The sequence below is a fragment of the Pistacia vera genome, unplaced genomic scaffold (genome assembly GCF_008641045.1).
Source record: "Pistacia vera cultivar Batoury unplaced genomic scaffold, PisVer_v2 Contig124, whole genome shotgun sequence".
NCBI classification, from domain to species: Eukaryota; Viridiplantae; Streptophyta; class Magnoliopsida; order Sapindales; family Anacardiaceae; genus Pistacia; species Pistacia vera.
In genome coordinates, this window is record NW_022195293.1 from 1486529 (window position 1) to 1558617 (window position 72089).

Below are 72089 nucleotides of genomic sequence, written 5' to 3' on the forward strand. Positions count from 1 at the left end.
AATGGTTCTACCAAAAGGATATCATGCAGTTGTTGATTCAACAGCTGAGAATAACTCGACTCTGACATTATAACCAAAAAGATACGCATCTATTCAATTATACTTATATTAGGTCGTATTCTAATGTAACTGTCACAATTCTACAGGCCATTATATATAATAAAATGGTTATCAATTAAATTTGATCTATAAATCTAATCGATTACAATTCTAATGAAAAATTATGATGAAGAGGGAAGTTTCAATTTGTACTATTGCTTTTCCCAAGAATTCTATAAATTTTTCAAAAATAAAATGCATCAAATTCACTTGTATGTAAAAAACCTGAGTAATTTGAATGTGATATCACAATCAATTATTCAATTAACAATTGTTCAAAAATAGTTCACAGAAAAGAATATATTCATCACCTTAATAGGAACTACTTGTAAATATAGGAGCAATGTTTCACCTAACTGTATATATCTACACTAACGAACAAATAAAATAAATGATGCAAGAGAAATTCATTAGTAGAAGCATTATAAATATTATTATGCATAAATTATTTAAGAAACGATAGCAGTAACGCTATTCAAAGAAAAATAAAATCTAAACCTTAAAGTAGATCAAACACACCTACCCAGAAGATAAACAACAGTCTACAGTTTTCATATAACTCTCTCTCTCTCTTCTCTCTATTCTCGCCAATATATTATAATATACCAAGGTGTAGTAATTTCAAAACCAGTTAAACACAATATTCTATAACTATACAATGTATGAGTATGTTGAAATAACATGCATTATACCTCAACCAAAATTTATAGGATCAGATTCATCTTACTTGCAATTTATTAGAGTAATAAATTAATGAGCAAATTAAATTTTACAAAATAAATCATTAGGAAATTAATGAGTTTGAATAGTTTTATATGTGAAATATTATATTTTTTTAATACAATAACGAAACCATGAAGTTCATAATTATTATAGTTTTTAAAATATAAATATTTTGTTTCGTGTTTAAATGATACAATAAGTTTTTATCAAGTGAATATATTCGGAGTTGGATATCTTTCCGCTTGGTTAAACGTTGCCGTTTAAACCTGTTCATGTCCTTGAAGCAAATTAGGGATTAAGAGCATTTTTAGTTTATTCGTAAATCACAGTTGCACTTCAAAAGCTTTCGGATGTATCAACAAACTGAATTACATTACTTTTACTAACCAAATTATTGTTTTTATCTACTCACATCATTTCATACGTCTGTTTTACTTGCATTAACCACAACATTTGGGTAATTTCAGTTTTTATTACTGGGTTTTTTTGCACCTCATTTTCTGTCTGACAATGTTGCTTATAGAAATTCATAGCACAATTACTTGTGCTATCTCTGCAATTCCGAAAACATTACAATTCGATGACGATTGCATTATTACCATGTGAGTGTTTAAATTTTGTAGATTCGGATCCTTGACTAGGTTTTTTCAACGTTGTTTTGAATTTTTTCTCCAGATATGGTGTGTTCCTCCTCCTTAATTTGTCGAAGAAGTCATGATTTCTTATAACAATTACCACCCAGTCAGCTCCATCCTATTGCCTGGAAAATAGTTTTGGGTTTTGAAGCTCTGTGTTTTGCTGCATGATATTCTACCTGTTTTATATTTTTAACCACTCCTGCGCATTGAAAAAGAGGCTGAGGGTAGAAAAGGTCGAGGTATGTGTAACTGGATTATCAAATCAAGTGTGTGTTGGAATGATAGATATTTGTGTGGGTTGCAAAAAAGGTTAGGGGAGTTACCCCACAGATTGGACAAAGCTAAAATGCCAACGCAATCTAGGGTAAAATTACACGCTGAACGAATCTAGCATCAGACATTGGAGAATTTTATTCGCAACAACAAACATTTGATGTTTTCGATATGTTGGAGAAATACTCTATTCTTCATTTAAAAGGAGGCATTGCAATTTTTTATCTGATAGTTTACATTAGTTATTAAGTGTTTCTCATGTAGTATTTTTTTTTTTCCTGGTTACAGTGGATATCGCAAAAGCTTTCCCAAAATCAACAACTTCAATATCAACTTCCATGCCCAACTTGATGGGCCCTATTTCATCGGCACCATCTACATTGAAATTGAACATAAAGAGAAGATATAAAAGAGCTGCATTGATAAGACGAAGCAAGCGTAAAAAGGTGTGTGATAGAGAAGCCAAGTTCAATTCCCCCAATAGTTAATGAGACAATGTCTAAAAAAGATCTGAAGAACCTACATCAAAAGAGTGTGAATTCTGTGATTTAAAATGATGATTGGTTACTTTTAGTTTATTAATTTTTTTTTTATAATTATTGTTGTTGTTGTGACACATTTGTGGAGCAGAGAAGTATGGCTTATTTGAAATCAGGAGGCGATGGCTGGCCTCTAATAATCATTGCAAATTTGAAAACAGACAAAAAAAAAAAAATTGTTGTTCACAAGGCCAAAACACAGAGGAAACATGGATTTAGAGAAACAGATGGCAGAAGCTGATGTGAATGAATCGGGGTTTCATAAGAAGAAATTATCAGTATTGAACAATCATCTTCAAATGCAAAGTTGAAAATGAGTTCTGGAAAGAAAGGAGAAAGAATTGTTGGAATGCACACAGCAACCGGAAATCTACCCTGTTGCAGTGAAAAGGAAAGAGATTAAAGCTTTTGATGTTGTCCATGCATGTTCTTGAACACTCGAGAAGTTGTTGTGATGCATTTAAGTCTAGATTTCCTTATGACGATTTTAGTTTCTTAGAGAGTTTGATTTTGCAAGACGAAGAGAGAGAGTTAGAAAAGAGGATTGAAACGCAAGTTTGTGGTAACAATAGTACTCAGTTCAAACTTTGAGGTTCCGTTACTTATGCTAGGTTTGAGAGATATGGAATTACGTATAATACATAGCCATAGATACTGAGTTCTTGACGTTGTTTGTTGTTGTGGTTGGGACTTTCAAGAACATAAACAATCTAAACTACTAGACGTTGGAAAGTAATGTCGATATGTTGAAATTGATTCAATTGGGGCTAACGTTTTGGATGAGAATGAAATTTACCTAGTTGTGGTTTGCAAGCGATTCGGGGAGTTGTTGTGCCAATGTGGATTGACTTTAAGAAGAATAATGAGAAGGGTATTTAGTGAATCGAATTGGTGAGCTTTTGATATCAACAAGGATTGTGTGAACGATGGTGATGGGTGTTCACTGGGTTTACATTCATAGTGGGTTTGTTTGTATTGTTACAAATATTCCTGATATATATTAATGAACATGCGTGTGGAGCTTTGTAAACTACTATACGTGGTTGATAGACGGTACACTCTTAAGAACGTTAATTTGGATTGTATTAGCAAATATTGAAAAACTGTATTACAATATTGCGAATCTATTATTAACCAATACAAAATAATTTTACGAGAACAAGATTTGTTTAATATTTAATATCAAAATACATGCGTTGCATTACTTTATTATTTATCAAGGTTCATCAAACAGTGTAGGTACAAGTTATGTAGTCATCATCAGCAACATTCCGATTGAGATTGATCAAACACTCCCGTGTTCTAACAATCAGCAACAATAAGCTTACATCATCCACGATTTCAATAACATAAATCATATTGTTGCATTTTCCCTTGCACCATTTAGATTTTCTATGTTGCGGACATTGGGTAGTATTTGTTTGAACTCCTTTTGTCTGACACCCATTGTCGCACCAACAGTGTTTAAAAAAAGAATGAATTTAAATAAATATTTAAACATGTAGAAATACAAATTGCATTATAACGTATATATATAAAAATATACGATAATACAAAGTTGAATTCCAAATAAATAAGTCAAAACAAAAATTAGAGAATTTATAAGATTTTTTGTTAGTTTTATATTACACAAAATGTGTAACCTTCTCTCTTGATTGCCTTCCCATCCAAGTCGCTCTCATTTGCAGAATGCAAAGGATCCTTTTCTTTCAAATCTGAAACAACAGCGACTATAGAATCATGACCGACCAGCAAAAATGTATGCCTTCTTTGATTTGTTTTGCAGTATTTTATCCGTAACATTGTGGTCGATGTTCGCTCAAAATCTGTTTCAGGTCTTCTCTTCTCTGGCCATTACGAACAATTAAGGTAAAAGAGATAAAGAGAGTCTATAAACGTATAACAAGGTATATGAAAAAAGTTGAGATTGGATAGTATAAACAACAGTTTTGAGGAAGAGCTTAAAATAAGAAGAGAAAAACGAACATATGGAAAACAAACACAAAGGTTCTATTAAATGAATGCAACGATTGAAGAAGATGAAATATAAAAAACCACCGCGGTGATATGTACTGACTTGAAACGTTTCATTTATTTAATAAATATTACATCTGGAAAAACAACAAAAGAATAGAATAAATAAGTATAATGATAAAAAGAAAAAAAAAATTGTTCAGATAGTTTCAAATAAACAAAATATATATTTAGTTAAAACCATTGTTTTGTACAACATTCACTAAATTGATATTAGAAAACAAATTTCGGTCAAGCCTAGACCAATGGTAAGAATGTTATAGTTCAATGAATGATATAATGTTTATAAACATTAGCAAACTTAATTAATATGAAATCGTATATTAAAGTAATTTGTTATTTTAATCTGGTTGATGATTTTATATTAATCAGGTAAATAGTTTATTAAATTACTAATGACATTTTAGTTTTTCATTCCATTTATGTTTCACTGGTTGGCTTATTTGAATTAAATATATTTCACCTAACTTTTGCAATACTTAACAATAATGTTGTTCAGGGTATTCCTAAAAAATTAAATATTATTTTATTAAAAAGTACACCTACTATTTCAAAAACATCGATCCAATCGGTTTTCTACAATCGGTGGATTAACAGTCATTTATATTTCATTAATATATTCATTTATCTGATGTTTCTTTATTTAACGAATTTTCTATTTCTTTAAGCTGTGTTCACGCCCATTGTTTGTCCAACACGCTCTCAGTGTAATCGTTTTGGCTTTCTCTCATGTCGATGTTGATTTTCTTCCTAAGGGTTTGAAGCTTTTGTGTCAACATCTTCTACATTGTCGATTCAATTATTGTATATCTCATCCCTTTTTTCAATATTGTTCTTTGTTTTTGGTAGTAGTTTCATCTATTTGTTTGTGTAATCTATCATTAAAATTTCTTTAATGTTATAGTATACAGTTGTATTTGATGGGCATTCCTACGGATTGAAGTTATTTCTATGCAATTATAACACCTGTAAAAAAATTTGGATCAAGCATTATTAAAAATGAAAACCTAGGTTTACTGTTCATAAGAAATTAATACTTGGAGGGTCACAAAAAGGGAAGAAACAAAAAAAATAAAAAAATAAAAATAAAAATTCTTACAACTACTTTTACAGAGAAATTTCTTGTTTCAAAATTTATATGTTTGATTTTTTTTTTACTGTTTGTTTTTCTTGTTAATATATTTCAGTTTCATATTTGATCTGCTTTGTTATTTAATCTTGGTAGAATGGAAACGACGAATCAATCATCAAAGATGGTAGAATCACAAACTGAGAGGAAAGAAAATGCAAAGAATTTATCTTCGAAAACTAAACAGAAGAAAGTTGGTAGAGGTCCTTGTAGGTGCTCTACAAGGCTCGAAGGAATAGTTTTGGATACTCACAATGACAATGTTCAGCGTGTGATAGAATCAGTAATTTTCATTGACAGCGACAAAGAAGTCAAACTGCAATCACCTCAACAGATGAAACAGGCTAAACCAAGTAATACAATTGAAAATTTGAAAGGAAAGGTTGACCATTTAACACATCTAATAAAAAATCAGCAAACCAAATATAGAGATTTGTACTTCGAATCCCAAAAGAAGGTATAGAGATTCTGGTAGAATATGATTCACTTTTCTAGATGACTTCAAATGCTATATCTATTTGAGTATTGTTAATGATTTTAATGATTTTGTTTTCACTCAAATTCAGGTTGAAACCTTAACAGAAGAAAATCATCAGTTGGCTTTGAAGTTACAAAATGCATTTGGAAAACTTAAAACAATATGACTTCTACAGATTATTAATCAGATACGTTGTTGTATCACTTTTATAAACTCACAATATTTTTATAGCAAAATAATATGTCTTTCCACAAACTATATTTTATATATGAAATTGGTGAAATGAATTTGAACACTTAAGAAGATAAAAAAAATTGTGTTTATTTTGTTTGCTTGCAGACAGAGAAGTACACTGGATTATGTTTGGAATTGATGAACAAATGGAAGAACACGGTCTTGCTAGCAAATTCAACAGAAGTTCAAGATACAGTCACTGTACCCTCTCAACCAGTGCATGAGCATCAGCCTTGTCGCAAGGTTAGACCCGCATCGAGCAACAAAAAGAATATCCACAAATGAAGACCCAATTCGTTTATGTATTTAATCTATTCAATATGAAATGAATACTTTATGAAAATTTCTATGTTGTTTCTTTTGGATTGCTTTTATAGTTTTTATGTGAACTTAAAAAATGTTTGGTTAGCTTTTTTACATGAATATTGCAATGTTAGGTTGTTTCTGTTGGATTGCTTTTATAGTTCTTTTCCTCTTTTGTGATGCCTCTAATATGTTTGTATAAAAATGGTCTAATTATATTTTCAGCATCATTCGCTTGTTCAATTAATACTATATTTGTAGACATGTTTTTGACATTTGATGTCAGTATTTCGTAGTGAATTGTGCATGATATTTAATATTACTTGAATAATATTGAGATCAACTGTTTAAACTTAAAATTTATACGGACCTTCCGTAATTTCTGTAACTTATAATAATTTTCAAGTTTGACATTGTCAACTAAAATTTTTCTCACAATATAGGATTCATATATTTCTTTAAAATCAGTAACCTCTAGTCAAATTCTCAAAACAAACATCTATTCACACAGTTCATTCAAAAACTTTGTTTGTTTAATAATTGAGAGCATGATAATCCGATTAATTTTAGGATTACTATATCAAACAACCTAAAAGTTATTTCAGCAATTCCGTTAGACATACTCACATCTACATCTTTACTGTTATAACATTAATGAAAAATTTACTAAAATTAAATGGAGAATGGTCCTATTATCGGACCAACCATAAACATATGTTATACTTTTTTTATTCATTTAAAACAGTAACAAAAAATTTAATAGTTTGAAAACTATAATTGATTCAAAATTTCATAGTTTCATTATTTTTTCTTTTTTAAATAAAGATTTTTAGATATAAAAATATATCAAACTATTAATGTTACATGTTATATAATTTGATCATATTTCATATTCCAACCATTCAACTCGATTGTTCATAGACTCAAAGGTTCAATTTTGTTATTCCTTAGTGAAGGGTGATATATATATATATATATATATTTTACACGAAATAGTTTGTTCACTGTTTTATACTAATTGTGTTTTAATGTTATATTTATTTGTGTTGGCATACATCAATCAAGATAAATCATTTTCACAAACGAAGTCCCAATTACATTATATACTTAATCTATCAAATGTGACATGATCACTTTATCATGACCTCAATTTTTTTCTTGGATTGCTTTTATAACCCCTACTGCTACTTTTAANATATATTACACAAAATAGTTTGTTCACTGTTTTATACTAATTGTGGTTTAATGTTATATTTATTTGTGTTGGCATACATCAATCAAGATAAAACATTTTCACAAACGAAGTCCCAAATTACATTATATACTTAATCTATCAAATGTGACATGATCACTTTATCATGACCTCAACTTTTTTCTTGGATTGCTTTTGTAACCCTTACTGCTACTTTTAAAATTCTCATCGTCACTTTCTTTCTGCCCATTTCCTTGTTCCCTCTCTTTCAGTGTGTCGAACATGTCTGTACAAGAATTGTCTATCCTGTTTCTGCATCATCAGGTTCAACTCTTGCCACCATTTTTCTAGACACATTTTTTATTTTTGGTGTCAGTATTTCGTATTTAGTCATGTCTGACATCGATGATTGTGATCCATATTCTCCATTATTTGCCTATTGTATTTTACAAAACATTGATATCACTTCAATATTATGAAAATTAACTATCTAAGAATAAAAATTATACTGACCTTTTGCAATTCTCGTAACTTATATTCATCCTCAAGATTCTCATCAATCGAAAAAGTTTTGTGACAGTATAAGATTTGTATCCTTCAGATCCATAATTCTCAACTTGATTTTGAAAACGAACATCTGTCCAGATAGGTCACTCAAAACTTTTGGGATATTCTTCTGATCATTACCTTGTTTGTTCAATAGTTGAGAACATGATAACCCAACCAATCTTTGGGTACAGTATCAAACAATATAAAAGTTGCTTTGGCAATTCCATCTGACACTCTCATTTCTACCTTGTATCTGTTATAACATTAACTAAACATTGTTACAAATAAATGTCTGAAATTGAATATACTTCTTATTATATTGACAATACATAATTATAAGCAGTAAAAACTAAACAATGATATACCTCATCTGAGGAGATTTCGATTCCTTGTTGCATTTGTCACAATATAAATATGTATTAATATCAAGGATTTTCTTCTTGCAATAGGTGCAGGAATTGTAACACCAACCATATCTGTTCACAAACTATGTTATAATTATCAGTTTAAGGTTTTAGTGAATACTGTACCTCATCAACATCATGCCACACGAGATTGGTAACATGTTTGAGTGATGTTCTATTCTCAAACATTTCCTTCTCAATTGGAACTTGATTCAAAATCTTTTTCTATAATTGAATTATTGGCAGAATTCCCATTTTGAAATAACAAAGAGTAGATAAAATTTTAAATATGATTCTATCCTTGAAATTACTCTAAAAAGCTGTTTCTCAAGCACATACTCTTTCTGTGGAGAATGCACCTCCCCAATATCTAAATTTATATAAATTCTAGATGCCGAAGTTGTATTGAGATATAATCTTCCTGTATGGAAAAAACATAAGTTAGTAATTGAAAATATATTAATTTCATGTAATATATTGTTATTACCTTGAAAATCTTTAACATTTGTTGAAGTAACTGTTATGACAATTGGGTTGGTACTTGCTGATTGCAAATCTTCACTTATTTCTTCATAAAATTTTCCCCATAACGTAATGTCAACCGCTTCTATGAAATTAATATTAGTGTGAATTATTTAAAGTGGAAGAAGAATGTAAAAAACATTAACAAAGGAATTTACTATGCCATCTGCAATCTGATGTCTCTTTTTTTAGTTTTGTCGACTTGATCTCTTCAATTTCTCCTATTGCATTCAATACTCCAATGACATCTGCATATAATTTATCATATTTGATGTACAAAAATATTTCTCACGCATTTAAAATACAAATATTCAAATTAACTATACTTAATAATAACCTTGTATCATTTGTTCTATTCTAAAGATCATGAAGACCAGGAAATTCAAATTTATATCTTTGAATAACAACTCTCGATTCTTTTATTTCTTGTACAGTCGTGATCATGAGAAATTGTATATAGTATATATCGTCAACGGGTCTGTAAGAGGGAGCAGATGGTATGACTTTTATATGTTTGATAAAATATATCAACCCTTCATGAAGCTGATTTTTAAACTTTGCAATCCTATATTCTTTGGTATCGAGGCATGAATAACTTGATTCTAAAAAACCAATGAAAATCACAAATTTAAACAAACCTGTACAAATCGGAAATAAAAGTCTTAACATTATTTTCAGACTATATTTTATACCTGTTCATCAATCAAAATCATGTCAAGGCTCATAAGTTCGTCACCCATTCTGAAATTCCTACATTCCCAAAATCTAGATACTTTGATAGTGACTATCCAATCATCTCTTGATTCATCAATATCTTTAAGAAAAGTATTAGACATTGTTATGACTTGCCTGCAAAAAGAAATTCATCCTTGATACAATTCAATAAAAGCAATAAAGATTCCTAACCGAGATTTTACAACTAAAGCAAATGTTGTTGTATCACAATTATAAATAAATAAAATAATGTTTCAATTTTATAATCTAATTCATACAATAAATATTTCTTATCACAATTTAATAGTATGCGGAATTTTTTGTTCGCTATTGAAATTTTAAACTCCAAGAAGAACTTACTGATTTACAATTGTCATAACAATATTGTTCGTCAATTTCTTTATTACAATTCTATAATATTATTATATGCAAATTAATAGCTTGTATAGATGAATTCATAATCCAACATATACATCATTACAATAGAAAGATAAAAACAATTAAAAGTATCACATTACCTGTGATAGGAACTATATCTCAATTATGCCAGCAATTTGTTTATTTTTTTATTTTTTTTTGGGGGAACAATGGTCTAATGATATACTTTCAAGTACCATTACTTATTTCTATTAATCGTATATGACAACCTAAACAACTACATATATATAGCAAACACATTAATTTCAAGAGTTATGTATATAACCTTTCACATTCACATAAATACTCCTCACACTTCACATTAATTTCGCATTAAACATAATACATAGCAAATACAATGGATCGATCTCTTTCAGATAAATATCTATCCACAAAATTGCATCAACTTCAATAACACTTACTAAACAGTATAACAATAATAACAAAATTAAATAACATTTGGGATTTTTTTATTTTTGTAATTTTTTATGTGGACAACTGTAATTCTTATTTAAATTGCATTTGATACAAACTTATACTATTATGTGACATAAACAATACCATTTATTTCTTCAATACTGTAACAAAAACACTACACTAAGAATGACGTTAAATATCATAATACCAAACATCATCATAATACCGAACACATCAATAAAAAAGGAAGTACATCAACCCATAATTAAACCAAACTTCTGATATCCTGTCCATTAATAGTAATATCACATTGAAAGTATCACATAACAGTACAATGTACCCATCGATTTTGCATAAAATTATTAATAGTACAAATCCAACACATAAAAAAGGAGCAATTGTAAAGCTACAAAACACGATATCAAGAGACTAATACCATTAACAACAACATTAAATATGAGAACACCAAACATCATCAAAATAACAAACATATCAATGAAAAAGTAAGTGTATTAACCCATCTAGCTGCATGATTAGTTTGACACTTTGTTTATTACAATTTATCCGCATAAAATACCATGATTCAGAAACCACTCCTTTGATATACTGAATAAATTACAGCACAACAAATGGTTTATTACAATAGAAATCATAACCTTTATCGTTTATAGATTGATACTGAAATTTTCAACTGAGAGAGACATTAAGTCACTTCAATTTTTTTTAATAATATTGTAGTTCGGCACCTTTGCTGATATAAACTCAAAGAGAAATCAAGCCACTTTATTTTTTATTAACATTATAGTTCGACATCTTTAAAAAATTGTGTAACAAATTTATGGAATCCGTTGCCTAACCATTGTCTACAATTATGATTGTTCAAAGCTTGCTGTGCTCGATAACTTCACTGTCAAACCATCAATTTGGCTATAAAATGGTGATAGGGCAAATACTGATTGTGATATCATGATTTAAGAATGCTTGAAATTTCGACAGATCAAGGTATCATCGAGGTCTACATTCCATTGTTGGACCATAAACAGGATGCAATTAATTGTATTTATAATTTGAAACAACTTTTCTAAGAACACTGCTAAACCATGAATTTGAATACTTATCCATGATTTAAGGATGGCTGAAATTTTGATAGCTCGATATATCAGAAAGATAAACAATTCCATATGTTCCTATGTTAGTCACTCCTAGGTTATTTTTTATAGTCAGACCAAGTATTAGGCAACTTGCCTGATACCAACTTAGAGAGACGTTAAGCCACTTAATTTTTTTATTGATATTGTTGTTCGGCAACTTTAAAAAATTGCCTAATAAATAGTATGGAATCTGTTGCCTAACCATTGTCCATAACTATGATTGTTCAAGATATCGAAATCTTTACATCATCAAACAGTTGATATATTAGATCGAATTGGTTGTAGTCAATATACGATCCACAATTTATCCATAAGGTATCATTGAGGTCTACATTCCATTGCCGAACCATTATCACGATATGATTGGTTGCGTTTATAATTTGCTATAACTTTTATAGGAACACTGGTAAACCATGAATTTAATCGGAATTTGAATGCCTTGACTCAATTCCATCTATCCCTATATTGGTCACATTCAGATAAATACTGGGATTTTTTTATTTTTATAATTTTTTTATGTGGACAGTTGTAATTCTTATTTAAGTTGCATTTGATACAAACTTATATTATTATGTGACATAAACAGTACCATTTATTTCATCAATACTTTAACAAAAACACTACATTAAGAACAACATCAAACATCAGAATACCAAACATCATCATAATTCTAAACACATCAATAAAAAAGGAAGTGCATTAACCCATAATTAAACCAAAATTCTGATATCTTGACCATTAATAGTAATATCACATTGAAAGTATCACATAACAGTACAATTACAGCATAGCAAATGGTTTATTACAATGGAAATCATAGCCTTTATCATTTATAGACTGATATTGAAATTTTCAACTCAGAGAGACATTGACTACTTTAATTTTTTTTATTAATATTATAGTTTGGCAGATTTGCTGATATAAACTCAAAGAGAAATTAAGCCACTTCATTCTGTATTAATATTATAGTTCGGCATATTTAAAAAATTGTGCTAACAAATAGCGATACACAACTGAACATGCGCCCCTTTTTTCCCCCTTATTTAGACCTTCTGAATACCAACGCAACTAAATACGAAGAAAATTTTCCAATGTCAATACAATGCACCTATATAATTATAGATAGCAATCCTAGACAAATGTCATTAAACCACAATTAGTAATAGCAATCCAATGCACCTGTATACTTGTTATTAATGCACATCTTTGGAATGCCAATCAATACACCTGTATTATTATTATTAATACATATCCCATTTTTTTAACTAATTAATAATTATAGATGGAGTAATAAATAACAATCCAACATGTCAATATAGAGCAATTTGATTGGCTTGTCAATCCAATGTGTCAAAATGGAGCAATTCTAGAGCTTCCAAAATGTGCCACATGGCAAACAACCCGTATGGGTATTCAACTATATATATATATTGTATGGAATCTGTTGCCTAACCATTGTCCATAATTATGAGTGTTCAAAGCCTGTTGTGATTGATAACTTCACTGTCAAACCATCAATTTAGCTATAGAATGGTAATAGGGTAAATACTGATTGTGATATCATGATTTAAGAATGCTTGGAATTTGGACAGATAAAGGTATCATCGAGGTCTACATGCCATTGCCAAACCATAACCAGGATGTAATTAATTGTGTTTATAATTTGTTATAACTTTTCTAGGAACACTACTAAACCATAAATTTGAATACTTGTCCATGATCTAAGGATGGCCGAAATTTGGATAGCTTGATATATCAGAAAGATAAGCAATTCCATCTATTCCTATATTAGTTAGTCCCAGCTTATTTTTTATAGTCAGACCAAGTATTAGGCAGCTTGCTTGATCCCAACTTAGAGAGACGTTAAGCCACTTAATTTTTTATTGACATTGTAGTTCGACATCGTTAAAAAATTGTCTAACAAATAGTGTGGAATATGTTGCCTAACCATTGTCCATAATCATGATTCTTCAAAGTCTGCTACGATTGATAACTTCACCGTCAAACCATCAATTTGGCTATAGAATGGTAATAGAGCAAATACCGATCCACAATTTATCCATAAGGTATTATTGAGGTTTACATTCCATTGCTGAACAATTATCAAGATATGATTGGTTGCATTTATAAGTTGTTATAACTTTTCGAGGAACACTGCCAAACCATGAATTTGATCAGAATTTGGATACCTTGATACAATCTCATCTGTTCCTATATTGGTCACTTTAGGAATATTTCATTGACACAAGACCAAAGGAAAAGATAGTAACGATTTTGTTAAACCTACAACTTAGAAAACATTATAAGAATGTCAAGATGGTTAGATATTTTGGATGCCAATGCAATGCACACATACTGAGCAAAGAAGCAAAAAATAGTCATCCATAATTGGGCGGCATGATTTGCTTGGCAATTTGTTTGTTATAATTCATTGCATAAGATATTATGATCCAGAAAGCACACCTCTGATATATTGCCTGAGTATTAATAAATACATGGATGATTCGGACACATACAGTTGAATACATCAAAATCACCGTATATTGACTACAACCAACAAATCTTTACATTCCATTGCTGAATAAATGACTCTACCAAACAAATAATAAATACAAATTCTCATTTCCTTGAAAACAAACATAACAAAATGTAATCAATCATCATGTTAACATTGTTAAGGAACAATTATTTATTCGTATAAAAATTGGTACCTAAAAAATGGAAACAACAAAAGTTAATTAATATTCATATTAAAATTATCAAGGAACACACTTACCGTTTGGAAGGAATAACACAATCAATCATTCAAATAAATTGGCCGAACAAAAACAATCATTAAATCTAACAATAATCGTTAAAATAGTTGGGAGACATACTTACAGTTTCGTATTAAAATACTTAGAAGATATACTTTCAGTTCAAAATAACAAATCAAAATAACAACTCATCTGACAGTATCAATCCGACATCCTGCCTTTATTCCATGCCAATTCATGAATCTCTGACCTGTAAATAACAACAAAAACATACATAAATAAAAAACCATTGATCAAAATGCACGTGAAGAACAGACATATTATTTTCACAAACTAAAATAACATATAAACAATTAACAAAAGACCAGACATATTGTTGATACCAATTAGCAAATTGCGATGATACACAACTGAACATGAGCCCCTTTTATAACCCCTTATTTAGACCTTTCGAATATCAACACAATTAAATACGATTTCAATACGAAGAAAGTTTTCCAATGTCAATACAATGCACCTATATAATTATAGATAGCAATCCTAGACCAATGTCATTAAACCACGATTAGTAATAGCAATCAAATACACCTGTACACTTGTTATTAATGCACATCTTTGGAATGCCAATGCAATGCACCTATATTATTATTATTAATATAGATCCCATTTTTTTAATTAATTAATAATTATAGATTGATCAATAAATATCAATCCAACGTGTTAAGATAGATCAATTTGATTGGCTTGTCAATTCAATGTGTCAAAATAGAGCAATTCTAGAGCTTCCAATATGTGTCACATGGCGAACAACCCGCATGGGTATTCATGAATCTTAGAGCTAAAAATATCTCATTAAACCACACATCCAACGTGGCAAGAGAGAGCAATTCTAGAGCTCCAAATAAAGCAATTTTATAGCTAAAAAAAAAAAAGAAAAGAAAAGAAAAAACTATCATATGTGTCACTCAAATAAGTATGCTTTTACCTTTGGATTTGGAATACCAATACAATAATTAATCTCTCTTTACATCATCACCAATAAAATTTAACCACATGACAACCACAAATCGTATGTGTCAAAATGGAACGAGAGAGAGATGTGTAATATTTGTTCACTTATTATTTTTGTTTTTGGAGCGAAAAATCTCATTAATAACTAAAAAATTGAAAACACGCAAAACATAAAAAAATTCATATTTATCAATCATACCACAATATTTCATAAAAATCTTTTCTATGTTTCATTCTCTAATATACCACAATATTTCATATTTATCAATTATCATAAGAAAATGATAACAAACACATTTTTATTATTTTCATTTTCAAAAATACATAAAAAACTTATTATTTTTATTTTTGATTTCACTTTTGAAAACAAAAATGTCAAAAACATAAAGGCATGTTTGATTTGTGATTCAAAAACTAAAATAAAATTCAAATTTTTGAGTTGTATTTTAATATTTTTGATATTTAAAAACATGTTTGATATAAAATTTAAAAAACAATTTTCACATTAAAACTACTTTTAAGTTTTATTTAAATTCTATATCAAACATGCTCCAAATGAAAGTCACCTTAAGCTAAAGGCTGAATTTGCGATTCTATGAAAGCAAATAAATTTATATATGGATATCATAAAGGCTCTCAAATAAGGAATAATTTCAAATTTAAGATAGAGTGATTCTCATTTAAATTTAATAGTACCATATGATCTTTAAAAGATTGATTAAAGAAATAATTTTTTACTTCTTTCTCCGGAATCTTCAAACATTTACCAGCTTAGAAACTTCTATTGGGTTAAACATCGCTGTTAATGATATTGAAATTTGAAATGATTTAATGCAATTTCGAAATTTCAATGTTTGTTACCATTTAAGTCAAATCTTTTTGAGACTTTTTATCATGTTGTACTGTACCAAATATGATTCATTAGTTCCATTACATTTAACCGGAATTTTACAGGCATCAGGGGAGATAGTTGAGAACTTTCCAAAACATTAAGAGTAATTCTGTTTTTTTCAAATATATAGGGGGTCTATAAGTTTTCTGGCAATTGCCCTACTAATAATAATGTAAGACAAAATGTAGGCGCTCGAAAAGAAGTGAGAGAGGAGTTTACAGTGTGAAAAAAAAGATGGCAGTGAGTGAATGAATGAATTGATTGGTTGCTGCATTAACTCTCTTGCCAAACGCACTGAGAGCGATAGGACTGTTACTGTTTCATGGAGATTTTCGATTTAGTATTGAGTACTAACGCACTGTACCCGTTGAATTCAAATCCATATTGATTTATCACTTTGTTAGTATCCACGTTGGAGGATCTCTCGCCTTCGATCAACCCCCTCTGTGTCATTTCTGGTGAGATCTCAGATGACCCTTTTGCTTGTTTTATTTCTAATTTTAGTTTCTTTTTCTTTTTTATGATTGCTTCAATTTTTGTTCATACCCATATTACCCATTTTTGTTTTTATGCTTTATTTGTATAGATTCTTGTTTCCGATTTTAGTATAACACTCAGAACCAATTGAATTCCTAAATTTTGCTTATTGAATTTTAGTGGCCTTGCTGATTTATTTTGGTGATCTAATTGAATTTTTTATTTTTATTTAGTAGATTTTCTCTTGTTCTTCTCGGATTTGGCCGGATCTTTGTAAAGTTTTAGTTTGCTCTCTAAGAATAAAGTATATCAAGTTCATTGACATTGTGGTGGGAAATCCATTTGGTGGGTTTGAGATTGTTTGGTTGTTCGTTTTGATGATGGAGCACCTTCCTGTTGAAGTCATTGGCAATATTTTGTCTCGGCTTGGAGGTGCACGAGATGTGGTGATAGCCTCTGCAACATGTAAGAAGTGGCGGGAGGCTTGCCGCAAACATCTCCTCACACTCTCGTTCAATTCCAGTGATTGGCCTGTGTATCATGATTTGACAACAAATCGACTGGAAATCCTGATAACACAAACAATATTCCAGACCAGTGGATTGCAAGGCCTATCAATTTTGATGGATGATGTTGATGAGTTCTCTGCGTCGACTGTTATTGCATGGCTCATGTATACTAGGGAAACATTGCGCAGGTTATATTATAATGTCCGGACCACTCCGAATGTTAATATTCTTGAAATCTGTGGGAGACAAAAACTGGAAGTGTTGTCTTTGGCCCACAATTCAATCACAGGGGTGGAACCTAATTTTCAGAGATTTCCTTGTTTGAAATCTCTCTCTTTGAGTCATGTTGCTATTTCAGCGATGGATTTGAGTCTTATGCTCATGGCATGTCAGAATATTGAGACCTTGGAACTTGTCAATCCAGAGATTGCAATGTCAGATGCCCAAGTGAAAGTTGAACTGAGCAGTCTGACACTGAAGAATTTTTATGTTGAAGCAATTAGTTTGGACAAGTTTATATTGGAGGCTGATAGTATTGAGCGTTTGCACTTGAAAGATTGTGCTCTTGAACTTTTTGAACTCATTGGCAAGGGGACTTTAAAGCATTTCAAGATTGATGATGTCAGCGTTATACATATTGATATTGGTGAGACTGTTGATAATCTTGAGATTGTAGATATCAGCAACTTCACAATTTTTTGGCCAAAATTCTACCAGATGATCTCAAGATCATCAAAATTGAAGAAGCTTCGTCTTTGGGATGTTGTATTTGATGAGGACGAAATTGTAGATTTGGAAACAATTGCTGTTTGTTTTCCACAGCTGACCCATCTTTCGTTGAGTTATGACTTGAGAGATGGAGTTATTCACTATGGCCTGCAAGGGTCTTCTAATTTTGAGAATGTGGTTGTATTGGAGCTTGGATGGATTGTCATTAATGATCTCTTCTCACATTGGGTTGAGGGGCTTTTAAAACGATGCCCAAATCTTAAAAGGATTGTCATTTTTGGTGTTGTTTCAGAGATAAAAACCCATGAAGAATGTCTGTTGTTGGGCACTTTCACTTCATCAATTGTTCAGCTCATGAGGAAATATTTGCATGTAGAGGTGCAGTTTGAGTATGAGTGAAAGCTCACTAAATTGCTTTGGTAAAAAATTCAAGTTTGTTATATAATTATGAATTGTATGATCACATGTGCAGGTAAGTAGCCTGAGCATCCTTTTTGTCTGTCCATAAATGATAGTTGAAGTCTCTTTCATTTGATGATAGTTGAATTCTCTTTCATTTGGTTGAAAATTTCATTACTTGATTGAATGAAATATATTTTATGCTCAAGTTCATGCTATTTTACTTAATTGCTATGTGCATGCTTCTTGTGTACTACAGTATTTAAAACTATGTTGCTCTCACTTTGGCTCACATACATCTTTGCCTTTGAGGATTTGTGGTAGTCACAGATAATGCAGCCTTAGATCTTGAGTTTTAATAGTTATTGTATAAGTTCTTTCATGATGGCTATTTGTTAGATGGGGCTAAACCAGTCTTTTTAGTAAAATTTGTACTCCTCATTACTGAGTAAATTTTGTCTGTAAAAATCTTACTTGTAATTACCAAGTAAAATTTGTTGAAATGAACCTTGGTGGTGCGAGAGAATTTTGCTAATAAAAAAATGAAAAGACACATATAGTAAGGGGGATATAAGATTCTTATCCCTTAAAGTGCAAATTGTAAAAGAGCAAGAAATAAACATGCAATTGTAAAACTATAAGACACTATTGAGGTTATGCCCTATGAAGCCTGAAAAAGTTAAATTTATTTGTTATCGGAATCTTAATCATTAATTTATGTATCTTATCAATAAAAATCAATAGTTTCAGTAAGTTTTCTTTTAATGCAGAGAACCATGCAATCTTTAAGAATATATGTAGACTTGAGAGAGAGAGAGTTACTGGAGATTGTAAATTAGAAGCTTAATGAAGTTTCCAAAGGATCTGATTCTATTGGCTGAATACTGCATTTGGCTATCTTTAGAGTTTCCTTTCCATGGTTCTATTTTTGGTTGTTGGAAACTTTTATTTTTGTCAGTCCTCTTAAGAATTTTCTTCTTGTTAGTTTTACCAGGAGTCTACATTCCAGTGACCTTTCTGACCCAGTTGGTAAATTGATGGAAACAGGGAGACTTTATCAGAAGACGATAAAGATAAAAATTACATTTGTATGATTGATCATTTTAATGTCACAGTTTTGTTTAGTGTTGTTATCAACATAATTTCTTTCAGGATTAAAAAAGATTTCCGCTGGAACAGAAAATGAATTAGAATTGACTGACATCTGACATCAATTCTTGCTTTTGTGCTTTAATTGTTTGCAGTGCATTTGTACTTTTCATCCTTCAGAAAGAACAGAGAACTGAAGGATTAAATATCTTTGCTTCCGTATTGTCATGGCTTGTATTAATGGAAATATGGGGTGAAGCAATGGTGTGCTGTTCATTCCACTTATCAAAACTGCATACCGTATCCCACGTATATTTTTAGCATTGTGTAATTCCCTTAGAAGCTTACTCAAGAATGCATAATCGGCTTCAATGATATGATTTAAAAAAGTTAATCCATAGAAGAAAGTATTATCGAAATATTGTGTGGGATTTTGTTATATGCCTATTTTAGCTTCCCAGACGTAGAAACTAAGCCTTATTAATATATTTTTAATTTAAGAGACTTTATTCCACTTTTGACATTATGATTAAAGGTCATTGAATCTTAGATACCAGCGCAAAAGAATCCTATGCTTGTGTGCATGCATGTTTTCTTTTTCTTTGGTTGGTGACTGTGCAAAAAAAAAAAAAACATCGATTCCGCATGAGATGAATGAGAAGGAAATAATGAAGTGCTTGCCAAATTTAAAGAACCCTACAGTGGGAGGATATAACTCAAATGAGTTAAAATTCTGATGCTCATATCTGAGTAAGTATGATATTGTACTGATTATTGATTGCCTATGTTCAAGTTCTCCACCTACATGTATTATATTATGGACTAAGGTATGTATTTGTTTTCAATTTCAGTACTTTTTGTTTCCCCTTCATCCCTCATTTCAACTTGATTATCAATGAGGTATGCTTGACTTCTGAAATTGATATTAGTTTGACACACTATGACAATAACTTCTAGAAATTATAGTTAATTTTAAATTGGGGAATTATTATGAACCTTCTTGAGAGATCAACTTTTTTCGTTGAACCTTAGTGGTTTCAAAAACCATCAATAACACCCCTTTCAAGTTTTTTTGAATGATTGTTAGGGGATTTTAATAATTTTTACCAAAAAATTTCCTGGTTAGGGTGGGTTATTAATAGTTTTCCAAAATTCCTGGTGTCAGTAAAAAACTAATCTCTTAGTGGGGTTATTAATGATTTTTCAATTAAATGTTTTGATGAGTGAGGGTTTCTTTACGTCATTCTCTCTATTGTGTTTTTGAATTAGTACATGGTGGAGACTAAAACTATATAGCATAAGACCTTCTGAAGCCAGCAGGTACAGTTTTCTTCTTCCCATGATTTTTTTTTTTTTTGGTTGTCTTAAGTTAAATATTTTCCAGGTAAGGCTTTTAGATTTTAGTGTCACCATCCAACTCCTTGTTTCTTTGTCTACAAAGATTAAGATCAATTTGGCATAGAAATCTAGGCAATATTAGAACAGTTGGCCTTTGCCTGACATCTTGCTTAGCCAGCACAATCTTTAATTGAACAAATATATAGGGAAAACGTTTATTGCAAATAGTCATTATTTATGCCTCTTATCATGATCTTAAACCGGCTAGGACATGCATTTGATAATATAAAAGGGGATAACGTGGTCAGAAATTTGGGATTCTTAAGAGTCCTAGTTCTTCTAAATCCAAATGAGTTAACTCTCTCACTTTCCATGTTCTTTTCTTTCCATTAAGTCTCTGTTAGAGGGACTTTGATCATGGTCAAAGCCTTCCAACATGGTATTCACAATTTTAGACATGCTTTTAGATCTTCTTAGCAACCTATATATGTGTCAAGTAGAACGTTGCTACTTTACTTTTGAGGTACTGCTTGTGGCTCTGATGACAGACCTTCTGTTTTGGAATGGTGAGTTTCTTTTTTTATAATCCATCAAGTTCTTCAATTTTGAGTCAAATTGTTGTACAGTTCTTGACCTTAAGAAGATCATAAACAAGTATTATTTTTGTTTCTTTTGCATTTAGCTGCTGGAGCAATACCTATCTGATCATTGCAATCAAATACAAGTCTCAATAGCTTTTATTTGTCGTGAACTTAGAATGAAAATGACATAGATATAGAATGTTGATGTTCTATATCCAGGTTCATTTCATTGTTCCTTGTACTTTGTGCCCTCTTGATTCAAAAGCTCTTAGTTTTTGTTATGCTAAGATGAAGATATCATAGAATGGAATTTATTGCTATATGCTTTGGTCACTGTCCAGTTGATTAAGTAATTATTTGACTCCAAAGTCATGTGCAAGTAACATGGATTAAACACAACCATGACAACAGACATATATATTGTTTTAATATTTTAATTAATGCAATGGCTGTACATGGACATGATATTTACTCGGTCAAGCTAGTGTTTATATAATATTAAGCATTTTTACAACCTAAACCTTAAGTTTGCTTTTGCTTTTGCTTTCTCTATTATGAGTAGCTACGTTGCTATTTGTTTTGCTTTTGCTTTTCAAGATAGGATTCTGTTATTCCAAGGGGTCCAATTGTAATGGACTTTTTGAATTAGAACATCATTCGCAGGCTCTGTTTTTAATTTTTGTAGCAGCCGCAAGAGATTTATTTCCATAGAATATCTGGAGTTTACTTGAGTAATTAATTTTATCAGGCAACAGGTATTCTGATTCTTTTTTTTTTTTTTTCTTATTAAAGTTTTCCTTTCGTCAGAAGTCTTGGAATCTTCAATTACATGGAGAAAGATTGGTCAGTACTTTCTAGGAAATGCCCTGTTGTTTTCGGTACAAAATGTCCAAGGGCCTGCACACTGTTTTTATTATGTATCACATGGAAACCTGCTGTTTTTATTAGGTTTGCTTAACATATAGAAGCAATCTTCAATGCTTCCTTGCTGGGTATAAATTATTTCTTGTTTTGAGGTTAAGAGAGATGCCTAATCCTCTTGATGCTCATTTGCTCTATGTTGCTTTAAAACCATTGACTTGGTAAATAGAAATGGGTGTGTACAGAACAATTTGCAGATATTTGTCACTTTGCGGATCAGAGAGGTAAATATTTCTGGCATAGGTAGCCTGAACAATCTGCCCTTTTTATTTTCATAAATGTATTTTTGTTTTCCTTGTGGAATGTCAGCAGTGGCATGTTTACTTGTTGCTTTGCCTTTTCCTATATAAAATTATCTCTTCATTCTTTTACTTAAGATTTTGAACTTGCTTTAAATATGTTGTGATAGATTAATAAAGAATTTCAATGTTGGTGTCTACCGATATTACTGGTATTTATTCACTACACCAGTGACATACTGATATTTTGGAAACTTGTGTTGACATTTTGATTTGTAAATTAGCATTTTTGTAATTAGTTATACGTGTTTTGTCGTAATTTTGGAGCAACGTTGTTGCCGTATCATGGTTGAACCCATAAAATTACCCTTGTGACAGTATAATATCTGCATCATCTTTAAGCCATCCCCTGTAAGGTAATATGATCCTCCATTTTATTCATCGTGAAACTCATCCTAAATATGCTGATGAACTTTATATCACATGGCACTTTACTGTTGTGCAGGATCTACCGTTTGGTTGTTAACTAACCATATATAGGTATATATAGCTCTGTGGGTGTTGGAGTTCTTCTGGTGAGTGGTGACTTGATTTCTTGAGAGCTTCACTTATTCTAGGATTGTTTATGTCGCCATATACTTGAGCATGGTTGTGGAATTATCCCTTTCATGGCGTCCTCTCAGTTTTTGTTAAACAAATGATCGAACATTTGTTCATTTTTTTAAGATATTGATGGCTTCTTTTGGTTGCCAATTGGGAATACTACTTTTAGTATTTCCAAAAAAGTTAAACAGTAAAATACCCAAAAACTCTGATTTTTGGGAATACTATTTTCAATATTATTCAATTTTTTTAAACTCTCTAAATTTGTTAATTTAATTAAATACCCCTAAATATTTTTTTAAAAATTACAAAAACACCCCAACAATCCATATTTACCAGATTCCGGCCACCACCGTCAGAAAATGATTGGAATCTGGTAGGATGGCACACTACCGGCTGAATCTAGCCGGTAGTGCGTCGATCTAGCCTTTTCCGGCAAGATCCACGGTGGATCTGGCCAGATCTAAGGCCAAAGATCTGGCCTTTGACGGCCAGATCTTTGGCCGTAACAGTCGGTCACGACGGCCAACAAACGGTCGTCGTTGACCATCAATGACGACTGTTTGTTGGCCGTCGTTGAGAGCAAATATGGCCAGATCTGGTCGTCATTGATCTGGCCTTTGCCGGCCAGATCTACCGTGGATCTGGCCAGAAAAGGCTATATCGGCGCATGACCGGCAAGATCCAGCCGGTCATGCGCCGATAAGGCGACTCCGACCACCCTCTGGTGGTGGTGGCCGACTTTCCGTATTTGAGGGTGGGTTGGGGGTATTTTTGTTAACTTTTAATGTTTTATTATAGCGGGTATTTTGTAAAAAAACAAGCATAGGAGGCATTTTATTAATTTATAAATCCTACATCGTAATATCTGCCAAATTCAATTTTTTTTTAACTTTTTAAAAAAAATTTTTCCCAAAACCCCTAAATTTTGAACCAAACAAAGCCGATATCATCCAATGTTTTAAAACTTGGCCCGACCCGGTTGGTTTAATTAGGGGTGGGCGAAAAAATAGGGTAGAATTGGAACCGATGGGTACTTGGGTTTCGGTTTCGGTTCCTACCCGGAATCGGTTGCCACAGGGTCGGTTCTGATTTTGAAAACCTGGAGTTGACACTGTGCGGGTTCAGTTCCGGTTTCACCACCTCAGGAACCAAAACCGAACCCTGGAATTGAGACAAAATTAAAATGTTAGAAAAATATAAGGACCATTCTAAAATTTTACGATTCAATTAAAGTTTTACCTTATTTCTGTTGGAATTTTCTCTTCTTTCATTTGTTTTATTCACAACTGAATTTAATTGATGTCTTACCTTCTTGTTAAAATTAATTCACCATTCTTGTAAAAACAACTTTATTTTTCTATTCATTTTCTTCTCATCACCTATATTGAACACAACACAAAAACCAAATTTTTATATAAAAATAACTCTATTTTTTTTCTTCAATTTTCTCTCATCGAATTGAACACACCACACACACACACACACACACAAAAAAAAAAAAAAAAAAAAAAAAAAAAAAAAAAAAAAAAGAAGAAGGAAAAAACATGAAATCCAAATCCAATTAATTCCGCCATTTAACATTAATATTGACAGAAGCCCAAATCTTCATTTTTCATACAAAAATCAATTTGGCATAAAAAATCTTTATTATTCATACAAAAATTAAAGAAAAGCATAAAAAAAGTCAATTTGGCTAGATGTTCAAATTCTTCTCGCTATTTTTTAAAATTCGACACAAATCCTCTTTTAATAAATGCAAAAAAGGAGGAGGAGAAAAAGATAAGAGAAGAAAAGAGATCTAAAATAGGGTGTTCTTTGTTTTCTCTTGGCTAGGGTTTTGTGGGAGGAAGAAGAAGATAAGAGAAGAGAGGAGAGAACTTGGCTTGTTTTGTTTGAAGATGAAAGGAATAGAGAGGCGTAACTTTTAGGGCTACCTTGACTAGGGTTTTGTGTGGGGAAGAAGAAGATAAGAGAAGAAAGAAGAGAACTTGGCTTAGTTTGTTTGCAAGCGGCATTTAGGGTTTTAGCTTATAAAAAAACCTTTTCCAAAGTGATTGGTACATGAGTTATAATCCAATGGTCAAAATTCGTTGTGAGATGGGGGTGTATTTGTAACTTTTTAAGGGTTTATTTGTCATTTTTGAAACAAATATAGACCATTCGTAATTTTATCAAGTACTAGGAACGGGAACCATTTCATTTTTCAGGAATCGGTCGGTTCTAGTTCTGGTTCTGATTCCTTCGAAAAAGGGTGGGTACTCGGACCTGCCCACCCGTAGGTTTAACTGGTTCAACTGAGAACTGGCCAAAGAGTCGGGCCAGTCCGACCTTAAAATCAAGGGTGAGTTCACCTGCTATGACCTGCGGTTGGACCGGTGTCATTGTAGCAAACCACGGGTATCAGTTTTGGGGAAAAATCGGGTGAATCAAAATTCAGATCACGATGACTTTCGGTCGACGTTTGGCGGGCAAACATGAATCGGGGTTAGGGGGTTTTAAAGGGTGTATTACAATGAGTCAGGAGGTGGTGTCCGATTAAGTTTTAGTCATCGGAATTGCCAGAATTTTGCCAAGATATGGCGAAACCTGAGCTTCTGATTGCCAACAATTGGTAGGTGGAATGGCTTGGGAACTTTGGGGGTTTTGTAGGGGAGTAGCCGGGGAGTCTATGGGTGGTGGTAGTTTGGAGTTGTCATCGCTCGAAACAACCGAAAACTGACAAGTGAAAGTTGATTGACGCCGTTGTCGTGGCTGGCAATCAGCAAATGATGAGAGGGGATAAAGGGCATGATTTTGAAGAGAAGAGGTAGGGGTTCCAATGGTGGTGACGACGGTGATTTTGGGTGAGAAAACAGTCAAAAAAAGGGGAAAAAATGCCGGCGTCGACAAGTGCTAACATGCATCGAAAACAGCCACTATGCTAATGTGTGCTGGTACAAAAATTTTGAAATTTTTTTTTATTTGACAAGTCACTAGTTTGACCTAGTGGTCAAACTGGTTGAACCGGTTAACCCAGGACCCGGCCACTTTGCGGGATTTAGCCCGGCATTGATTATTAAAATATTGATATAAACATTCCCTATCTTAAATTAACAAGTCAAATAGTAATAGAATCAACTTATGCATCGAATGTCAAAATGAAATTGTTGTGTTTGGCATTATGAGATGAATCAATTTAATTTTTCTCAACCGCCCGGGAATAGTAAGTTATACAATTTTGTATGCCTGGAAAAGAAAGATGTACTATGTGCATGAACTTTGTTTTAAAGTCAGTACCTACTTCTATTTGTATAGCTGGCTTTTAAAATAGTCAACCAAATTAAACAACCAAAATTTGTGGTGGCCAAACCAAAGTTTCAGTAATGAAACTATAAATCAAACAGCAGACAGGTACAAGATTTGGGATTCATTTGGCCCCTGACAGTTCTTCCAATTTGGCAGTTTATCTGCAAGATTTTGACTAATTTATTTAAGTTGAAGACAAAAGGTTCAATGCATCCATGCTATTAACTAAAAAATATGCTCAATCTTAAGAGAATAAGAGTTTTAATTCTGTTTAATTTCACACTGTCATTTGGGGTCCATTGCTGATCATTGCCAACCTCCTATAATTGATCTTAATTCTCCTGCTAAATTTGCGATTCATCTTGAAGAACCCAGGTGGTGTTTTAAGCTAATAATAATATTGTTAGATTTATGATTCCAATAATGTAATGTGTTTCCATTGTAGTAATGATTTTAATTTAGAATAAAAAGCAACAGGGTCTAGTTCAAGCAAGCACATAATATAAAGAAATAGTTGAATATATATGGAATTAATTCCATGCTTAAATTACAGGCAATGACTAAATCAATGTAGTTTAACAAAATCTTGCAGAGGCATAATTAGTACAAGGATTTGATCTAGACCAATCACCTTTCTACAGGCATATAAGTAAAGCTAAGTATAAAAAACTACAGTTTGAAGAATGCAAAGATTCATAAAATCTAAAATAAAAAAGCTAGCATCCATAGGAAGATGTTGTTTTGTAAGGTTCATTGGGAACCAAATTAAAAATAGATAAAATATAGAATTTACCTAATCCATGAACTTCTGGTGCTCTATTTAAGCCAAAAATCCCTATTGTTTTTAAAGCCAATGATTGGAATAATAGAGGAATAATTGGTAGAAGGCATATTACCAACAAAAAGTAGTAGATGAGCACAACATTAATATATGTGCTTCCACCTCTTTTTTGAAGGAGATTATGGGTCCATTACCTAAATCTCTCTCTTTCCCTCTTTAATTCTTTATATCCCCTCAATAATGCTGTCCATGGACATAAATTAATACCCTTTTAACTATAATGGTTTAATTTGAATTATGGTTGATCTTTTGGTACGATAGATGACCCTTTTTGGTTTATATTAGTTTATGTTTTGGGTAAGTGACTGAAAGAAAAGGATTAAGGGCAGTTTTATGGGTGAGGGAGGGGGGCAAATGATCCAAAGGTCACTTAAAAATGGCAATGAAGAAGAGGGTAAAGACTAAAGAGGCAGTGAATTTGGGTAATTAAGGTGAAAGGTGAAAGAAAGAAAATTTCTATTAATAGAAAAGAATCTTGATGTGGCATGGTTTTAGGTGATGACAGGGAATGGATGTTGACCCATCAACAAAGGGGATAATACCAAACAAATCCATCTCATTAACAAAGATTAATTTATTCAAGTGGGTTTTGCTTATTATAATGTTTTGGTTGAAATAAAAATTAATTAAATAAAATAAAAAATATTTTAAATAAAATAATATCTCAACTTGTCAAAAGATAAAATTAACCCTAACAATATCTTTTTATGAAAAACTTTCTTTTTTCCTTACTAACTTTTGTGAAGAAACCCTTGTCTCATCTTATATTCAATGTTGAATTAATTGATTTTATGAATTAAAAAACTTATTTTATAAACATTTCTTCTGTAATAAGTACCTGCATCTCCATTAAAGGAACCAATCACAAAACACAGGCGGTTACAAGAGAGAGAGAGAGAGTGTGGAGTAGGAGTCAGTGGTTCTAGTGGGTTCCTGCAAAAAGACCCCACCCCTCTTTTTGTACAATTTCTATTTTCTGATTTTCCAAAAGCCACACCAAGACACAACCCAGGTCCCAGAGGGCCTGTCTGCCTGCAAGGACAAGATTTTGTTGTACTCTCATCAGTTTCAATTTTCTGATAAAAATTTTTACTACACAAAAGTAGTGTGTGTTAAATATAAAGCAATTAAACTAGTCTTCTTAAAAACAGGTTTCTTCACAGAGAAGTAGTGAAGAGAAAGCTTTGGGATAGAGACATCCAAGAAAGATCAAAAGTTGCCCGGATGAGATGATTTATATCTGAGAAAAAGATTGCTCCTTCTTCTTGTTTCTACTTAAAAATATTTACTTTGACAAGAAAGCTTTCATATTTTCTCCTTCTTTCTCTCTCACTTGTGAGCTTTCTAGCTTCCTCTACTCAGGTAAATGAATTAATACATATGATTTCTAGTTTGCTGATATCTCTTCTTCTTATTCAGTCCAGCAAAACCATTTCTTTTTTGCTTGTTTCAGTGTCTTTTTCTGCGGTGTATTTTTGTTTCCAATTTCTTCTTCAAGAAAGATGATAATGGTCTGAAAACAAACTCCTGCATGGCGAGTCACACAATTGGAGAAACGAGTTTGTCTGACTCAGGTCCTTCAAATCACCATCACCATCACCATGTCCCTTACGCCGCAGCTCTTCATGGAATGAATACTCATACCAGTTTCATGTACGCTCTTTAGCTTTCAAGTCTATTTTTTCTTTTGATTTCTACATGAGTTAAGTTCCTTTGTTTTGAAGCTTTTGATTTCTTTTCATGTTAATTTTTTGTTTAAAACTTGTGTCTCAGTAATCAAGAAGGATCTGCTTTTGATTTTGGAGAGCTGGAAGAAGCAATTGTGCTGCACGGAGTTAAGATTAGAAATGATGAAGCAAAAGCACGTATGATATCCTACCTATCTCTCTCTCTATTATCAATCCTCCTTTTGTGACGTTTGATAAACATAACCAACTGCCTAAAAGCACCGAGAGAGAGAAAAAAAAAGTGAGAGAGAGAGAGAAAGAAAGAAAGGTTTTTGAATTTGTCTAAAGAGGGGTACAGTAGAGAGCTTACCATTTCCAATAGAGTAATGATTTTGAGGCAAGAGACTTGAATGGTGTGACGCTACAAACATAGAAACTTGACCTGTCTCATTATCAGATTTTACTAACTCCATAACTGCAAAAAAGAAAAGGGAAATTAGGTCCTTCGATATTGTGTGTTTTGAAAATCTTTTTAAGACTTTGATTTAGGTTGATCCTCTTGAGATTTTGCCTTTGTGATTCTTTGCAGCTTTATTCACAGCAGCAGGAAGACCAGCAGCGACTCTGGAGATGTTCCCTTCTTGGCCAATGAGGTTCCAGCAAACCCCGAGAGTAGGTTCTCAGCTTTCTTTTTTTATGTTTGACCATTTCTTTTAACATGAGGAGTACAACATAAACAAACATTGCTTGAAAAGTACAGCATTTTAATGGGGATGAATGTTCAATCCCCGTTTTAAAATAAGCTTACCAAGTTGATTTTGATTATTCTTTGATACCCATTTGAGAGTTTTTGCTGATGAAGTCAATTAATACTCCAGGGAAGTTCAAAGTCAGGTGGGGAGAGTACAGACTCAGGATCAGCACTGAACACTCTTTCAAGCAAGGCTGAGACTCAGCTAGAGCCAGAATCTCCTATTAGTAAAAAGGCATCTTCTTCAGATCATCAGGCTTTTGAACAAGATCAACTCAGGCTTCAACATCAACAACAAGTAGAGATGTCAAACGATACTTCAAGAACAGGGCCATCACAGAATCAATCAGCTGCCAAACAACCCCAAGAAAAGGTCCTTAAACTAAACTAGTATTATGCTCAATAATTAATCTTCAACTTCTCCCTTTCTTGCCCATATCCCAAAAACTCAGGAAAAGTTGGTATCTTTATTGTTATTATTACTGTTTTGATTTATTTTTCCCTTTGCATATCTTCTTCAAAAGAAACAAAACACTGATCCCAACAACCATCAGAAAATCAAACACAGCATAGTTTTTCCACTCTTTCAAGGATTTTCTGATCAATGTCTGACATGGAGAGAGAGAAGTTGGGAGTTGTACACAATAAAAAAACAAAGAGAGAAAATCTCTACAGTTTTCTTTTACTGCAGTTTCTATTATTATAATCCCTTTTCTTTACCCAATCCCTATAACTACCAGATAAACCTGAAGTTTAAAATCAGTTTTGGAACTTTAAACCATTATCACACAAACCACCTAAAAGAATGGCAGATAATTATGATTTTTTTTCGGCTTTTCTGCTATGTGTATGATTTGCCATAATTACCTGTTTCAATATCAGAACTTACATCACTCTCACTCTTAGGTATCTGTTAAACTAGAACCCCTAAGGCTAACTCGAACCATTACATTTTGTCTCTAATCCTTCGATTTCTTTAAAGACAACTGAAGTGTTTCATAAAAATAGATCTCAATTTCATTAGTCTTTTTCTTCCCTAGTTTAACTGATACTTGTTATTCCCATTTTAGATTAAACATTTCTATATATTATTTTATAATATTATTCTGAATGCTGCAGAGAAAGGGTGCTGGTTCAACCTCAGACAAACCACAAGATGCTAAGGTACTTTAAAAAGCTCACCTTTTTTTTTTTTTTTTTGGTGGGTCAAACCTATCTACATTCATTGTTTCTTTAAAATTTCAGCCTTTTTTTTTTAAAATTTTTTATTTTATTTTATTTTTTTGCACACTAATTGTCCTTACAACTTTGAGCTAATTGGTTTCAGACATTGAGACGTTTAGCCCAGAATAGAGAAGCAGCAAGAAAGAGCCGTCTAAGAAAAAAGGCGTGACATATATTTAAACTCACCCTTCAATAATATATAATGTTTATAATCTATTTATATGTTATAATGTTTATTTGTCTTTTCATGAACAGGCTTATGTGCAGCAGCTAGAATCTAGTAGGATAAAGCTGACTCAATTAGAACAAGAGCTTCAAAGAGCACGCTCTCAGGTTTTACTTCTGTTGAAAAAAAAAAAAAAAAATCTAATTAAACTTAAAATTTTGATCATTAATCAATTACTAATTCTTGGTTTTCTGTGTTTCACTGTTTACTAATTTTTAGGGACTGTTTTTGGGAGGGTGTAGTGCTACAGCTGGAAACATTAGCTCTGGTAAGTTTTATTAAAATTATGTTTTAGTTGTTTTCCATAACACCTTTAATTTATAAGCCATTCATGAAGAATAAACAAGGTGGGCCACTCAAGGCTAAAATAATATTATTTTAAATGTTTGTTTGTCCTCCGAGAAAATGTGTGATAATACTGTTGCCTGCCCCTGGTTGCTGATTTCTCAAGTTGAATATTGACTTAAAAAAAAAACTTTAGTCAAGTTTGGCACAAATTAGATTTCCATTTGTCTGACTTTTTCTAGATTTGACTAATTTCTTTGTCCTTATTCTTGTTTCAAATGCTTAAGCTATAGACAATATTTATCACAAGATTGATTGTAGTTAATCAATCCAATAAGAAAATTTTTCCCCATTTATATTTTGACTATAGTATCATGTATCATTAAGATTGTTTGCCCTTTTCCAAACAAGAAAAGGCACTCTACATGGTAAACCAATGCACTATTGATCCATTGTACCAACTTTTCCACTTTTACAGAATAAATTAACATGCACATTTTTAATTTTTTTGTGCTACTTTTTTTATCTTGTAACATATCTATAATATGTTCTATGTGTCACTTGGTCACGTCCTATTTATTTTTCTAGACCAATTTGTACCAAACCCAGATCAGATCATGTTAATATATTGTTATCCTTCCTTTTCCAATTATTTTCGTATGTTCAGCGGCTGCAATGTTTGACATGGAATATGCAAGATGGTTAGAGGATGATCTCCGGCACATGTCAGAGCTCCGAGCTGGATTGAATGCACATTTATCTGATGGTGATCTTCGGATTATTGTCGATGGATACATTTCACATTATGATGAAATTTTCCGGCTAAAGGGTGTCGCCGCAAAATCTGATGTGTTGCACTTGACTACTGGAATGTGGACAACCGCAGCTGAGCGTTGCTTCCTCTGGATGGGCGGTTTTAAACCCTCTGACCTCATCAAGGTTTGAACTGAACATTAAAGTGCATTGTGCCATAGTGACTCTAAATGTGAAGATATAAGGGTAATTTAGTAATTTTATTTATGTTGGAAAAGTGAAATTGCCAAGGAGGTTAGGTTAGTTGAACAAATCCTTAAAAAGGAAGAGTTTTCTTCTTGGATTTATTTGGAAGTTTCACATTGTCCTCTTACATTTTCGAACCTTTTTTTTACCTCGTAACTTACTATTTTTCTTTTTTGGGATTGTGAATCAGATGTTAATATCACAATTGGACCCATTAACAGAACAGCAAGTGATGGGTATTTACAGCCTCCAGCACTCCTCACAGCAGGCAGAAGAGGCTCTCTCCCAGGGCCTGGAACAGCTCCAACAGTCTCTTATTGAAACCATTGCCGGTGGTCCTGCCATTGACGGTATGCAACAAATGGTTGTTGCTTTGGGCAAGCTCGCAAATCTTGAAGGCTTCGTTCGTCAGGTAAAACCCATATGTCTACATTGATTATATACTATGTTATGGGTACATTCCATTATCATCAACCCATTAACATTACCATTTGGTAACGTGACAAACCCTGAAATCATATATATAAAGTACAATTTCACATGTAGAACGTGTCAATTTCGAGATAGAGGACTTTGTTTCCAAGTTAAGGTTAGTACTTTTGGAAAATGAGATCATCTATATGACCCTAGTGTTAAGGCTGAAATGAGGGCTAAGGTGACAACGATATGTCTTTCTCAGGTGATTTATCAAAAAAGCTTCATCATTTTATTTATTGGTGTCCTAATTTATTGCATATATAGTAGGTAAATCTTGATTGTATGTCAATTGTCAAGATTAGACCCTTGCAATTATTCAAGTTTCTAGATTGTATATTGACCTATCCACATGTCAATACTATTCATCATTGAAGTAGTTGGGATAAATGTTTTCAGGATTTGCTTGCATCATTTTTCCATTTTATATTATATCATATTTTCTACATATATATATATATATATATATATAGCGAAAATGTAATTAATTCTATCTATTATTCATGATACAAAACTTAATAAATAAATTGTAATTTTTGTTTTTGTTTTTTTTTTTATATTTTCACAATTATTCATGGATAAAATGTTATTGTTTTGTTAAATGCCTTCTTGTTTTGCGCCGCAATTCTATATAACAAATAGAGGATATAAGGAGCCAAAAGGCTTACTCTTTTCTTACATCAGTTTGATTTTAACATGTTATTTGACTTTTGTGTGGATTAATTTGTTTATCTATGAATTATTAGCTACATGCATGTGCATTGTGCTTTATATTAATTCTCAACCTCCTTGATGTTGATTGGAATAAATATCTATCCTAAAGGGTCTTGATCATCATGAATATTATGTTTGACCATGGATTATTTATCGATGGGCCATCCTTATCACGTCTTGGTCAATTCTGAGACATGATATACAAAATGGTCGATCATCTTCATCGCCCAGTTGCCAGGTGTAGGATATATATATATATATCTTGGAGAATTAATTTCTGGCCTGTAATTAATTTAATTTGTGGTGAATATTTATTGCTTTGATGCTAAGAAGTCCATTGCAATAGTTGAATACTATGAACATTGATGTGGGTTTTTCATCTAAAAGGGTTTCTATCAAAAGGTGGCTTGAAAATGATGTATGTTGAAATGAAAACCCTAGCAAGACCTATCAATTGGAGAATATTTAATTTTTTTAATCAAGTGTATGATTGGAATTGTTTAAATCAATGAATAAGACAAGTTCTTACAGTTTCAACTCTTCTGAAATGTGTGGAAATGTCTTCACATTGAGGACAAATGTCAGTTCCTCTATGGTGGTTGAGGTTTATTAATTATCATTATTTTTACTTTAACGTAATTTCTGTATTCTTTCGCTGAGCATGATTTTGTGGGATTAATTTACTTTTATGTGTTTTTGGATTTTAGGCTGATAATCTAAGGCAGCAAACCCTTCACCGACTACGACATATATTGACAGTACGACAAGCTGCGCGGTGTTTTCTGGTGATCGGAGAGTATTATGGACGACTACGAGCACTTAGTTCCCTTTGGGCATCTCGTCCTCGAGAGTAAGATCTATCACAATTATTAATGCTTCTTAAATATTTAGCGTACAAAGTAATTAGCATATATCCTAAATTTTCTTATCAAGAGCTGGAAAATGATCGTTTGAGAAAGTGATGATCTTAACGTAACTTTGGGAATAAGAAAGCAATTTGTCATTATATTCATATCATTGTCGTCTCTACATATAATATATGAGATTAAGATTATTATCTACTTTCAGAATGAGTCTATCTATCTTGCTGACTAAACTTGCCGAAAATACTCTTAAATCAGGACGGTGATATGCGATCAAGAGAACTCGTGCCAAACGACCACAGACTTGCAAATGGTTCAATCTTCACAGCATCATCACCATTTTGCAAACTATTGAGCAAATGCAACAAGTTATCAATCCTTATAATAGATAGATAGATAGGTGCCTCTGTGATCAAATTAATGCCACAGTTCTTCATTCTTCGTGTAATATGTGAGCAAGGCTGTTGGATATGTCCATCTTCAAGCTACTTTTTAGAGGAGATAGGAACTTTTTTTTTTCTGCTTTAATTTGAATATCTTTATGTTTATCTTGTAAATGTATATCAATTTTAATTATGTGGATGAAATGAGGCTTCTACTTGCTTCAAGATCTTATTTAATAGGATAACCATGAAAAAGTTTGAGGTATATATACATAATCATACTGTCTCCTGATCTTCTAATTAACGGCTCTTGAACAATGTCAAAGGATGGAGATCTATAGAGAAATAAATGATGAAAGGATTGAACATGAACAATTTCTTTTCTTTGATTAATATATATATAATATGGGGAAATGCATGTATAATGTAGCATAAAAATACAAGATAGAAACAAAATGGTGGAGAGAAAGAAGATGAAGTGGGTTGTTGCTCTCGATTTAAATGAAGTGGTTGTGCAGAAGAGTATTATAATGTAGAAGAGACAAGGAGAGATATATAATATAAAGATTAGAATATAAATAAAAACAAAGAAGATTGGCTTTTCCTAACGGGTATTAATTGAAGGAAATTTGTTGTGGAAGAGAGAGAAAAGTTGGTGAAATATATTTATATAAAGCTTTTTCATTTATATGAAGTGGTTGTGAGAGATTATTCTAATGGAGAAAAGACAGATGAATGGAGAGAAAGGAGAAACTAGACTCGGTAATTAGTGGATAAATTTTTCGGTTGCATTTTATATGATAAAATACTTGCATGCTTTTGATCTAATTTAAAACTATAAATTTCTTTTTAAATATAATTATAAGAGGAAAAAAATGTAGCATTTATGCAAATTGTATGGCTTTCGGCATATAAATATTTTTTTTATATATGCACATAGCTACCAGAAAAAAAAAAAAATATAGTAGCTAGAGAAAAAACAATGTACAAGTTGAACCTTTTTTTTCTATACCACTATTAGCATATACAATGAATTATATTAAATAAAAATAAAAATTTATTAGATAAAAGAAAAAAAAAAAGTTTTATAGAAGAGCACTCATTTGTGAATATATATCTTATTGCAGTTGTAATTGTTGAAGTCAAACTCCCACATCAGTTAAGAAACAAGGGTTTTAGTTGTTTATATAGTATAATGACACCCTTATCACTCAAATGCATCTTTTTAGGATAAAATTGTGCGGACTTGCTAGCAGTCTAGCCTGTGTCCCAAAGTAGACAATACCTTACTGGAGACGCATACAACAGCAGTACTCACCGATTACAGTTACAAGGCACAAGAAAAGAAATGTTTAGGTAATTTCATTGATAATTGAAGATATATAATAAATATACCCATGAATATATCGGAGTAGTAGTGATATATAGGCAATTTAAAAATAACAAACGATAATAATGCATGATATGAGATCAATACAATTTTATATGGCAAACGGACGATCCCAAAACAAGAAGTTAATATTCATCCTACAAATAAGTCTTCATCAAGATTCTTCACCCAATACAGAGATAAGAACTCCACTACAAGATGACAACAACGTGTTAATATGTTTGATAGCATGCATTCTGCATCTTTCTAACTTTGAGAATTTTGTTACAATATCTGTTTGACTTGTGTAGTTGAGTGTATGAAACACAACGTTTTTCTTTTTTTAATTTAGCAATGTCAAATAATCCATACCAAACACAAATACGCATTCCCGTCTCCCTCTGGAAATTTACCAGCATAGCTACTACGACAGCTTTATTTAATGGAAATAAATTAAGGGTTATTTCTATAGGCTTAGAGATAACAACAATCAAAATGATAGATATCTTCATTTTTTGATGTGGACTTTTACTTATTTTCAAAATTTAGATATTATATTGTCCACTCCACCAAAACTTAAAATTTGCAGAGGCATGCCATGCATTGCTAGGGGCAAAGATTAGTAATCTCTCTTATCACAAGACAAAAACTGGGTTTTAAATTTTTGCATAATCTCTTTAATAGAAGAATGAACGTGGACAACAAGCTACTGTAATCTCAAAACTTTATTACTTTAATCTTCATTGTCGACGATGATCTGTTAGTGAATCTTTTTAATTAATTATTTATTTATCATTGCTTTATATTAATCTACTTTTGGGTCCATTAAGAGGAATTAATATAAATTAGGTTTTGGAAAAGGGTGGCAATAATATCCGTCTTTATCAGGCGCCCTTTACAAATCGCGTGCATTAGCAATTAGGTTATAAATATTATAGGGTAGAAGATGACCTTATTATCTTCTTTAATTATTTTAATGTATACGTCTTTTTAGATTAGGTTTTATTAGTAAACAATTGTATAATGCTGCTTTCGTCATTACTTTATACTAAAAGTTTGTTTATATATGTTACAGTGCATATCATCCATACTTTTAAACCTTAATTCAGATATATTAAAATTCGAGTTGTATTAATTGGAGGCTAATTTTAAATTAAAGTAACTTAGAAAACATGAATTTGAATCCCCTCTGAAGTACTTCACGAGTTAAGATTATAAAAAAATATAAGATCGATGGAGGTTTAAATCTTTATATGACTTTGGTTTGATTAATTGATGAATTAGTTCATGTTATAATTCTGGAGGAGCCTGAGGTTTGGTTGACCATAACTATTGTCTAATATATAATGTAATCCTAAAAGGGAAATCTTCAATCTCTAAGCTTCCCAACCATTCATTAATGGAGGCATTAATTATACAAAATCTATATTTATTAGGGTTTATTTGGCATTGACTTGCATGATTGCTAAAGCTCACCTTATCTTCCACAAATTAAATAGCAAGCGGCAGATAATTAAAATCGAAACAAATCAATCATTCTCAATTGATTTACAATAAAATAATTATTCAACATGGATCGTTAAATATAATAATTCATGGTCAAACTGTAGGTTTACCTACAGAATCTGCACTTGTCCTCCCACTGCATATACGCAACTAATTTAACAAGTAACTAATAATGTTTATTTCTATATAATTGCAAGTTTTCAGGTGGGGAAGGTGTAAAACAATTAAGATTTTTTTATATATATATAAAAAATTAATAGTAAATTAAAAGCTGCTAAATTGTACTCGTATAAGTTATCGTGGGTTCATATAGTTTGGCACGCAATTCTAAATATTTGTCAACAAAAGATTAATTAAAAATTAAGAATGTTGTTTCTGCTTGCCCACCTTCAGAAGCTGAGAACTTGTTTATGGATATATGCATGATTAAGTTATATGCAAGAGTGCCATCTTAATTACTCTCTAATTAATGGGTTGATGTGATTAATTGGATTATATGAATCTCCTTATTTCAATGTTGTCTTGATTTTTGATGATATTTCTGAGGCATTGGGAGCTTTGTGTTGATAATAATATGAATATTTGAAACAATACGAAGGAAGAATAGAGGTTGTGACAACTAGCGTAGAATTAATAATAGATTTTCATATCATCGGACCTAAACATTCTATTGATTTTCATTTAAAATTCATCCAATTAACACGATAAAAGACATGCACAGTTTAAATCAAAAGTGATATTTCATAGTAATTTTCGCGCGGCAAACAATGTCAAGTATAAGAATAATACATCAAACAAAAAATGCATTATGGGACAAGTAGCTCAAATCAAATGGTCTTTATATAGAGCAGCGCGTCATGGTTGCTTTACATTCAATCTTTGGCGGTCCATCTGTTGCATACTATGTGATATGCAATTAATACTGTTACAAAGTAAAGAGTAGAAACTTGTGAAGAGTAAAGAGAGTAAAGTAAAGCTTAGTTCACTAACCACAGTTACTTACAACTAATTAGTTACGGTTCTAACTAAACTAAAGTAAATAAACAACTAACCTCAAACTGACTTTAATTACAACTGTCAACCTAGCTATTTAAATGAATACTTCAATAAATACACCCCAGCAATAGTTTATCGGAATAGTAGGGGTGAGCGGTTCCAGATACCCTCTATTTTTCGGAGAAGAATCAGAACTGAAACCGCACAGTATAGATTCTTCAATTCAAGGAACGAAACCTAAAATACAGGTTCTAGTTCCTTCCAGGGTATCCTATAAAAAGTCAATTACCCCCTATTAGTTTAAAAAATGACAAACATATCTTAAAAGTTTACAAATACACCCTAACAAATATACTATTTGGGTTTAGGGTTTAATATAATGTTATATTATAATTTATTAAATTGTTAATCATTAATAAGTATTGTAATATTGTTTATAATAGAATGTTATAATTAATTAAGTAATCATACCAAAATTTATAATGTATGTTATAATAATAAAATTCTAATCATTTAATTAAGTATTGTGTAAATTAGTAATTACTAATGTTTATAATATATGTCATAATCAATTAAGTAATTATTTAATTATGTAATGATATATATATATGATCATACTATAATAGTAAATGTAATGGTATAATGAATTAAGTAATCATACTATAAATCTATAATTAATATTATAATTAATTAAATTTCAAATCATTTAATTAATATACTAATGTTTATAATGAAAAGTTATAATTGATTAAGTATCATATTATAAATATAAGGTAATGTTATAATTAATTAAATTTTTAATCGTTTAATTAAATAATGTAATAATATAGTAAATTACTAATGTTTATAATGTAATGTATAAATTCATAACAATTATGTAATCATTTAACTAGTAATGTTATAATTAAGTAAGTGATCATATATAATGTAATATAATAATGTTATAAGTTAATTGAGTAATTATTTAACTATAATGTATAACTTAATTAATGTTATAATGAAATGTTATAAGGTAATGTTATAATTAATTAAATTTCTAATCATTTAATTAGTATTGTGCTAATGTATGTAGTAAATAGTAATTACATGTTTAAAACATATCATAACTCATAATCAATTAAGTAATCATTTAATTATGTAATGTTATAATAAATTAGTGATCATACTATAATGTAATGTTATAGTGAATTAAGTAATCCGATATAGAACTTTAATGTTATATTATAATTAATTGAAATTTTAATCCTTTAATTAAGTAATGTAATAAATAATAATGTAGTAAATTACTAAGTTTATAATGTGATATTTATAATTATAAACTAATTAAGTAATAATTAAATGTAATACTATAATTAATAAGTGATTATAATAAATGTAATGTAATAAGGTTATAATTAATTAAGTAATTATTTAACTATAATGAATATTAATTAATTAATTCTAACATTTAATTAAGTAATCATTGTTATAATGTAATGTTATAATTAATGTTATAATATAATGTTATAATAAATTAAATAATCAATAATTATGTAATGTTATAATTATTATGTAATCAACTACATACTATAATGAAATAGGAAATGTTACAATGAATTAAGTAATATTACTATAAGTCTTTAATATAATATTTAATTAATTTGTTATAATAGAATATTAAATTAATTAAGTAATCATTTAATTATAATGTAATGTTACAATTAATACATAATCGTACTATAAATAATAATGAAATGTTGTAATTAATAAATTTCAAGCATTTAATAAGTATTATGCTAATGTTTATGTAGTAAATTTAATTAAAATATTTAATATAATGTCATAATCAATTAAGTAATCATTTAATTATGTAATGTTATAATTAAATATAATCATACTAAATGTAGTTATAGTGAATTAACTATTAAGTAATCATACTATAAATTTTTAATATAATATTATAATTATTAAATTTTTAATCATTTAATTAAGTTGTATTAATGTTTATATAAAATGTTATAATTGACTAAGTATTATAATATAAATCTATAATGTAATAATATATTAATTAAATTTATAATTATTTAATTAAGTATACCCTAAATGTTATAAGTCAATTAATTAAGTAGTAATCAATTAATGTAATGCTATAATTATTAACTATAAATCAATTAATAATGTTATAAAATTTAATTAATCAAGTAATCATTTAACTATAATGTAATGTTATAATTGATTAAGTATGATATTAACTAGTAATTAAATTTATTAATGTTTATCATTTATCATATATAAATAATTAATTACTAATTTATTATAGATATACTTAGAACTTGATAATTGAAGAAATAACTAAATATATTATTACTCAATCAAATATCTATATTTATTAAAAATAATTCTTTTAAAACATTAAAAATGTAAAATGTAAAACACTTTTAATTGGATATAATTCCAATTATTCACTTAATTAATCAAAACTTAATATTAATGTATTAATATACTAAAGCTTTTAATGTGAATTTATATGTAATAAGTATAATTGTATTCGTATATTTATTTAATTAGATTATTCTAAAAATTTAACTTTTTCTATTTTAAATTTTTTTATATGTAAAATAATAGAAACCCTACATTATTCACATTTCACAAATATTTCATTGTAGTCCAGGTTCCAAATAGGTTCCAAAACAAGTTCCAAAACAGGTTCCAAAACAAGTTCCAAACAGTTTCCAAAACAGGTTCCAAACCGGGTACCCCGTACAGGTTCCAAACAGGGTACCTTTTTTACAGGTTTCGGTTTTGATTTCGGTTTCTCCACACACAAGAACCGGAACCGGAACCGGAACCGCACAGTATGGGTTCCAAAAAATTATTAGAACCAGAACCTACCCGCACAGTATCGGTTCCGGGTAGGTTCCGGTTCTAGTTCCGGTTCTACCCTCCGGTTTCGGTTCTACCTGCTACCCGTGCTCACCCCTAGGGAATAGTATGTGTTTGAAAATCGGTTGGGCCACTATTATTACATGAGCACCTCCAATGTTTTTTATTTTAAAGAGTATCTTTCATATAAATAAAGAGTATTTTTATTAATTTTTAAATATAAAGAATTTTTTTTTTTATTCAAATCCAATTGACTTCTTATATTTAATAAAAATGCTTTTTATTTTCAAGAAAGAGACTTAGAGCATCTCTAATGGTGTTCTTTATTTTAAAAAACATATTTCATATAAATAAAGGGTATCTTCATTGATTTTTAAATATAAAGAACAAAATTTTTATTCCAATAGACTCTTTAAATTTTAGGAGAGAGAATATATTTTTTCAAGAAAGAACTTAATAGGAGAGATAAATCATAAATAAAATGCATAGAAACTTACAATTTATTATTTAAAATTAGAATAGAGAGTGAAATTTGACTCTTTAAATGTGGAGAGTCAAACTCATTCTTTAATTTAAAGAATAAAGAGTCTATTGAACTCTTATTTTCATGGATAAACTCTTTATAATAAATAGTTTAGGTCATATAAAGAGTCATTTGGAGATGTTTTTAATATGAGAGATAATTAATAAATAAAATGCATAGAAACTTATAATTTATTAATTAAAATTAGAATAAAGAGTGAAATTTGACTCTCTAGATGTGGAAAGTCAAACTCACTCTTTAATTTATATTTAAAGGATAAAGAGTCTGTTGAACTCTCGTTTTTATAGATAGACTCTTTATAATAAAGAGTTTGGGTCATATAAAGAATCATTTGGAGATGCTCTAACTAATATATTATGCTACAAATTATACAATTATTACGTTAAATGTCTTAATAAAGCCTATTGCCGATAGTTTGCTGGTTTCACTCACAACTTTACCATGATTTTCCATAAAAGTTTACAAGGTTCACGTCATAGATTACAAATTTTATGTCCACTTCTAAGTGGAGTGTGTTTGTTTTATTATTTTGGGTAGGATTTTTGAAAAAGTTGAGTTGGATAGTTATTACGAGGTAGAATTTGAAAATTAACAAAATACCCTCTAGGTTTGTTAATTTAGCTAAACACCTTTACAATAAGACATTGAAAATTAACAAAAACACCCCCACCCACCCATTAGATGTCGGTAACCAATCACAACCATTAGACGGTAGTCAGAAGTCGCTGTAATGGCACATGAATGATGGATCTGGTCGGTCGTGCACCAATATGACATTTTTCAGCCAGATCCACTATGGATCTAGCTGGAAAAAAAGCTATATCTGGCCACATTTGGTCATCAATGACGGCCAAAGATATGGTCATCGTTGACGACCAGCGACGGCCAAGGATCTAGCCATAAATCTAGCGTTATCTTTAGCCGTAAATTTGGCATTTTCCTACTAGATCCATGGTGGATCTGACAAGAAAATGCTAGATAAGCGCACTATCAGCTAGATCCAACCGGTAGTGCGCTATTACACCAGATTTAGGCCAGCTTCCGATGGTGGTGGCCGGAATCTGGCAAATGTGGGTGGGTGGGGGCGTTTTTGTCAATTTCTAAACTTTTTGTTGTTGGGGCTGTTTAGTTAAATTAACAAACCTAGGGGATTTAAAAATAGTTAAATAAAATTGAATTGAATTTTTAGAATAGGAAAACAGATATGTATTTTGGGTAGGATTTCAAAAATCCTACTCAAAATAGAGAAACAAACACACCCAGATTCTGGTTTCTACTATTCTTCTTATATTTATTATAACAAGTTCTATGTGTTTAGTTACAACTTTTACGTTACATACGAAATTTTCATCTTTCATATTGTAATTTACAAGCTATACATTTTCTTTTATAAGTATGATTTCATTAATTAATTTTTTTTTTTTTTTGTACTTTTATAAGTTCTTAATTTTTTTTTTTTTTTTTGTACTTTTATAAGTTCTTAATTAATTACAAATAACGTGAGAGAAGGGTGAAAATTTTCAAAATCGATTTATAAAACTCCAATCAGAAAACATTCAATGTCATTTGTACAATTCAAAACGTGATTCTGAAAAACGTAAATCTTAGATAGCAATTTGCATAAAATACTGTATTAGAGTGCTCTAATATGTATAAGCATCATGCCTAACAACATGCTTCCGTGGCCAACCAAAAGCGTATAGCATGCACCTCACGTACCTTGTATGCAAACCTGGGGAAAAATATAAAATACTGAGTTGGGGAGCCTAATGAGTGGATAATATAATTCATAAACGAAAGTAGCTTTTAGCCTTAAACACATGTAGGAGAAAACTGCTTGCATGACATGCAACACGTAATCATTCTCTTAGCGAAGCAACATTTTCATTATAATTTCCGAACACCCTTAATTCATACCCACTCATGCCCAACAAGGTGATCCACATCCTTGTACTAACTTTCCAAATACCCTGTATCATCATGTCATAACTCACATAAATCAATACACCCCTTATTAAAGTTGAGTATACATTTCCCAACACTAATCCCACTCTTACTCACACCAATACTCGCCGAGTGTCCACAATTTCCACCCCAGCCTATACCCACAAGATATACACAAATTCCACCCCAGCCTATCCCTACTGGGAATTCACAAATTTCACCCCAGCCTATACTCGTTGGGTATTCACAAATTCTACACTCATTCAGTGAATGTGGCCACTATAACCACCACTCTAGTACCCTAGGACCTACATCGTACATCTCGATTCTCAGTCCCTAATACAGACAAACAACTAGCTACTCAGCTCGGCTAATACCTACCTAAGGAGCCATCTTGGGCCAATACCTGCCCAATTGATCTCTAGTGTAGTAAAGGGCTAATACCCGCTGGGTGTAATCCCACCTAGAGCTCGTCAAGAAAATCATATCCCAGTCAGGCCAATACCCACCTAGTGCCATCTCGTCAAATTCCTCCCAAAGTCTATCCTTAGGGTATCACAATCCACTTAGGCCAATACCCACCTAGTGTGATATCACCAAATTCCACCCAAGGTCTATCCTCCACTCAGGCTAATACTCACCTGGTGTAGTACCATCAAATCCCACCCAAGCTAATACCTGCTGAGTGTAATCCTACTTGGAGCTCATCAGACGCCCTTCTTGTCCCGATATGATGGTATAGGGTTGTCGTCGTTCAGTAGTAAGTGCCATCTCAATATGCGTATGCGGTTAATCATAAGTACTAGCTAATGTATGGAGAGGGGACGAGTATTAGAAAGGTGGTCTCCAATCCAAACCAACATATCCTTACTCTCCAACCCAAATACTTTCTTATTTACTCACCTGAATATTCAACACAACACACTTCATGAACGTCTTTATGCCAAAGCATTTAAATACAAATACAACACTCGCAACATTCAAAATTATACCAACTTTTAAAATCTTATTTACCCCTATATTTTTCATTCATGTTAGTTTAGTCCAAAACATTTAGGATCCTTATGTCAACCCCTAAACCCTTGAATTCTTGTAATCAAACCCCTAGACTTTTAAATCCTTGCAGTCAACTTCTTGTATTTTTAAACCCTATGGTCAAAACTCTATATTTCTAAATCCTGACAAATAACCCTTATCTATGTGACAAGTTTGAAAATTGACACTTTGCCCTTTGAAAACCCATGCTGCGACGTAGGAAAACCCTACCACAATGTGGCCTTCCCTAGATCTGCCCAAAAACTCTAGAAACTTCATGTCATGGCATGGACCCGAATTTAACCATTTTTGGGGTTTTTCTCCCTTCTAACACTTTTTATCACTCACACATCTGATTCTACCAACGATTTTCTAAAACATTCTACTCCAAATCAACCTTTCAAACATACCACAATACATTTAAAACAAATCTAGCACAATATCACCAAACAAAACTTTAATAATCCTAACATCAAAACCCATCTTCAACACCTCTACACCCAACCTTCCAACTCCAACACAATACAAAAATCAAACCCTCCCTTCCACATTATTGGTAGGATTACCTTTTAACCACCCTTATTCAATACCAAATCAACATTAAGGGTGGAAAAACTGGTTAACCGAATTAGATTACCCTTTTTTTTTAATTGAATCGAAAATTAGTTCAAGCAAAATCTTAAACCGAAATTGCACCAAATTCTTGCATGTATCAGTTTTTGAACGAACCAGTTAATTGGTTGAAAACCAGTTAGCCAATTTTGAACTGGATTTAAAAAAAAAAAAAATCCTTATATCTATTCCTAAACCCTTATGCCTCCTCTTTACCATCTTCAACTACAGCCCACCACCTCCAAAACTGTCAAACTCTAGCATTCCAATAACCTCATCATCAAAATCACAACTGTGAACTTTTTTCATACAATGTCAATCATTGATAAATGAAATTGAATTGGCTTTTGAAAAATCTAATGTGAATGTGAAGGTGTCCTTTGCTACCACTGAGTAACCTTATTGTGAGAAAGTTAAAGAGAAAGTGACATCACTCACATGAAATTTGGACCCACGAACAAACTCATAACCATGGATCAATCTTCATTGGAACACAACTCGAGTTCAAACTCGATAATTTACAACAACAATGGAAGGGATGTCAACGTGATTCCAATGGGGACAACTATCTCAAATGATCATGAGAAGAAGGGAAGAGGAGAAAAATAAAAAATAAGGACAAAGAGAGGGGCATGAGAAAAGAGGAGGAAGAAGAAGAAAAAAAGAGAGAAAATGAAGATGAAGAGAAACAAAGAAGGAGAAGAAAGAAGAAATGGGACCAATGCACAACAGTCAGTTGGCGAAATGTAGAAAGAGACAGATATGAAATTGAGAGAGTTAGGGTTTAGTTTAGAATCATTAGGTTGAAATAAATTAACCCAAATTAATTTAGGATATAAAAAAAAAAAAAACGGGTTTAGAGATCCGATTTTGGTTAGTTGGTTAACTTAATTATCTAAACTGAAACCACACCAAAAATTCAGTTTAACCAATGTCCTGAATCAAAACCAAACCGATTTACAAAAAAAAAAAAAAAAAAAAAAAAAAAAAAAAAAAAGGATTTTTGGTCCGATTTGGTTTATGGACTTTTTTTTTCCACCCTCCATCAATATGTCCTTAGAGAGATAGTTGTCATGTGATATCAGAAGAAATCGTTTATTGGGTTCTTCCATGCTGAATCTGTTAAGTCGACATACAATACCAGGAATACTGTTGTGCTCCCACTGAATTTCTTATATACACAGGGCTCGCCTTCATTTTTTATGAAGCCAAATTTTTTTATGACTTTGTCAAAACGAATATTCCAACTCCTTGAAGCTTGCTTAATTCCATATATGGACCTTTGTAACTTGTATAACTTTTCTACTTCTCTTTCATGAACAGAACCATTCGATTGTGTCATATAGACATCCTCTACAAGATTTCCATTTAGAAAAGCAGTTTTGACATCCATCTACCAAATTTCATAATCATGGTAAATAGCTATTGCAAGCAAAATCCGAATGAACTTTAGTATTGTAACTGGTGAAAAGGTTTTATCATAGTCAATGTCATACTTTTCTTTGAAACCTTTAGCAACCAGACGTGCTTTATAGGCATGCACATTACCATCGATGTTAGTCTTCTTCTTGAAGACCCATTTACATCCTATAGGTTTTACCCCTTTAGGTGGATCCACCAAAGTCCATACTTGGTTCTAGTACATGGAATCCATTTCAGATTTCATGGTTTCAAGCCATTTAGTGGAAGCTGGATCCGATACAACATCATCATAGGTTCTAGGTTCATCATCCTAATAAACCAGTACATCGTCGTGCTAAGTCACGAGAAAACCATATCTCTCAAACTTGCGATGTACTCTTTCAAACCTATGCAGCTCCTATGTAGTTCGAGGTGGTTCACTTTGTTCCATAGCCTGTGGAGTAACCTCTTTATGATGTTCCTCCGCCTCTGGTGGTACATCATACTATCTCTCGTTTGTTGTATCTTATGGATTCAGAACTTCAGCGAGTTCGATCTTCCTCCCACTAGTTCTTCTTTGAAGAAATTCTTTCTCCAAGAAGACACTAGTACGAGCAACAAATACTTTGTGCTCTTCTAGATGGTAAAAGTAGTATCCCATTGTCTCTTTGGGATATCGTAAAAAGATGTACTTATCAGATTTCGTGACAAGCTTATTTGACGTCAATTTTTTGACATAAGCTCCGCAACCCCAAATTCTCAAATAAAACAATATAGTTTTGCGCCCATTCTGCAGATCACATAGTGTCTTATTTACAAACTTTGATGACATACAATTCAGTGTGTGGGTCGCTGCTTTTAGGACATAACCATAGAACAATGTGGGTTGCTGCTTGTAGTGCATAACCCCAGAACAATGTGGGCAGCTAAAAAAAAACTCATCATTGATTGAACCATATCAAGTAAGATCTAATTCCTCTTTTCAGATACACCATTATGTTGAGGTTTATATGAAGGTATGAGTTGTGAGACTATTCCACATTCTTTCAGGTATTCACCAAACTCTAAACTTAAATATTTTCCTCCTCGATTAGATCGAAGAGCTTTAATACTCTTGCCTAGTTGATTCTCTACTTCATTCCTGAATTCTTTGAACTTGTCAAAGGATTCAAATTTGTGCCTCATCAAATAGATATAATCATACCTAATGAAGTCATCAGTAAATGTGATGAAGTAGGAATAACCTTCTTTGGCTTGAACTATTAATGGGTAACACACATCACTAGGGATAATGCCTAATAGTTCTATAGCTCTTTCATTGTGTCTAGTGAAAGACAATTTGGTCATTTTACCCAAAAGGCATGACTTAGATATCTCATATGACTGTAAGTCAAATGGGTCCAAAATTACTTCTTTGTGGAGGTTTGCAATGCGAGCATGATTAACATGCCATAAGACAACAATCCATTAGAAATTTCAAAATGGTCCAAAATTGTCCAAAGCGGACACATAAATAATATTCTTCAAAACTGAAGGTACATAATAATAATTTAAAAGTTCTAAAATAAGGCCCGAAGACAAAGATAAATAAGTTCCTAAGGCTAATGCAACAACTCGTACTCCATTTCCAACGCATAGGTTCACATCTCCTCGACCAAGTGATCTACTCTACCACAGTCCCTAAGTAGTGCAAATGTGAGAACTGCATCTAGTGTCAATGACCCAAGATATAACATGAGATAAATTAATCTCAATCATATACATACCTGTAGAATAAGAGGCGTTCTTCTTCTTGTTTTCCAAGAAGAACTTGCAATGGTTTCCTCCAATGGCAAGGCTTGCCACAATAGAAACAAACTATCTTCTTGACTTTGATCTTACCAACCATTAACTTATAAGCATGTTTAGGTTTAGACTTAGCCTTGGCTTTGCCTTTACTTTTGTTAGCATCAACCAACATTATGATCTCAGACCTTTTAATGTCTTGCTCTGTAGTCTCTAGCATATTCAAAAGTTCAAGAAAGGTCTTTTTCTCGTTGTTCTTATAAAAATCCAATTTGAACTAAGAAAATGTATTTGGTAAGGATTGCAAGATTAGGTCTATTTCTAAGTCATCGTCTAAACCATATCTCAAGATCTCAAGCATCTCAATATACTTGATCATCTTGAGGACATAAGAGCCAACTTTAGTACCCTTATCCATCTTGCATCTTATGACACCTTATACCTTTCTTTCTGTCGAAAGGTAAAGATCATGGTCAATGTACTCATGTTCTCATAATGTTTTTGCAGTTCAGGTGTCATTGATGCCAACATCATAAATTTGATAAGTTTGATGTTAGCATCATCCAGATGTCAGCTTCAGTTGGTTCAAATCATCATCAGGCTTTGGGACAAAGCTTGATCGATGGTATATAACTTGTTTTCAGACTCGAGTATAGTCCAAAGATTTTTATACCAATCTATAAAGTTATTACTATCGAATTTGTTTTCATTCTCAATAATCGAGCACAATGATAAGTTTGTAGTGCTCATTTTGAATCTACCAGTGCAAATTAACAGTCTTAAAATTGTGGATACATATTAATTCGTTTAATAAGGACTTTAATTAAATAACACTCTCACTATTTTACTCAAGATTAATAGCAATCACTATTAAACTCGGGAAGGCCCGTTGGTCTTCTTAATGGGCCGAGACCCCATCAAATCCATGTTAAACCTTTGCTGATGTGAACAAGCCGAAATGGGTTGATTAGGCAGGTCAACAAACTTAAGTCGCACCAGTTCAATGACACCTACCAATGACCTCAAATGCAAAATAAGCCAACAAACCAATTACACAATCCAATGACACCAACCATTGTCCTCAGGTGTAATTCTCGGATCAATAGAGTGGACACTACATGCCCCACATACACTAAACGAATGCACTTCTCTTACTATGCCTCTAGTATGTTTTTCAACCTTCGTTGATGCAAACAAGTAAAACTACTAATTAAGTGAAAACCCAACACTATTAAGAAAAAAACTCCAATGTAACTTAACCTCCCACAGGTAGAAGTGTACCATTCGTTGATGCGAACAAGGTTAAGACAAACAGTGGTTTAATTAAGCCCAGTGTTGGAAGGCATTAAATATTTATGACTTAATATCATTTTACGAGGGGTTTGATTCTAGTCTCATTTTTGTTTGTCTAATAAACTTGCACAATTAAAACATACACCCTTAGTATGCATATTAAGCGTAATTTAAATGTGCTGATACATGGCCTAACGAAAATAAATTTCCTTAAGCCTCAAGCAATTGATAAATTGACCCAGAGTCAAATGCAAATATTGGGTTCTTAGGCTTGCTTGCAACTGTATTTCTCCATCACTCCATCTTCACATGCATTACAAGTATTACATTACAAAATTAATCTAATTTTACAAATTGTAATAAGAAACCTTGAGTTACATTCGAGGGGAGTGAGATGAGAAAAAAATTACAAAAGAGAATCAAGAGAGGCAGGACACATAGGCCCTATCTTAATTAAAAAAATTTACAACCCCTAAATAAATATTACAAAATCAAACACCTAAGGTCTGGCTCATGTACTGGGCATCATGTAAATTAATACAAAAGAAAATACATTAAAACAATCAAAAGCAAAATTGATTCGGTTTGGATAATTACGATTACCCGTTACAATTTTGCAGTGCTTATTAAGTCCAACAATTCTTAAACTTTGTAGTTTAGTCCCTACTATCCGACTTCACTCATTTGGGCCTCCAGAATACACCCAATATGCATCAACACTTTTAATATACTATGGACAACTAATTACATGCGACTGTGTACAACAACACACAACTATTAGGGAGGGTAGTGGTTACACGTGTTGGTATGCAACCAACGTAGTGCTATTTGCAACGACGCTGGACAATGTTGTGTGCCAAAACACATGACCACTCATCTAAATGCCTTCTACTACGCGTGCACATAGTATGGCAAGCGACTGCATGTGCGCACATGATGAGTGCTTAAAAATACACTTATACGTAGTGGTTTATTGATATTATTTGTGGAAAATTAGGTTCAAGCTGTGTGATTTAACTTAATTAATTCATAAATGTATTTTATGGGATCACAAGTATGTTTTGTGTATTTTCAGGTCATAAATGCTAAGCAGAGACATTCAAATGAAGAATAATATTGGCAAGGAAATTTGTGACGATGGGAAACATACGGTTAAAAAATCGGAGTTGAAACGAGAAAGTTATGACATTTTCAGTTTATATGGTTTTCGGGTGTTTTCAATAGAGGTGGGATAATTCGGTTAACCAAACCGGATGGGGTAAACTGTAAACCGAACTGGTGGTGCAAAACAGGTGGAGCTTGTCTCCCTTCTAAATTCCCTTTTAACTACATAAAGTATATAATATTTGCACCTTTCACAAATATATTATTAACAAGTCTAACCTCAAAGCTTAAGCCCATAGTAAAAAGTTACCTATCATATGACTAGCCTTGTCAAAATCATAGACTTCATTAGCGTGGGACTCGAGCATACATGACATAGAAAATGAACACAAAACACATTCTTTCCTCTTCTTTTCTTCTCCTAGACAAACAGAGGCAAATGCAATATATCATAATTGAAAATCAGTTCACAACAAATAAACATAACAATAGTTCAAAAAATTTAAAATGATAATCATCTCCCTTGCCTATCTATTTTTACTTAGACCAAATATTAACCCTAACAAAGGCAAATGCAATATATCTTAATTGAAAATCAGTTCACAACAAATAAACATAACAATAGTTCAAAAAATTTAACTAGCATAACCAACTAAACCCTAAAGCATTTAATCATCAATGACAATATACCTCATCTATTGGAAATTTGGAATACCTTTCAATCATCAAGATGAGTTAGACTACTTTCCAATCCCGAAGACGAAAACTCTACCCAAAATTGGACAAAAAAGTTAGGTAAAATCATAAATAATGATGGAAACGATATAATTATAATTGAAAGTTAACAAAAAATGTTACCTGACTCAATTTTAGATAATTCCTCCAAGCTTTCCTTAATGGTCAATGGTCCATGTGTATTCCTAATCCAATCTTATGTATAAATAAGAGTTTCCACCATCTTAGTAGTAAGGGAGCTACGAAATGGATCTAATACACAACCCCCCATACTAAAAGCTGACTTAGATGTAACCATTGAAACAGGCATAGCCAATACATCTCGTGCTATCGTAGAGAGAATAACATATTTTATTGAATTAGCCTTCCACCATTTCAAGATATCAAAAGTTTTATCTTTTTCATCCTTACAATCGTTCGCTAAATACTTATCCAACTCTATTTTATGCTGGGCAACTTTCTTTGTAGCCTTTTTCTCATTATACATAACCCTCACGAAGTCCTCATTATCAACACTTGCATCATGCACATCAATGTCAATTGGAAATTGAGATTTCTCTGTTGACTGCACATTGTCACCCACCATAAGCAAACTGTATTGCTCAAATAAAGAAAACAAAGCTTTCTTCACTTTTCTCATCAACTTATCAGCTGTGACAACATCATAGGACTCATTAATTACCTAGTCCACATATTCTAACTTGTGCCTAGGATCCATTACCTCTGCAATGAATAACATAATGATGATATTATCAACATTTGACCAATACTTATCATATGTTACTTTCATTTGTGCAACCATATTACATAAGCCAAGATCATGACTTTTACACCATGTTGAAATCTTCAACCCAACGCCAAAAATTTCTCACATGTATGCATTACCAATAACATAAAGAGACCTAGAGACATGTGGATTAGCATCGTAAACTACTTTCAAGAAAGGTAACAAGTAGTGAGCATACTCCCAATTAGTACTCATAGGCAGACCCCGTGACCTATCACCACTAGTAAGCTCATTTGCATACTTGCTATCTTCCATTGCCAACAACTCAAAAGCTTTATGAAATTTTAATGCTGCTTCCAACATCAAGCATGTAGAGTTCCACCGGGTTTCTACATCAGAAACCAAATGACTTTTACTTTCAATTTTTTCTTTCTCCACACACCCCTTAAATACTTATGACCTTGCTGGAGAAGACCTCACATACCTCACTACTGAACGTATTCTAAATATGAAGTCATCCATATCTTTTAACCACTCTTTCACAATTAAACTCAAAATATGTGCACAACATCTCATGTGTAAAAAATCACCATCCAATACACTTCCTTTCCAACTTGCTAGTTGATTCTTGAGATAGCTTATCCCAATATCATTAGAACTAGCATTGTCTATTGTGATTGTGAATACCTTATAAATACCCAAATCAAGCAAACACATTTCAACTGCCTTGCCAATAACTATACCTTTATGACTAGTGATTGGACAGAAATTTAAAATTCTTTTTTGTAGCCGCCAATGATCATCGATGAAATGCGCAGTAAGACACATATAATTAAGATTCTGATAGTTTGTCCATGTATCAATGGTGAGACAAACTCTGTGTGAAAACTTACTAAAAAACTTCTTCAACTTTTGGCACTCTCCAATATACATTTTGAAGCAATCTTTAGTCATAGTTCTTTGGCAAGGTACTTGAAACCTAAGTTGTGTCACATTCATCACATTGCAGAACCCCTGACACTACACAACACTAAAAGGTAACTCATCAACAATGATCATTTTTGCTATACCCTCTCTAATCAGATCTGAATCAAATTTCCATGACACAAATGAAGATTGTGTGGAGAGGGCAATGCCGCTTGAGAGATAACATGATCCTTGTTGAAAAATTAGGGTCTTCTGTCTCTTGTCCGCCACATTTGGAGGATACTTTTTGCATCTATTTAAGTGATTACGTAGACAACTCATACCATTCTTACTCAAACAAGCTAGAACGCTCCCATAATAACTACATGTCGCAATCAAATCATCCTTATTCTCACAATCGTTCTTAACAAATTGATCCCACATTTGAGAAGTATTCTTCCTATTACTTGTATCCTTTGCACGTTTGGGGCTAAAGGTGTTGGTGGTGGCATGAAATTTGGAGTTGTAGTTGGAGTCGAACTTGTCGGTGTCAATCCGAGAGTTCACATGTCACTTGAAGTCTCATGAGTATTGTTAGCGGCCGAGGACATCTACAATTCCATCAAATAAAAATATGCATTGAGTAAGTAAGACATCCATATAAAGATTTATACTTTCTTACTAGTTTAGTTTTACAGTCTTTGATTTTTTGTTTATTTATCCTACCTTTTTTCCCAGTTTTTAAAGCACTTCTTAAAAACCACAAATGCGCATCTAACTATTCTATATATGGGAGTCAAACATATACATTTAACAAGTGCGAAGATAAAGTATAAAGTATTTTTCCAGGTTAATTTTGTTTACACCATTGTGAGATTAATTAGAATTAAACTCAATTAAAAACACCCATCCTGTAACTCTAACATATCACTAATGGTAGGAGTCTTTTTAATACTTTTTTAACAAAATAGATGAATTAATACTAATAAATCTCAAAAGGTGTAAATGAAATAATTCCTTATTTTTCCATTTATTAGTCATAAAGACCAAACACAATTTTTTTTGCATCAAGGAATCAAAAACAAAAATGCTAACCAAACACCTATCAGACGTCCTACAGAGCAAAACATTTTACAAAATTATAAACAAGGAAACCCAATTCTTTATTTTTGAAAAAGAATATTTAAAACCACACGTTTAAAATAATTTTACTAATATATGTATCCAAATTCAAAGTTTTGAAGTGATCACATATTCTCTAGTCTTAATCAACTGAATTTCTATTTGCAGAAAAGTCTTTACACCCAAGTCCTAATTAGTAGCCAACACATTTCATGTGTGCACGACATTAAACAAGTTCTATATAGCAAAGTATTAATTGATAATAAATAAATCATTAAAAATTCTCAGAAAATACTTAATATATATTTTTTTAGATCATATTTTTTTATTTATTAACAATAACTAAAAATAAAAGAGAAAATTTTGAAGTTTCACCAGTCACTACTGCAACTAAAGCTTCTATTGGCATCAAACGAAAAACATGATAGCGTGAGAGACAAATCAATAGAATTAGAAGATGCGTTACCTTGCTAAATCAGCGATGAACTACTAGTCATGGAGCAACTGAGGATTGAAGATTTGAATCTGCAGTGGACCACTGGTTGTGGGCTTGTGGTTGTCGCTAATCATCATTCGTGGGCTAGAAAAAGGTCGTCGTTCATGGAAGTGGAACTAAAGCCATGGTCGTTACCGTTCGTTGTTTGTAGAAGTGGAACTGGAGTCGTGGTCGACTGTTGTCGTTGTTCGTGGTCCAAGGAACTACAGTTGTGGTTGTCGCTGGGTGGTTGTGGTTGTGGTGGTCACTAGAGGTTGTCGTCATTCGCCGATGAGAATGGTTAACGGTGATGAAATACTGATGAGACAGATGGATCGGTTTGGAGTTTGGTGGTGGGTGGCCCTGGCGATGGAGTCTGGAGGTGGAGATTTTGCAAAAGGCAAAAAAAGCTAAAACACATTTTCTTTATATACATAGGATAAAATTGGTTTTGAAAACTAGTTTCGGTTAATCGGTTTGGGAAACCTCTCAAACCAAAAACCAAACCAGTTTTTCAGTTTTTCAATTTTCACGAACTGAAAACCAACCGATTCGCAAAAAAACCAGATTTTTGGTTCGGTTTTGGACCGGTTTTCGATTCAGTTTTGTTTTCGAACTATTGCTCCCACCCTTAGTTTTCAAGCTTCAACACATGCCATGGCATAGAAAAACTGTGGCGAGGCACGATGCTCTCGGCCAGGTTTTGGAAGAGGATTTAAGTGCAGATGTTCTGTAATATGCTTCAGTGTTTTTACGATAACTTAAGCTATAGACCTCGAAAGCTGATTCAAAGGGTTACATTGCATATGTTCACGTCTTCTCTAGATTAAGAATCTATCATGCTCAATGTTTGACATTTTTGTGCACCATAGAAAGGAATCCGAATTTCATTAGGTTCTTTTATTTTATTCTGCCTAGAATTGTATTTTCTTATTCTTATTCGAATAGGATTGTCCCAACTACACTCCTAAATACCTCGCAGTATAAATAGATGTCTTTATCTATTCTATAGAGGGACAGGATAGAAAAAAGACTAGCCGCTATTTGGTTCATCATATAGGGAAGTTTTCTTAATATTTCTTCTTGAACTTGTGTTTGTTATTTTTATAATGGTTGTTTCTTTTAATTCAATTATGAATTGAATAATATTTTCTAGGGCTAAAACGTAGGCCAAATTTATGAATACTGTTAATATTTGTTAAGCATTCTTTTCTAAGTTTTATTATGGTACTTAATGCTTCAATTCTTTTGGTACTAAGAGTTGAGTGAGTTAATTAATTAGATTGAGATTGAGAGAAGAAAACTAGTTGGTCTAATATAATAAAATCATAGATTGACCGAACGCTAAATATAGTTTACTACGATTTGTGTGACTGTGGTGAATTTCATAGACCTTAATGATCCCTTAAGACTTAAATTCAATTTAGAGATATCTTGGGTTAGTAATAAAAGGGTTAATCTGAAATTGTTTGAGAGGAAGTTATTGGAATTCTAGGGATTTGGTCTTTAGAAAAGGCTTAACAATGTTAGCATTAATTATCTATACATAGGAGTAAATTGATGTGAAATATGTGCCCTAGGTTTAGTCATATTGTTTAAACAACTAGTGTTTTATTTTGTTAGCAATTTTATTTCTTTAGTTTTTAGTTTATTTTCAATTGTTAGTTTTTATTAATCCATTCCTTAAGGTTTCGATTAATCAAATAGCAATAGGATAGTTTAATTGGTACTTAGTAGCTAGTAATTCTCTACATCCGTTTACTTATACTATATTACTTGCATATTTCATACACTTGCCAATAGTAGGGGTGGAAAAAAATACCGAAAATCGAACCAAACTGAAAAATCAGATCGAAACCGTTCTGAAAATTTGGGGTGCATTTGGTTTATTATTATGATACTTTTTAGAATAATATTTTGAAAAAAGTAAAATTGAGCGGTTATTACAATGTAGGATTTGAAAATTAACAAAAATACCCCCTAGGTTTGTTTATTTACTAAAATACACTCCTCTAATAAAATATTGAAAATTAACAAAAAAAACCCCCCCACCCACCCATTAAATACCGACAGTCGGCCACCATTGCCGGATGGTGGCCAGAGTCGCCGTATCAGTGCATGACTAGCTAAATCTGGCCGGTCATGCGCCGATATGGCCTTTTTCGGCCAGATCCACGGGAGATTTGGCCAGAAAAGGCCAGATCTATGGCTAGATCTGGCCATTGATGGCCAAATCTGGCTGCATTTGGTCGTCATCGATGGCCAAAGATTTGGCTGTTGTTGACAACTAGCTACGGCCAAAGATATGGCCGTCAACGACCAGATCTTTGCCCATAGATTTAGCTTTTTCCGACCAGATCCATTGTGGATCTGGCCGAAAAAGGCTAGATCGGCGCACTACTCGCCAGATCTAGATGGTAGTGAGCCATTATACCAGATTCCGGCTAGCTTCCGGCTATAGTGGCCAGAATCCGGCAAATGTGGGTTGTTGGGGTGTTTTTGTCAATTTCTAAAAAAAAAAAAAATTCGGGGGTGTTAGTTAAATTATCAAATCTAGGGGGTATAAAAAGAATTGAATAATACAAAATAATATTTTGAGAATAAGGAAATGAATTTGTATTTTGGATAGAATAGGGAATAGAGTAGTGAAAAATTGTGTACCAAAGGGGCCCTTGGTTTTTTTTCGATTTTGGTTTGGGGATAATGGGTAAATCGAATATCCGATTCGGTTTTGGTTTTTAGAAAAAAAAAAAAAAAAAAAAACAAACCGATTAACCGGAACTGGATTGCTAAACTGGTTTTAAAAAAATATATATATTTTTCTTTTATTATTATTAAATACCTCTCTCTTTCTTGATTTCTCCATCTTTTTCTTCTGTTAAATACCTCTCTCTCTCTTTCTCGGTTTCTCCATCTTTTTCTTTTATTAAATACCTCTCTCTCTCTCTCTTGATTTCTTTATCTTTTTCTTTTATTAAATTCCTCTCTCTCTCTCTGCAAATATAGATTGGGATTCAAATGGTATCCACTTTTCTATCTTTTCCTTCTCTGCAACTTCAATTCCATACTCCATATAAAACATCATCATCAAAACCATAAGCCATCTGTACAAGCACCACCAACCACGGTTTCACCGTCTCAACCTGCCACTCAACCTCTGATTCGAAAAATCCCTGGAAACTATGGTCTCCCTTTTATTGGTCCAATCAAAGACCGTCTTGACTATTTCTACAACCTTGGTAAAAAAGAGTTTTTCAAGTAAAAAATGCAAAAGTACTAGTCAACTATGTTTCGAACCCACACGCCACTGGCCCTTTCATCTCTCATCACCCAAACATTGTCACTTTGCTAGACAATAAGGGTTTTTTGATTCTTTTTTACGTGACCAAAGTTGAAAAGAGAGATCTTTTACTGGTACTTTAATGCCCTCAACCGAACTCACTGGTGGTTACCGTATTTGATCATATCTTGATCCCTCTGAACCAAATCATGGAAAACTTAAACAACTTTCAAAAAAAAAAAAACCGGTTAACCGGTTCAAGTGGAAAATCGGTTAACCGGTTCAAGTGGAAAACCAGTCTAGTTTCGGTTAGGTTTTTCACTTGAACTAGAATCCGGTTTGGTTCGTAAAAATGGCAAACCAGTTCAGTTAACTAGTTTTTGCCATCCTTAGTGAATAGTCCTGTCAACGCACGCAGTAGTTAAGTGTTGTTGCACGTGGCAACACACAGAGTGCATGCACCAGCACGCAGCAACGCACAGTAGACCCCGCTATTATGCACGACCACGCACAACATCATGCTCCACCATNATCTTTTATCCGTTTCAAAAGTAGGCAATTGAAACGCTGTATTGAAATTCTAATATTACTAAAATATGAATTGAAATCCTAATACTGTACTACTAAAACATGAATTATAAAATAAGAAATCAAAACTATAATTTTTGTAACTACACCTCCATTAAGTTATAACCTCTTTATAGTAATAAAATTAGTTAGTCCCAACATTATGACTATAGAGAGGCTTTACTCTATATATATATATATATATTAATTAGGGTAATTTTAATTAATTTCAATTAATATTAATATAAAAAATATAATAAATATTAATTAAGTAATTTTATTTATTCTATTTAAATAATAAATAGACCAAGAAACAACCTAAATAAAATTATCAAATTACCTAGTCTTAGTGAAATGACCAAATTACCCTTTAACCCTTTTTTGATCAAAGACACGTTCTTGACTTAATTCCCTTTATAGGTCACTATCATGTTGGTAGTGAGTAATATGCGATTAACAACCAATTAATCGTCTCATTACACACAAACCAAGATTGACCTCTAGCAAGGCATCATGGCCACCCAACAAGTAGAGATCAGGGAAGAATTAATACCTTTCAACGGTATGGTTACTGCACAATCCAATCCTTTCATCATCCATTATCTCATCAAGGTTGAGGTACAAAAATAATTTCATTCTCCTTGATGTATTTGGTGTTTGGTTGTCAAATGACCGAACTTAAATCAGATTCGAGCGACAACTCAATTCCACTATGACCACAGATTTATGGTCATTGCCATATAACCAAACTACACAGTGACATAATTACTCCCATAACTAGGAGTGATGAATCCTTTGTCGATCCACCATAGCCATGATTTATTTCATGATGTAGCCAATCACCACCATATTGATAACCCTATAAAAATTACGTTAGGCTAGCGTCAAACTACACCATTATGTACACACGACACTTTGGTGATCTCAAGTCTTAGGATCACACACACCACCATCCTTAAGAGGATTTTTTTCCATAAACACTAGGTTTACCATCTGAATGGAATCCTTCGATGGGTCAGTCAAGTGAACTTGAAACCAACAAGCACCCACGCATTGCACTAGGTTATCACCATACAACCTTGACATGCGAGACTTGTCAATACCTTTTAGTAGGGTCGTTCAACGCTATGATAGCCTTACTATATTATTTGTGCCTTATGTCAGATTAATACTTAGGCTATGGACATTTCTAAAATGGCAACCACATGTGCTCATAGGGATCTCACAATCAAGACTTAAAATACTTGATTCACTTGTCATGGTTCAACCACTCTAAGGGCACATATAATTACATATATATAATACAATTTACATGAAATAATGCCTTTTATTATGATACAACATAGTCAATTACAATAATTCGATTGGTTCTAGGGCACCTACTCTAACATTGAGATCACCAGAGTCTCGTGTGTACGTAATGGTGTAGTTTGACGCTAGCCTAATGTAGTCTTTTTTAGGATTATCAATACAGTGGTGATTGACTACATTATGAAATACATCATGGCTATGGTAGATTGACAAAGGATTGATCAATTCTGTTACGGGAGCAATTATCTCACTGTACAGTTTAGTTAATTGGCAATGATTACAGATTTGTAGCCACAATGAAATTCAGTTGTTGTTCAAATCTAACTTTATCACGATTTTTAGTTTGATAACCAAACACCAAAATATCAAGGATGTTATCTGAGGATGACACTATTTTTGCACCTTAACCTTAATGAGATAACAGATGATGAAATGATTAGAATTGCATGGTAACTATACTGTTAATAGGTATTAACTCTTCGCTAATCTCTACTTGTTAGGTGGTCATGATTCCTTACTAGAAGTAGAAGCCAATTTTGGTTTGTGTGTAGTGAGACGATTAATTGGTGGTTAATCATGATACTACTTAATGCCAACATGATAAGAAGCCTACGGGTCACACACAAAATAGAAGTGGAACTCTGGAACATTTATTTGACCAAGGAAGTGGTTTAAGATGAGAAGGGTATTTTGGTCTTTCTGTAAGGAAAGGACATTTTAGTAATTTTGTAAAGGTTGTTGCCTATGTCTATTTCCTAGTGAAATAGAATAAATAGAAATTATTTAATTAATATTAATATATATTTATTATATATTAATATTAATAGAAACCTATTTATTCTATCATAAATTGGTTTAGGACAAAACCTACTCCAGATAGGAATAGGATAGCATCTTATTCCAAATTGGAATAGGATTAAGTTTGACTATATAAGTCACACTTAATTTAGGTTAGCCGTGACTTTTAGTTTGACAGAAAATTTGTATGCAAGTTTTCTCTAAACCCTAGTTGTCCTTTCTCTTGATTCAAGTTGTCCCCTTCACTCAATCTAGCAATTGAGTTGTTCCATGGTTGTTCTGGCATCTCCTTGTGTGTATATCATTCGTGCAACTCCATACTTGAGTTAGTTTGCAAAGAATTTAGATTTGGTGGAGTCTCCAACGAAGGTACAAAGAATCTAACATTGTACGATTTGTTTTATGTTTATAACATATAAACAAAATAATCACGATCGGATTTGGGGTTTTCAAAGGAATTAAAATTTTAAATGCTTATTTTCATTGTGCATCCTCCTTTAATTTCTTCATATGTTATAATATGTAATTTGTTGATTAAATGAATTGTTTTTAATTTGTTGATTAAAACTGATTTTAATCTGATTAATTGTTTTGTTGATGATTGTTATTGGTTTGTCTTTGATCTAAAAATAAATAAATAAATAAAAACCCTAATTTGCGCCACTGTGCGTGGTGGCACAATGGTTGCCGTGCGTTGTTGTGCACGGCAGCAACAACTACAACGTATAATCGCACACTACAAGTGGCCATATAGCGTGCGCAACAACAAATTGTTGCATGCAACAAGCCAACATCACGCGCGCTGCTACGTGCAATCTATTGCGCATTGTCGCACGGAATAGCCCATTGTCGCGCGTTGTTGGGCACAACTTAGAAGTGACAGTGTGCGTCAACACACGACCTTGATTAGTGCTACCGTAAATGGGACTACAGTTAGGGGTGTTCAAAACCGGTTAACCGTTTTCTTGAATCGAATTGGTTTTTTGGTTCAAGAATTTTCTTGAACCTAAACCGAACCGGTTTAGGGAAAAATCTGTTGTTTGCTTAGAAAAAATTGGTTTTGAACCGGTTTTCCCCTTAGGTTGCATTTGGTTCGGGGTGATATAAGATTAATCCTGTAATCTTTGTTTAATTTTCAAGATTCCCTCGTTTGGTTGTCAAGTAATAAAATATTACGTAATCTTTTATTGCAAATAGTTTTTACTATTGGTAATATTGGGTGCAATCAGATTACCTTCCCAAGGAGTGTTAATATAAGATTACCAAGGTAATCTTAATTTTGACCCTATTTTGCCCTTAATCTTTTATCATTTTGGACACATTTGCCCTCATATGTCTACCAAATAACAATTACCCAGACCCGTTACATTTGAGAATTTAGGTAAAACACCCCAACCACAAAAAAGTTAACAATATACCCCCAGCCACCCAAGACCACTGTCGGCCACTAGCCACCATCGCTAGCCGTCGACGAAAGTCGTCATATCGGTACAAGACCGGTGGGATCTTGCCAATCGTTTGCTGGTAAGAACGTTTCCAGCCATGGATTTGTGATCCATGGCCGAAAACGACCATATCTGGCCGTTTCATGGCAAAAGATGTGGCCGTGAAAAAGGCCAGATCTTTGACAGTGAAATGGCCGCTGTTTCACAGCCAAAGATTTGGCTTTTTCACAGCCAGATCTAACTGTTTTTGGCCATGGATCAAAGATTCATGGCCGGATTAGGCCTTATCTATGCATGACCAGCCAAACCGGTCGGTCGTGCACCATTACAGCAGCTACAGGCGATTGTGGCTGGCTGCCGGCAGTGGCTTGGGGTGGATGGGGGTGATTTTGCTACAAATTAAAGTTTTATATGGCTGTGGTATTTTAGCAAAATTTCAAATATAGGGGGTTAAAAGAAATAATTTAAAAAATAATAGAATCAAATAATAATATATTATTATTTAAAAAGGAGGGTAATTTAGTAATCTACATAATATACCCACTCATTTATCCTCCCAGCCAAACATATTATTATAATATACCCACAATTTATTCCAACCAACCAAACACATTTTTCTAAAGATTCGCTGGTAATCTATCTTTTTAGTAATACAACATTATCTAGTAGTACAACATTTCCTGAACCAAATGCACCCTTAAGGCTTAAACTTATTATTTTTAAAAATTTTTCCTGATTTAAATTGTAAATATCAACAATATATATCCATATAAAAATTAAACATTCATATATATCTATTGACCTCAACTAACAATACATTAAAAATTGATACAAATAAAAGTCTGTAATGAAACATCAATAATAAGACAACAAAATAAGTCCCAATGGAAAACCAAAAAAAAAAAAAAAAAAAAAAAAAACAAACAAAAAACAAAAAAATTGTGCTAATACAACTCCATAAGTGAAAAGCAGAAACCAACATTAAGTCAATACAAGTAGCTCTCCCAATTTCTGCCCAAATAAAAAGTAAATGTTAGAAGTTGATAAAAATTGAATCATATTTTTTTCATTGCCTACAATAACAAAACAGTTAAAGAAATCAAACCTCAATTAAATGTTGCAAAACCTTCAATCATCAAGATGAACACGAGTAGTATTTTCCATTGCCAAAGAAACAAATTCTACAAAAAAACAGGTCATATAAATAATGGTTAAATTCAAAATACAATCACTAAATCCAACAAAGACAACATAATAACTAATAATTGAAACTAAAGCAAAAAATTTACCTGACTCAAGCTCTGATATCTCTTCCAAGCTCTCCTCAATCATGAATGGTTCACGTTTAGCCCGAATCCAATCTTGTGTACAAATAAGAGCCTCCACCGTCTTAGGAGTGAGGGAGCTATGAAATAGATCTAATACACAACCCTCAGTGCTAAATGCTGACACAAATGTAAAGTAGAAACAAGCATAGCCAATACCCCTCATGCTATTGAAGAGAGAACTGGATATCTATTTGAATTTACCTTCCACCAACTCAAGATATCAAACATCTTGTCCTTGTGACGTTGCTCACGTTCATCCTCTAAATATTTATCCATCTCAGATTTGGTCACCAAAACTTCCTATCTAGCCATTGCCTCATCGTACATACAATACATTAATTCTTTAGGATCAACATTTACATCCTCAACATTAATCTGACTTGCTTGTTGAGATTGTTGACTAGATTGCCCACTAGGAGAAGCATAAATAAGCTTGTATATATTGGTCTGATAAAGAGTACAAAGTTGTATGCACTTTTGTCTTTAAAAGTTTAGCATTAACATCATCATAGGAATTATTAATGACCTAATTCACATATTCCAACTTGAATCTAGGATCCAACACCATTGCAATGAATAACATTAAGCTGATGTTGTCAATATTTGACCAATATTTATCATGTTTTCCCTTCATTCTCCCAGCTATAGTACTTAAAACAACATCATTACTTCTACAGCATGTTGAAATCTGCATTCCAATGGCAAAGATCTCGCACATGTATGCATTATTGGTAACAAAAAGTGAGCTTGACACACATAGAGTAGCATCATAAAAATTTTTCAAAAAAGGCAACAAGTAACGAGCATACTCCCAATCACTAGGCATAGGCAAACCCTTTGACTTTTCTCCTCTAGTAAGTTCATCTCTATACTTAATGTCTTGGATTTTGAACAACTCAAATGCTTTTTGAAATTTTAAAACCACACCCAACATTAAGTACGTAGAGTTCCACCTTGTCTCTCATCAAGAACCAAAAGTTTTTTTTGTTCAATTTTTTCTTGCTCTACACACTCCTTAAACCTTTGTAACCTTGCTGAAGAAGACCTCACATACCTCACTGTAGAGTGAATTCTAAAAATGGAGTCCTTTATGTCTTTTAATCCCTCTTTTAAAGTGAGACTCAATATATGTGCACAACATCTCATGTGCAAAAAGTCACCATTCAAAACACTTTCCAACTTTCTAACCGATTCTGGAGATATCTTATTCCAACATCATTAGAACTTTCATTGTCCACGGTAACTATTAGAGTAGATGCCCTAGAGCCAATCAATTATTATAGAATTGACTCTTTGTAATAATGTTCATTGATCAATAAAAGGTGTTTTATACTATATCGCGTAAATCATCATTGTATGTATTGATATATGTCCTTAGAATGGTAGAACCGTGACGAGGGTATCAAGTGTTTTAAATCTTGATAGTCAGAACCCTATGAGCACATATGGTGGCCATTCTAAAAACGTCCGTAGCCCCAGTATTATTATGAAGTAAGGACACAGATAATACGGTAAGGCTATTATAGTGTTGAACAACCCTGTCGAAAGGCAGTGATTGATCTCATTTGTCAAGGTTTTTTGATGACAACCTGGTGCAACACATGGGTGCTTACTGTAGGCAAGTTCACTGGACTGACCCACCAGAGGATTCCATATGGATGGTAACCCCAGTGTCTATGGAACAAATCCTCTAACGAATGGTGGTGCATATGATCCTTAGACTTGAGATCACCGGAGCGCCTTGTGCACCGATTGGTGTAGTTTGACACTAGCCTAACGCAGTTCTATTTAGAGCTGTCAATACGGTGGTGATTGGCTACATCAAGGAGTGTATCAAGACTATAGTGGATAGACAGAGGATTCATCACTCCCGGGTACAGGAGAAGTTATGTCACGGCGCAATTCAGTAAATGGAAATGACACTAAAACTGTGGCCACAATGGGATTGAGTTGTTGCTCTATTCAGTTTATAATACAGGTCATTGGTCTAGTAACTGAATACACAATATCGAGAGTAACCAAAGGTTGACACTATTTCTATGCCTCGGTCTTGTCGAGATAACGGATGATGAAAGGATTGAATATATCATTGACAGATAGCTACTTTGTTGAATCTGAATCTATCGGGTGGTGATGATGCCTTGCTAGGGGCCAATCTTGGTCTGTGTATTAGTGAGACGATTAATTGGTGTTAATCGCGATACTATACACTACCGTTATGATGAGGAGCCTATGGGTCACACACATAGAAGATAATTTAAGACTCATTAAGTAAGAAGGGCATTTTCGTCTTTTTAGGTGAAAGGGTATTTTGGTACTTTTACAGTGCAATTAAATTTGCTGAGGTTGTAGCCTTTATTTAATTTGTTAGAAAAATTAAATAAGTGAGATTACGTTTAAATATGTGTTCGCATATATTTAAATAAGTTATCATTATTGTTAAATGTTAATATAGTAAATATATATATTAATTGATTTTAATTGAGATAATGATAAACTAAAATTAAAATATCTAATTGGGAGTGTTTGGAAACAAGGGGTGTTTGGGTTGGAGCCCAAGCCTATTCCATAAGGGAATAGGGCAATTAAACTTATACTATATAAGTAAAAGTTTAATTGAGAGAGAAAAAAAAAAGGTTTTCATTTCATTCTTTTCATTGAAAAGAGAAAAGCCACAACCCCAAAACACTCTCTAACATCAGATTGGTTTTTTCCTAAAATCAAAATTCCTTTGTTTTCTTTTCTTGTTTCTTAAGACTAAAAAGGATCTAGCAAATCCCTCTTTAGTTCCATGCGATTATCTTCGTGCAGACTACATCAGTTCGATCCTACACTTGGGTTGGTAGCAAAGTACGTTCAGAGACAAAGTTGGAGGAGCCTCCAAACGTGTGTATGATTTCTTAAACTCTAAATTAATTTTCTGCATATTCTTATTTTGATATAAACTGTAAATTTGTACCCTGATCTTGGTTTTATGGAACGATCCGTGTTGTTATTAATTTTTTGTTTTTTGCTGCGTTAATGGATTGTTTCCTAATAGTGGTATCAGAGCCTAGGGTACCAGATTTTACAGTTTTATGTGGATGGTTGATTACATGTATTTGATTGATAATATGTTGCCTTAAAGAATGTACGTAAAATCTGCCTTAAAAGCATGTTTTAAGAAATCAATTGATCGATTGATGATCTACAAGTTTGGTATATTGGGTTATGGATTTTTGTTGAAATAAGTGTTTATGATTGATTGCAAAATCCGTTTGGTGTGTTTTTGGTGACTAGTTGAACTAATTCAGAGCTACAGATCAGTGTATGCTTGCTGCGGCGATCTTTGTTAGGACGAACGCTGTACGAAATCAGTGCTCACCGCGGTGATATAACCCATCGCCACGGTGATCGCACATTAAGCATGAACATCAAGTTAATCACCACACGCTGCGGCAATATAACTCATCGCCGCAGCGAGCTCACTTCCGAGTGCGTAGGGGCCAGATTGTAAAGTTTTAAAACTTTTAGAACAACTGCAGATCTATAAATTATTAGGGGGTAATTAATAATTAACACACCAATTTCAAAATTTTGATTGTTTTTGAAATGTATGCTATATACTTGTTTGTATATTGCATGGTGCCAAGTACATGAGCCTTAGACCTATGGTGAATGTTTTAAAACTTGTTTGGGTATGTATGGTTGTAATTTATTAAATGAGGCCTGCGTGTCCTGCCTTTCTCCTTTTCTCAATGTACATTCTCTTCTCATCTCATTCCCCTCGAATGTAAATCAGGGTTTCTAAATTTATTGATGTAAAGAATTTTTTGTAATTATTCTTATTGTAAATTTAGAATGATGTTTTTGTAATGTACTTAAAGACGGAGCAAAGGACGAGGCAACCATACTTGAAGACTCAAGATATTTATTACAGGACCCCTAGGTGACCCACCGATTCCTCTAGGCAGTGGCGGACCCAGGATTTTTACCCAGGGGGGGCCCCATCACTATTTGCCAATCAAGTAGTGAAAACATAAGAAAATAATTTACAGGAAAACACAAGAAAATTTTTACGTGGAAAAACCTCTTCAATATGAAGAGATAAAAAAACCACAGGAATCTAACGACCCACTTAAATCCAATATAATCAAAAGAGTTTACAATAACTACAAATCAACCAAAAATATTCTACACAAATTTAGAACTCAATTACAACTCTAACAAAAGTAAGATACACAAAGGTTTACAAAGAGATGGATTACAATCACTCTAAATCCAGATCTAGACGTTAACATTCTAACTCAACCGTCTATATTAAAGATCCACACATCCTCTGCATATTGACCCAAAAATCAAGTTAGAATGGTATACCTAAAGATCTAAATAATATGAATATTTATTATTTAAAGATGAAAGCAAGTTAGAATAGTATACCTGAAGATCTTCAATTTAACACGATTTTTCGCTTCATTATGTTCTGAAAATGTTCAATGATATCTTCATTTTGAATTGTAGCAAAAACTTCCTTTTCAATGTAAACTACTAAGCAATTGTTCATCCACTCGTCTCCCATTCGATTACGCAAAGTATTCTTANTCTACACAAATTTAGAGCTCAATCACAACTCTAACAAAAGTAAAATACACAAAGGTTTACAAAGAGATGGATTACAATCACTCCAAATCCATATCCAGAAATTAACATTCCAACTCAACCGTCTAGATTAAAAATCCACACATCCTCTATGTATTGACCCAAAAATCAAGTTAGAATGGTATACCTAAAGATCTAAATAATATGAATATTGATTATTTAAAGATGAAAGCAAGTTAGAATAGTATACCCGAAGATTTTCAATTTAACACGATTTTCCGCTTCATTATGTTCTGAAAATGTTCAATGATATCTTCATTTTGAATTGTAGCAAAAACTTCATTTTCAATGTAAACTACTAAGCAATTGTTCATCCACTCGTCTCCCATTTGATTACGCAAAGTATTCTTAACAATATTCATTGCAGAGAACACCCTTTCAGTTGTTGCAGTAGCCATGGGCAAAACCAATGCTAATTTAATAAGCAAGAAAACTTTGTCGTAAGCAACATCCTTCTTAAACTCAACCATTTTTTTTGCAAGATCGGCAATCCCATCAACATGAGTGAAACCGGCGTTGGTGCTAACATCCTCATAATAGTTTTCAAGTTAGTTATCAAGCAGCCAAATATCGTGTTGAGGAAAATCGGCAGGATAGAACTTTCCAAACTCAAGTAATCTATCTTTGTTAAATGCAGCAAAAGAGTTACTTGGATCAAGAGATACCATACACTGAAGTAGCCTCATATTTACTTCATCAAAACGATTATTGAGTTCTTCTTGAATGTTATCTAAAATTGTGTACATCAATTCCACCTTAAAATGATGTTTATTCGTAATTGGGGCAATCCCCCGTTTTGTCCTCCCAAAATTATGTTCCATGTTCTCCGGGATTGGTATGTCATTATCTTTACACAGATCATAAGCTTCTTTCAACAATATGTCGAAGCAAGTGTCTTCATTTCTCAATTTATGCAATCGATACTTCGAAATTTGTACAAACTGCATGGCATTAAGAAGATCTTGATCTTTTCTTTGTAATGCTTGTGACAGGTCATATGTGATTCCCAATACTTTCTTCATTAAGAATAACAAAAAGACGAATTCAAAATTCTCCTTGATTCGTAATAAACTCCTTGCTTGACTTTTGTTTTGCCAATCATCTCCTTCAATCTCAATCACTCCGAGCACACCAACAACAGAAGAAAATAAGTTTATGACACTATGAATTGTCCCTATGTGTGAACCCCAACGTGTATCTCCTAGTCGTTTAATAGTGCATTCTTAATTCAAATCACGTCCCGTTTGAAGATCACCATTAGAAATAAAAGATATCACATATTCATATTGTTTATCACGTAGAAGATCTCTGCGCTTGCAAAATGTCGCTACAGTGTTTGATAACATAGAAAGAGTTTGAAAAAATTCACCCAATGCCAAATGTTTACTTACAAGTTTGACTAGCGTCAGTTGGAGTTGATGAGAGAAACAATGAACGTAGAAAGCTGATTTATTTTCTATCAATATCAAAGTCTTCAAACTATTGAACTCACGCTCATATTGCTTGCTCCATCGTAACCTTGGCCCCGTAAACTTGTCAAACTCAATCCATACTTTACAAAAAAGGCATCTATTGCAATTTTCAAAGACTTTGCAGAAGTATTCTTAACATGCACAATCCCAATAAAACGTTCAATAACACAACCTATTTTATCCACATAGCAAAAAACAATAGTCATTTGTTCTTTTACTGCCACATCATGAGATTCATCAACTAGTAAAGAAAACGATTGTTTATCTCTCACAATTTCTGCAATAATTTTCTTGGTCGTCAAATGAGCACAAACACTAGTTAGTTGCCTCTGGATTTTGGGGGCCGTCATTTGATGGTTTTTCAAAGCATTTCCCAACTCAGCTTTCTTTATGTCGTCATTGTGATTGGATAGAAACTTCAATAGTTCCATAAAGTTGCCTTGATTTTTAGATTCAACTCGTCATGACCACGAAATGCGAATCCTTGATGTAAAAGGAATCTAATGTAATCAATTGATGCATTCAAGCGAATGTGATAGTCCAATTTGCCTTTTTTCGACACGCAAGCAAGATTTACATTGATGTGTTGCCTTTGGTTCATCAAATCAACACACTTGGCATGACATTGTTGATGAGTTCTAGAATAATCACCAACATGTTTTTTCACTTTTGCTTTATCTTTCCAGTTATTAAATCTCTTATTCACAAAAACTTCACACCCTGCTTGGTCACCATAATCAAGTTTGAAAAGATAACAATTCAAACAGAAGATTGCATCTTTTGCCACACTATATTCCATCCAACTTGAACCTTTTTTGTACTACTCTGATGTAAACCTACGCTTTTTATCTCCAAAAGGAGTGAAAGGAAAATTATGATCTTTAGGTTGGCAAGTACCTTTCAACAAGTATGCTCTTCGAACTTTCTCCTTTTGTTTGTCAGTACAACAAAGCTCGTTAATTGGTATCCTCAATCTTGGGTCAGTTTCAAGCTCATCTAAATTAAACACCCCAATTGAAGGTTGAACTTCTTTTACTTGGTGTTGTTATTGCTGTTGTGGAGCTTCTTCTTCTAATGGGGTTTGATTAACCTCAATATCAATAAAGTCTCCATCAATATTTTTTGCTGGACTTTTCTTCAGTCTCTTGAAATAATAGGATATCATAATCTTATTTGTACAAATATATTTGGAACGATTCTTGCTTGTTAATGCTTTGGATTCCAAATCCAATAAACATATAATGAGTCAGTACCAAAATAGGATCCAAAAAAAAAAAGAGACAAAGAGATTCCTATAAAATAAAATTAAAAAAACTAATTAATTTAGCAACTTAATTAACTTTCTCTTGAATGAGATACATGAACAAACCAATACATGTAAACAATTAAAACAAATAACATAGTTTTGGCGAATTCAACCCATAGCCTAACAAGGCAACAACTATAATGTAGATGTGATCATTAAATGCATATTTTAACACACCTATCTTTTCTATTTGGTAAACTCTAATAAAGAAGACAAAATATGAATAGAAGTATGTGCATTTCCAAGTAGTTTACTCCCAATGGGTCTACAATCATTTTTTCCTCTTTCGAATTTTCCAACAACACAAACAATTTACCTTACATTTAATTGCATCCAATGAGTTCCTTTATTCAGTCCCAAAGTATCTCCTACTCCTAATTCCCAATTCCTAAATGTCCAACATTCCTAAATGCCCAACATGGCATCACCATACCTTCCCAAATTAGGAATCTC

At 32.5% G+C, this 72089-nt stretch overlaps 4 protein-coding genes across 5 annotated transcripts; 2 read left to right on the forward strand and 2 right to left on the reverse strand.

Moving 5' to 3' along the window:
* Positions 1-16595: 16595 nt before the first annotated feature.
* LOC116118345 (F-box/LRR-repeat protein At1g67190-like) lies at positions 16596-18705 on the forward strand. 2 transcript variants are annotated; one of them, XM_031404329.1, is made up of 2 exons: positions 16596-16933; positions 17186-18705. In XM_031404329.1, exon 2 carries the CDS (start codon positions 17330-17332, stop codon positions 18587-18589), a length of 1260 nt encoding a protein of 419 aa, XP_031260189.1. In that variant the 5' UTR covers positions 16596-16933; positions 17186-17329; the 3' UTR covers positions 18590-18705. The 2 variants fall into 2 exon arrangements, with proteins under 2 accessions (XP_031260189.1, XP_031260198.1); XM_031404338.1 differs by having other exon boundaries at positions 17189-18705.
* Positions 18706-28368: 9663 nt separating this feature from the next.
* Positions 28369-35312, forward strand: LOC116118248 (transcription factor TGA9). Its single transcript, XM_031404213.1, has 13 exons — positions 28369-28851; positions 28943-29142; positions 29263-29354; positions 29746-29828; positions 30035-30280; positions 31027-31071; positions 31235-31294; positions 31387-31464; positions 31577-31625; positions 32310-32581; positions 32832-33053; positions 34537-34679; positions 34951-35312. The coding sequence occupies exons 2-13, from the start codon at positions 29021-29023 to the stop codon at positions 35045-35047; spliced, it is 1509 nt and encodes a 502-aa protein (XP_031260073.1). The 5' UTR covers positions 28369-28851; positions 28943-29020; the 3' UTR covers positions 35048-35312.
* Positions 35313-64020: 28708 nt separating this feature from the next.
* LOC116118092 (zinc finger BED domain-containing protein RICESLEEPER 1-like) lies at positions 64021-65154 on the reverse strand. Its single transcript, XM_031404072.1, has 4 exons — positions 64756-65154; positions 64550-64667; positions 64182-64337; positions 64021-64073 (listed from the first exon to the last, which is right to left on the reverse strand). The coding sequence occupies exons 1-4, from the start codon at positions 65152-65154 to the stop codon at positions 64021-64023; spliced, it is 726 nt and encodes a 241-aa protein (XP_031259932.1).
* Positions 65155-69058: 3904 nt separating this feature from the next.
* On the reverse strand, positions 69059-70761 carry LOC116118104. Its single transcript, XM_031404078.1, has 3 exons — positions 70351-70761; positions 69524-69874; positions 69059-69388 (listed from the first exon to the last, which is right to left on the reverse strand). The coding sequence occupies exons 1-3, from the start codon at positions 70759-70761 to the stop codon at positions 69059-69061; spliced, it is 1092 nt and encodes a 363-aa protein (XP_031259938.1).
* Positions 70762-72089: the final 1328 nt, after the last annotated feature.

Excerpts from the sequence above, each read along its gene's own strand:
- LOC116118345 (XM_031404329.1), top strand. The coding sequence starts at position 17,330 with ATGATGGAGCACCTTCCTGTTGAAGTCATTGGCAATATTTTGTCTCGG.
- LOC116118248 (XM_031404213.1), top strand. The coding sequence starts at position 29,021 with ATGGCGAGTCACACAATTGGAGAAACGAGTTTGTCTGACTCAGGTCCT. Across the intron at positions 29,143-29,262 it reads AATACTCATACCAGTTTCAT|TAATCAAGAAGGATCTGCTT; the intron begins GTACGCTCTTTA and ends CTTGTGTCTCAG. Across the intron at positions 31,465-31,576 it reads TTCAAAGAGCACGCTCTCAG|GGACTGTTTTTGGGAGGGTG; the intron begins GTTTTACTTCTG and ends ACTAATTTTTAG.
- LOC116118092 (XM_031404072.1), bottom strand. The coding sequence starts at position 65,154 with ATGTTGGGTGTGGTTTTAAAATTTCAAAAAGCATTTGAGTTGTTCAAA. Across the intron at positions 64,668-64,755 it reads CTAGATTCAAGTTGGAATAT|ACCAATATATACAAGCTTAT; the intron begins GTGAATTAGGTC and ends ACTCTTTATCAG. Across the intron at positions 64,074-64,181 it reads GATATCAGAGCTTGAGTCAG|AATTTGTTTCTTTGGCAATG; the intron begins GTAAATTTTTTG and ends GTTTTTTTGTAG.
- LOC116118104 (XM_031404078.1), bottom strand. The coding sequence starts at position 70,761 with ATGGAACTATTGAAGTTTCTATCCAATCACAATGACGACATAAAGAAA. Across the intron at positions 69,875-70,350 it reads ATGGAGCAAGCAATATGAGC|AAAGTATTGGGAATCACATA; the intron begins GTGAGTTCAATA and ends TTCTTAATGAAG. Across the intron at positions 69,389-69,523 it reads TGAGGCTACTTCAGTGTATG|GATGTTAGCACCAACGCCGG; the intron begins GTATCTCTTGAT and ends AACTATTATGAG.